At 31.6% G+C, this 58,916-nt stretch overlaps 3 protein-coding genes across 6 annotated transcripts in view; 2 read left to right on the top strand and 1 right to left on the bottom strand.

Annotated features, from left to right (window-relative positions):
- Positions 1–1,809: 1,809 nt before the first annotated feature.
- On the top strand, positions 1,810–4,731 carry LOC113853090 (protein Asterix). Its single transcript, XM_027483542.1, has 3 exons — positions 1,810–2,011; positions 2,128–2,228; positions 4,580–4,731. Exons 1-3 carry the CDS (start codon positions 1,871–1,873, stop codon positions 4,641–4,643), a joined length of 306 nt encoding a protein of 101 aa, XP_027339343.1. The 5' UTR covers positions 1,810–1,870; the 3' UTR covers positions 4,644–4,731.
- An 11,609-nt stretch (positions 4,732–16,340) lies between these two features.
- On the bottom strand, positions 16,341–38,252 carry LOC113852556 (pre-mRNA-splicing factor ATP-dependent RNA helicase DEAH1-like). Of its 4 annotated transcripts, none has more exons than XM_027482868.1 (28): positions 38,071–38,252; positions 37,586–37,690; positions 37,349–37,476; positions 37,030–37,221; positions 36,843–36,914; positions 36,260–36,346; positions 34,934–34,967; positions 34,751–34,805; positions 34,060–34,119; positions 33,817–33,888; positions 33,518–33,581; positions 33,092–33,171; positions 32,829–32,896; positions 32,663–32,720; positions 32,383–32,440; positions 32,239–32,307; positions 26,031–26,099; positions 25,722–25,811; positions 25,256–25,342; positions 24,703–24,818; positions 24,556–24,622; positions 23,082–24,122; positions 22,742–22,804; positions 21,792–21,912; positions 21,613–21,713; positions 20,665–20,727; positions 20,503–20,575; positions 16,341–16,884 (listed from the first exon to the last, which is right to left on the bottom strand). In XM_027482868.1, exons 2-28 carry the CDS (start codon positions 37,683–37,685, stop codon positions 16,844–16,846), a joined length of 3,129 nt encoding a protein of 1,042 aa, XP_027338669.1. In that variant the 5' UTR covers positions 37,686–37,690; positions 38,071–38,252; the 3' UTR covers positions 16,341–16,843. The 4 variants fall into 4 exon arrangements, with proteins under 4 accessions (XP_027338669.1, XP_027338670.1, XP_027338668.1 ...); XM_027482869.1 differs by having other exon boundaries at positions 16,381–16,884; positions 38,038–38,239; XM_027482867.1 differs by having other exon boundaries at positions 16,381–16,884; positions 36,981–37,221; positions 38,071–38,235.
- A 20,211-nt stretch (positions 38,253–58,463) lies between these two features.
- LOC113852453 (plant intracellular Ras-group-related LRR protein 7) overlaps positions 58,464–58,916 on the top strand; it is an 8,922-nt gene continuing 8,469 nt past the window's right edge. Inside the window, exon 1 of the mRNA XM_027482731.1 lies at positions 58,464–58,725. Coding sequence (XP_027338532.1) covers positions 58,627–58,725 — 99 coding nt within the window. The 5' untranslated portion in view covers positions 58,464–58,626. The remainder of the gene's footprint in view (positions 58,726–58,916) is intronic.

Raw genomic sequence — 58,916 nt, 5'->3', positions numbered from 1 at the left:
TATACCTTTGTTAAAAGGGGTCGGAGGAATACACGTTGAATCCGTATTGTTGCGGCTAACCAGTAGCTATCTATACGTATGTAAGACTTCAAGGGATCCCAGAGACAATGAATGTGAATTTGTGAGATGTGTGTTTGTAATAGGTGAATCATAATGGATTAATTAATGTAATTACAATACAGGTATTGTAATATATCAACGGGTGTAATTATAATGCATGTATCATAATGCATTAATTAATATGGTTGTAATACACTTATTATGACATATTGCTCGGTATGAAAATAGATGAAATAGTGTGAACATAGTGTATGTTCGAAGTAATGAGAAAGTGATGTATGATTTGTTGGCTTGATGTAATGTCAGTGAATGTAATGTATGACTTGATATTATGTTAGTACGTATTGTATGATGTAAAGTTTAAATAACGAAAGTGTTGTTGTTATGATTTTATTAATTTAGTATTGAAACTAGTTTTATTTATTATATTAGCATAAATTTAGGTCTTATGTGTAAATTTTAGATAATACTTAAATTAATAAATTATTGGAAATGAGATTACTCACCCTTACATCCACTCTTATAGGAATTAAAGTGAAAAATGGTCCGTTCTAAAAATCATATTCTCAGTGGTGTTGCAAAGAAGGATATGCTCTGTAGGCTTTAATTTGTATTAAAGTTGTAAAAGTTTTGATTAAGTCTTAGTTAGAAATAAATTTTGATATGTAAATAATGTATGATAAATTTAACATTTGAAAGGTTTAATAAGAATTATTATAAATAATAATTTAAATTATATTTGTAATATTCAACAAATAACTTCATCAATTCTATTATATTTTATGTTGAATTCTTATATTGTAATAAAAGGTATTTCTAATGTTTTTGCAAAGTATCATGAAAAAATTCATTTTCATAAAAATTTCAATGTCATTACGTTTTCATACTACTCGTTTTATCTTATAAATTAATTTTATTTCTCTTAAATATTTATGTTTTAATAAGTGAATGAAAAAGTAAAAATAGAGATATTACAAACATCATAAAATAAAAAATTATTATAAAATTCTACTCTGTATGTTTAATAAAACTTTAAAAGTTCTTAAAAAATTAAAGCATTATCTATATCTTGCTTACTTTTAATAAAGCTAGTTTAATTGTCAAAAATATTAAATTTTTAAACCATTAAAAGTTAAACGTGATAAATTAAAGTTTTTAAGTAAATATAACCAATATAATATCATGTAGGCTATCATAGGTGAGAATTAAGTTATTTTAATAGTAATTTTGATAAAATTATTAATTTAATATTTTTTTATAAATATTAAATTTTATTAATTTAAAAATTATATTATATGTTATTTTTAAATAGATTAAGTTTTAAAAAATTGTATAAATTAAAATTTAAATAATTTTAAACGAATTTAATTGGATATCTAAAAGTATAAGTTAATTTTAATTATTAAATTATATATTTATGAATATTTAATTTATCTAAAATTTGATAAGTATAATTAACATAAATATATTATTTTATTCAATATTAAATTAATAAAATTTAATTTTCATAAAGAATTTTTATGCAAAATAACTTTTTATCTTTGTTTACATTATTATTATTATTATTATTATTATTAACAGTCCATTATTCTATATACATATATAGACTCAATAATTTGTTTAGTTTTTTATTTAAAAAATTATGACAAAATAATTTTTAAATGAATTTATAGATCAAAACAATATTTTTTTAAAAACTAAACCTTAAAAAATGCCCGAAATTAATCTTTATGAACTCCCTGAGTATTTTCGATCTTATTTGCAAGAATAACTTTACCCAAACACACGCACAGGAGAGAGAGAGAGAGAGATGTCATCGCACGGGAGCGATCCACGTCAGCCATCGGCGGCGAGACCATACGTGGCGCCAACGGTATCGCCGCAAGACCTGCCGATTGATTACGCGGGTTTCATCGCCGTCATATTCGGCGTCGTGGGCGTCATGTTCAGGGTTTGTATTCTTCATAGTACTGTCCCTTCGCTCTTCGCTCTTTGGATGATGGATCTTGTAATTTGTATAATAATACAGTCTTTGTTTCGGTTTTCTTCTTTAATTTTTGAAATCAGTACAAACTGGGCTCTTGGCTGGCTCTCATATTTTGTGCACAATCCATAGCGAACATGAGGAATATCGAAAACGATCTCAAACAAGTTATGATGGCTATGATGTAAGATTCATCCTTCTTCCATTTCCTTCGAATTCTTCTCTTTTGCAGATCTACGCATCTGATTGTGTGACTCGTTATTTTCAAATTTAACAAAAAAGAAAAAAAAAACAGTGTTTTCTTTATCCTAATTACTTGTTTCATATGTTCCAGATATGTCAGGAATATCATATCACTGTTCATGGGTTGTGCAAAGCTTAGTTTTCATAGTTACTCTTAGTGTATGTTTGGATTTAAGAGGATCTGAAATTTGAAATGCTACCTTTGGATGTCAAATGTTAGGAATTCGCAAGTCATGAAATGGTTTAGAATTCTTCTTTTAGCTTAAAATGATTTAGAATTCAAGTGACTTTTCTTGAAAACCTAGTTTTTGGCTAAATTTTTGTGGAATACACTTTTGTTTTGGCATTTTGTGGACACCATTGACTTGCTTGTCAATATTTCTGGCTCTGCTGAGAGCTTTTGTCATAATTCTTGAAAGCTTACACTAATAATTTGCTCTAGGACGTTGTAATCAGTCTATCTACACCCCTAAAACCCTTGCAACAAAATATGATCCACAAACTTTTACTGCAGAATTTTGTATTTTAACGGGCATATGCTTCACCACATGCATCTTAAATGTTGAGTTTGGTTCTGTCAGGGTAGATAGGATAGCTACTTCTCACAGGGTGTCTCTTTCCCATAAAATAAAATATTTCTATTAAGAATAGTGGCCATTGTCTTTAAATGCATCAAAATCTTAGTTATTATTTTCATCTTCTGTATGTGGCTATTCCTATCAAATAGACATATTCTTATGTATGTATTGCTAAATTGTGACCAAGATTATATGTGGTGTTAACAGCTACATGCCTAAATTTTTTCTTTGTAATTGCTCTGCAACTACAACTTTCTGCAGCATCCTTAAAGTTTTTTTCTTTTTCTTCTATATGTTTTATTGCATTTCATGTCCTTGATGTTCTTTATTAGAAAGCTTGATAATGAAAAACTTGATATCACTTCAAAGCATATTTCAGCAGCTGTCTTCTTTTGTTGCCTATCACTTCAAAGTTTATGCCTTTCAAACATATAAATGATTTTTTCCTACTTAAGTTTACATGACATAGCCCAGTTCCAAGCAATTCAGGAGTCAGGACAATAGTCGGCAATGGAGATCAATTTTTTAAGGAGTTAGCGTGTTTAAGGGGTATGTGAAGTATTTAATGACATAGGAGGAAATTGTTTTGGGGTATGACTAGGAACATTATTTTTGGGTAAATATATATGGCTGCATTTAATAGTTCAAAATTCAAATAATGGGGGAAAGAATGTGGTAGAAAGAAGTGGGAGTGAAAGTCAATAGTTGGGCAAAAAAATGAGTTACATTTCCATGTCATGGAAAACCAGCATACCCATCCCTTATCATGATGGGAATACAATCAAGCAAAACGTTGGAAATGTTACTTTCCAAGAAATCCGTAATGCTTGGAAATATGTTTTGAAAACTTGTACAATGCCATAATATTAAGTTCACTTTTGCAAAGTATAGTTTAATAATCCTTGAAATCAATGCACTTATAGGGATTAGGAAAAGTGTAGGATAGTAATGTCTTTTTCTGCTTCGGAACTAGCATATTGGTAGCTAGGGGATGGGGGATTTTAACCCACTTCTCCCCAACTTCCATGGAAATCCAGGTTACCACTTTTCAACTGAGAAGTGGACTTCGAAGAGTCAACACAGGGTTCATCAATCAGGTTTAGGCTCCTGCCTCTTAAACTCAGGACATGTGTACAAACCTACATAACTTATCTTGTTCAAGTAAGGTCATCTAGGATAGTAATGCCTAATGTATAGAATTATTGAAAAATGCTGAATTGCAGTTTACTGGGCTATATTACATTGATGGAACTACTGCTGTTTGATAGCGTGTCCTAGCATGGAAAATACAATGCAAAATAACATTCGTTTTCTGTTTTAATGTTTCGCTACATACATAGAATAAAGGCAAGGTTTTGGATACATTTTATGATGGAAAATGTCAAACTGTAAGAATGCTAAAACCCTTTCTTGCTTTATCCAGAGGCTGTTAATCTTGGATACTCCTACTTGTGTTTTTTTTTTTTTTTTTGAAAGAGAATTTTACCAAGTTTCAACTTGAATTTCTTAAATACTCCTAAAGAGGTAGTTTTCCAAGTACTGCTACTTCTAGTAAATAAATGGGAGTAGATAGTAGATTACTAGTTCGTGTGCGGGTGTGTGAATTGTGATTTGTAGTTTTTTATCTTTGTTCATTTCTTTATCCTACTGTGAACACGATATATATTTCGCGTCATTTTCCTCACTGATGGCTTGATGTTAATCTGAATTCTAGGTTTTCTTTAATGGGATTGATAACGAACTACTTTGGACCTCCTAGACCCACCAAACAAAGTTGAGATCCCACGATATTGAGGGTAAATAACCTCGTTGTGGGATTTTTCCGGGAATTAACTACCAAACGTGAAAGGAATTTCAAGAGTCGTTGAATGTAGACTTTTCAGTAGGTTGTATTTAAAGATGCTTGAGAGGGCTGGATACTGTGGATTTGGGTAATTTGTTGTTTTAATTATTAAGGATAGATTATTTCGGAATATGAGAATTGTGTTTGGATAAGGATCTAAGATTTATTGCATTTTTATTCTTCCTTTATTCTCATATTAGCGGCCAAAGCATATGCTAATATTTTCTTTTTTTTTTTCTAAGACTATTTACTTTGATGAGTGCATGGTAATGGCTATCTTATGCTTGATTTGTAGTATAATCTTAAAATTTGAATCAATTGTAAATTCAATGTGATTTTTATTGTTTTATTATTATTATTATTATTATTGAACAATCCATTAGAAGAATAGAGATCAAGTTCACGTATATGTACCAAGAAAAAAAAAAACTTAAGTTTGACTTTAAAATTGTGTTTTAAACGTTTGTCTAGATTTTAGTGAAAAAAATATATATTTGTCATTTCCTAAAACTCCATAGCCTATCCAGGTATGTTTGATGTTATGCTAATCAATTTCCATTTTTCTTCCCAGAAACAAGTTGGCTAAGAATTAAGAAAGAAAAGGAAATGAACTGTGTAATTTATTTCGTAATATGCTTATTCACATTTTGCGTCTATTTTTTCTTCTCTACCATTGTTTGCTTAGTATAGAAGTTTGAAGAAAATAAAAGTAAATATAATTGTTTTATTTCCAAAATAATATTCTCTGATTTGATATATTTTCAAAACAAAGGAAAATAATAGATTAGCATAAACTTCACAAGCTTTTAATTATTTTTATAAATATTATACAAATCTAAATTTAAAACTAAAAAGAAATCTTTTTTTTTCTAAAATCTTATTCAAAACATATCTTTTATCTTATTTAAAAACACCGTTATAAGCAATAATTTATTTTTTAACTTGAAATCTAATTTTACTTTTTTCAAAAATATGTTGGGAGTCAAAATTGTACAACTTTTTTTTCTCAAATGTCATACACATTTTTGAGAAATGAAAATACACTTTAACTAAATACTCACTTTGGTCCCTAAATTTATAGAAAATAATTGTGACACTTTTATTTTTTTATTACTTATGCTTTTAGAAAATAAGAATTTTGGTATAGGGTTTCTTTCTCAAGTTAGATATGTCTTGTTCAAGCGAAACATACTTTTTTAAACCAAGCATTCTGAGACACTTTTGTTCAAGCGAGCTGGGTCTCGCTCAAGTGAGATTAGATAATATTGTTCCAATTATTCTCTTATTCAAGTGAAAAATAGCTCGTTTAGATGAGAAGTCACAGAAAAATGGAGAGTTTTCTGGACCCATTCTCGTTCAGGCGAGAATATCAGAAAATTAAGTAAAACAATTGCTTGATTTTCTCACTCAAGCGAGAGTCCACTCGCTCAAGCAAAAACGCATGAGTTTAGAGGAGTATTTAAGGAACTTTCATTTAGAACCAAACAACTGTCAAATGGTAAGTTGATTTCCTTTGATGCAAATTGAGATACATATATATATATAAGAAGAGAGAAAATTTTGAGACCTAAATAAGAAATATACGATATTAACAACTAATCTTATGCAAATAACATTCCTTAATTACAGGGGTTCCTATAATTACAATATATCAGTAAAAATAGAAAACGCAAAGAATTTGTGATTACATTGACTCACACAACACTCCTTCTCAAGTTGGTGCAAAGATATCACTAACACCTAACTTGCCAAGTGAGTCATGAAAATTTTTACTAGAGACTACCTATGTGAGTATATCAACTAGTTGGTCTTTAGACTTAACGAAAGGAAATCAGATGATCTTCTCCTCAAGATTTTGTTTAATGAAATGCCTATCAACTTCCACATGTTTTGTACAGTCATGCTAGACGGGATTATGAGACCTGTCAATTACAACTTTATTATCACAGAACAGACTCATTTATGAACTAGGCTTAAAACCAACCTTTGTCATCAACCTTCGCAACCATAAAAGCTTATAGAGCCTTTTAGCTATACCCTAAATTCAACCTCAGCGCTGGACAGTGTCACTACCTTTTGCTTCTCGCTTCTCCATGTAACTAAGTTCCCTCCTACAAAAGTGAAGCACATTCCCTGCCCAATCAACATTTGTATAACCTTCAATGTTCAAGTGACCATTCTTATAGAACATCAACCCTTTCCTTGATGAAGATTTTAGGTAACAGAGAATTTGAATAACTACATCCATATGTTCTTAACTAGGCCTATGCATAAATTGGCTAATCACACTTACGACATAAGCAATATCTAGACAAGTGTGAGATAGATAAATAAGCTTGCCCACTAGTGTTTGATATCTCCCTTTATCAGTGAGCACTTGGTCTGAGTGTTCCCCAAGCTTATGGTTCTGGACAATAGGAGTATCTACCGGTTTGTAATCCAATAAACTCACCTCTGCCAATAAATCCAACACATATTTCCTTTAGGAAAGAAGTATGCCTCTTTTAGATCTTGCCACCTCTATCCTTAAAAAATACTTAAAGGCCACCTAGATTCTTCATCTCAAATTTATTTGAACGTTTCCTTTGTAACCTTGAAATTTCCTCTGCATCGTCCCTTATAATGATCATGTCATCCACGTAGATAATCAAGGTTGTCACCTTTCCATGTTGGTGCCTTAAGAAAAGGGTGTGATCTGCATTGCTTTGGTGATAACTATATTTTCTCACGGCCAAACTGAACTGACCAAACCATGCCTATGCTAACTATTTCAATCCATATAAATCTTGCTCTAGTTTACATACAACTTTAGTTCTACATAAGGATGTGTAACTTGGAGAAATATCCATGTAGACTTCTTCAAGATTGCAATGGAGTAAAGCATTTCTCACATCAAGTTGGAGTAGGGGGCCAATCCAAATTTGCTACTAGAGACAATAAAACTCTGATGGTATTTAGTTTCGCTACAGGTGAGAAAGTTTTTAGATAGTCTATGCCTTGCGTTTGTGTAAATCCCTTCGCCACAAGCCTTGCCTTGTATCTCTCAATTGATCCATTGGCCTTGTATTTTATTAAGAACACCCATTTGCACCCTACTGTCTTTTTTTCCCTCCGAAAGTGGAGTAAATTTTCAAGTATTAGTTTTGTTTAAGGCCTCCAACTTCTCTTGTATTGCCCTTGCCTACCTTGGATTAGCTAAAGCTTCTTCAATATTATTTGGAATATAGCAAGATGACAAGATCTGCGTAAACGACTTCAGAGGCCTAGATAAGTTTTGAGTGGACACATAATTAGCAGATGGGTATCTAGACCTCCCCTCTTCTTTTGAAGAATACTTTGTAGGTGGTTTCCCGCAATTGTGCTTGAAAAGTAGAGTATATCTAATAGAGGCATCCAAGGTGTTAGCATGTGGGAAAGCATTAGAAGAGCTTACCTTAAGGAATTTCTCAATAGGAAAGGATTGTTCAGGTACTGAAGTAAGAAGTGGTTATGTATTTGTACCATTCTCATTTGTATACTCCTCATTGACTAGCTCGTCATTACCAAGCTAGTTACTATCAAGACAATCCTCAATCTCTGTGTCAGAATGAACGTGCTTACCTTCAATATCTCCATGGATAGTTTTACTTCTTATTCCATTCCCTGCCACTTACATTCATATTCTCATTATTGCCAATGGAAATATCACTTTGTGGTGCCAACATTATCTCCCTTTTTTTATGGCATAACCAATTTGGCTTTTCATTCTTAGTCTCCCCCTAACGAGCTGAATTGGGTTTAGACTCCAACAAAGTTACATCCATGGTAATATAGGTCCGATTTGTAGCAGGGTCAAAGCATTTGTAGCCCTTTTGATGTAGTCTATATCCCAAAAAAATGCAACATATTGCACAAGGGTCTAGTTTAATGCATTGATTCATATGAAGGTGAACAAATGTAACACATCCAAAGATCTGAGGAGGAACCATAAGGACGGTAGGCAAAGCAACAAAAGAATATAAAACCTGTAGGGGAGTCTTGAAATTTAAGACTTTGGAAGACAATCGATTAAGTAAGTATACTATCGTAGCAACTGCACTATCCCAATGTCGACTAGGAACATATGTGCCAAGAAGTAAAGCTTGAAAAGAATACTTTTATTCAAACTTGCCAGATAAAAGAATCTATGAATTTTGACCATAATACATATATCACATTTCAAGTATAAATTTTTAACATGAGAAAATAAATATGGAAATAGGTGTTATAGATAATCTGACTTTCTTTGCCACTAATTCAATGTTGTACATGGTTTGTTCATCCTGAACTGAAGTCATCCAAGTAGTATAAGCCCCCTCTCTTAATACCACACCCAATGATCTCCTTGTTGAGAATATCCTGAATAAGACAAAAAGTAGGATATAATATGATAGCACAATTTAGATTTTCAGTGACTTGACTTACTGACAACAATTTATTAGATAGTGATGGAACAAAAAGAGTATGGGATAAAGAAATAGAGGGTGTAAAGGGCACAATTCCAACTCCTATAACAAGACATGCTACTTCATTGGCATTAGTAATGCAGGTCCTCCGAGGTTATGTTGAGTGTGAGAAATCACCAAGATCAAAAGTCATGTGGTCGGTGGCCCTCGAGTCAATAATCCAAGCACCATCATTTAAGGATAAAGAGTTATAAAGAACTTGTTCATAGTTACCTTGATCAAAGTTTGCAGCAATAGAATCTTCCATTGAAACAAATGACATATTATGTTTAGTGACGGCCACAGCAGCACGACCTATGCTTGTTATAGTAGTGGCGGTGTCCCGACCCACTTTTTTTTAGCTTGTAATTCATGCCACCAATTTGGGTAACCATGTAATTTGAAGCAAGTATTTTGTGTGTGCTTCGTGTTTCCACAATGAGTGCACTTTCCTCTATCAACTTGGCCTTTTGCTCCTATCCTTGCAGATTGTGGTTGGCCTGATTTAACTCCTTTAGTGATCATCATAGCGCCAATGGGAAGATACTCCTGTCCTATGCTTGGTGTGTATCCTCCCTCCAAACATATGCGTAAATCTGCTCAATAGTGGGGAATGGCTTCATCTGAAGTACATCACTTCAAATATTATCTGGTTGGTCATCTAACCCATCCAAAAAAATATAAACTCTTTTCTTTTGTGAGAGTTATATTTCTATACATCTGTTGCACAGATAATTGGGTTAGACCGACAAAAATCAATCTTGCGCCACAACCCTTGTAAGTCATTATAGTATTTCTCAATCAATCCTCCTCCTTGTCGCATTCAAGATACACGTCGTCGAAGATCATGCACTTGTGAAGTGTTGGATTCGTTGAAGTATGTCATTGCAACAGAATCCCACACCTCCTTCGTTGTTGTAAAATGGACAAATTTATCAATCATCCTTTCACAATGGCATTCTCAGTTCACCATTTTTAAAAAGATGGGTATGCCTCTTGTGGTTTGGGAAGGTCTCCATTAATGTATCCTAGTTTGTCTTTTCCTGAAATATACATCTCAGCAACTTCTGACCATAAGGCATAGTTAGAGTCATTTAACTTGATACTTCTTGGCACTATCGAGGAATTGATAACAAATAACTGTTGTGACAAGGTTTGAACTTGTGTCAACACCTCCGCCATCTTGGTCATCAAATTGTCTAGTATAGAATTTGCTAAGGTTTTCAATGTCTCTTCCATAGCTTTAATACCATGTCAAATGGTAATCAGTTGATTTCCTTTAATGCAAATTGAGGTACATATAGATACAGGAAAAGAAAGTTTCAGGACCTAAATAAGGAATATACAATATTGATAACTAATCTTATGCAAATAACATCCCTTAATCACAGTGGTTTCAATAATTACAATATCAGTAAAAATAAAAAATTCAAAAAGTTTGTGATTGCATTGACTCACTCCAACAACAACATTCCCTCTCATTTTTCTTTGTTCGCTCTGTAACATCCTTAATTTATATAAGAATAAATAAAATTTTATAGCGAATAAAAAAAATTTAGAATGAAATTATGTATATATTTTTGCTTAGAGATTTGAATAAAGAGGGAAATTAAAAAAAATTATCTTATTATAAGAAAACCCAAAAATAATTAACAATTTAAAAGAAATATTTTCAAAATATTGAGATTGAAAATAGAAATTAGAATATACATCTCCATGATTCATCTAATTCAAAATATGTACACATAGATTCATAACATAAACTATGCTGTCTTCTAGCAGAGTAAATTTTTTATATAAAATTTAATGTTACTAAATCAAATGGTCAACTACTAATACTACAAATACTTCAAATTGATGATTATAAGGGGTATCAAAATATTTACATATCTTTATCAATTTAAAATTGAAGTCGACTAAAAATATTACAATCTTCAGAATAATTAAATTCTAAAAGAGTAGTCTTCCTACAACTTCACCAAAAATATAATCCTAGAACAAACAGATTAACCTTCCTTTATTTTTCAATTTCATTTCCTTGAAAATAATTTGTAAGGGTGAGTATTATCATCTCACTAATTCCTTTATTTATCAATCATTCAAAATAAAACAGGAAACATAATTTAGTTCCAAATATAGTAAATAGTATTAGTTTCAATGTTACATTAATAAAATCATAGTAGCAATAATCGTATCATTCATACTTTAAATCACATAATATACACTAAGATAATATCAATTCATACATTATATTAACTAGTATCGCAGCAGTTCAAATAGACTATTAATCATTTCATTTCACGCATTTACACGTCAAGCAATATGTCATGATATATGTGTTATAACTATATTAATTAATGCATTATAATTACATATGTCGATATATTACAATACTTGTATTATAATCACACCAATCAATCTGTTATGACTCACCTATTACAAACACACATCCCACACTTTCATAGTCATTGCCTCTAAGATCTCTTGAGGTCTTACATAAGTATAGATAGTTGCTGGCTAGCCTGAACAACACAGATACAATGTGTATTCTTTCAGCCCCTTTTAGCAAAGGTATAGTCAAGAGTCTCATCATAAAATGAGTGTGTGGCCTATGAATGCTTTTACTTTCAGTAAATCATTGTGCACTCACTCATAAATAGCATTCACCATCCTTATTTCCCCAAGCTTTCCCAAATCTTCTCTAGACTTTATACCCCCAATGTATATCTATAATTATCTATACAATGTCTTAGCATTTTTCAGGACAATTATTTTCTCATTATTCCACATAATGTATAGTTTATCAATATTTCTCTTTCCACTTTGTTAATATAAAATAACTTTAACTAATAAAACCTTTTATCATCTTAGGGCAATTAGACACTTTTCATAAATTTTTAACATGTATCAACTATCAGACAAAGACTCACACTCGTTTATCATATTAGATCAATACAAAGAAATCATCAACTAATTTCACATCATACAAGTCAATGAAATAAGTCAAAGGTCAAACACCTCCGGACTCAAACCAGTCGTATAGTACAAAAATACCTTGTCGGATATCACACTCTTTTTGTCTTAATAAAATCTTCTATCTTAAAGTTTAGCATCATTCAATATTCACCGTATGTCTATTATCCAAATATCATATAGAAAATCTTAACTATACATGAATAATGTTCAATAATAAAATCATACTACTAAAAATGATTTTGTTCAGAGTTTTACGATAAGATTTTATTTAGATAGTTCTAGAAGTAGCTATGGGTTTTTCATATATAAAAATTCTTACACTTGAGACTTTAAGAAAATATTAGGATTCTATGGTTTTGATGAAAAAACTCAATACTTTCAAACCAAAATATCTCAATAGGAGTTAGGTTTGAAATCAACTTTCTTTACCTAAAAATAGGTCTCTAAGACTACTTTCTTTGCGAGATCTACAGAGAAACGCAATGTTATGATAGGACATGTTACCCAAGGATTAAGATTCTTCCTGGATATCACAAAAGAGAACACTTTTAAGAAGAGAGAAAACAAAGAAATAGAACAGAGTTTGAAGAACTAAGCTCTGAGAAACTTACTTGGAATCGGAAGGAATAAGCGTTCAAACTCAGATCTGGAAGAGATTCAAAGTTTGGGCAAGTTTTCTCTGAGATTGGAAGGTGAGAGAACAATGTTAAACAAAAGGAAAGGTATTTGGCTTAAAAAATGAAATTTCTAGGATAGAAGTTCTTTAAATACCCCCTCAAACTCGTCACTTTCTCATTACGGTGAAAAAATCAGACAATATTTTTCCTTTGCTGTCTGTCATTCTAGCTATAGCAAAAAACTCCTGTTTTCTTCTGCCACTTCTTGCCTAAGTAAGCTCCATCTCGCTTGAGAAAGACCCCTTCTCGCTTGGGCAAGCAGATAGGTGGGACAACTCTATCTTATCTCGCTTGAGCGAGAATGCTTTATTCAAAAAATATCTATTTTGCTTGAGTGAGAAGTTCTACACCAAAATTTCAATTTTCTCCAAAAATAAGGGAATAAAAATGAGGGTGTTACATTAGAAATTTTTTATTTTGTCTTAAGTCCAATTTCCACTTAACAATTTTTAAGATTTATTAAACATAAATCTTTGTCTATATGAAATATTCACTTAATGTTGTTTTTAAGTTTCTTATTAAAAATCATTGCTTATTTGGCATTTTTTTACATTTTAGTGTTATAAATTCTCTTATATTATCTTTCTCAAAACTAAATGTTCACCATACTTGTCTTATTCTATACTTATTCCAAAAACTTTTGCAGAAACAGAATGCAAAGTGTAGAAAATTATGTAGAAATTTGTACTCAGAAATCTGCATAATTCTGCAGAAAAGTTCATAAATCAGAGCAGCTACACACTAACTCTACATAAATTCAAAAACAGAGAAATTAATTACTCAAACACACAAAATTATGCAACACTAGATAGGCAATCACATATTCAAAATTATGCTATCTTATTCACAATGCAAAAATCAAAACAGAACAACATACTAACATGCATAACACAAAAATAGAACACATAATATGTTTAATATCTAATTGAGCACCAACGTTTTCTTCGGCAACAGCACCAATTTGATGAAGACTGTCATAATCTATTAAAATATGAAAATTTAAAATGTAGTACTAAGTTAAGTTAACCTAAGTTATCCTCCTAGAAATAATATTTAAGAAACAAGGGATGTTTGGTTGTGGTTTAAAATCTTTAATCATTCAAAATAGGAATGCAAAATTAGGAAAATCAATCAACAAATTAGATTAATCCCTAGTTCATCCACAATTACATGAAATCTAATCTCTGGTTCTTAAAATTAAGCAAACCTAAAACCTAATCCAGAATTTAGGAAACTAAACTATGAATCAATTGTTAAGAACTTGGATTGAATTAAGTAAACAATTCTTGTTCAATTCCTAACTCAAGTTTCAAGAAATTAGGGAAAATAAAATTTAGGCAAGAGAAAATTCATATTAATAATTAGACCCAAATTTCAAGAACCATTATGAACTACACTAGGAATTAATCCTCAAAATTTAGCCTTTCATAAAGATAGAATCCAACATTACAACGCAATTAATGTTTAAAAAAAAAAAAGAGAAAGAAAAGAGAGATGAAAACCCTAAGTTGAGCTTTTTGGGAGACACCCAGAACTCTTACCCTAATCCTCTAAAGTTTAAAAAATGAAATGTATAAGAAATAACAAAAATGTCCCTACTCTTCTAATTGGAGGTCTATTTATAGTAAATTTAATGCTTTTCTAGCGTTGTCACTATGAATGGTGAAAGTGACAACCCAAAGAACCTCTTGCAGTGCTTCCTGAATGGAACAATGTTAAGAGTCTAGTATGTAGTTTTTAGTTAATTTTAATCTTCTTTTCTTCTTCTTTAACTACTTATTTTTCTCTTTTTCTTCCAAATTTATTAGAATTCTAGTTTTTATAATTTTTCTTACCTTACTACTGTTTTCGTGAAAATTAATAAAGTTTAGATATTGATTGCAGATTATTCAGCGCCAAGGCACATACCTATGTGTGCCAAGCCGCCACCCAAGTGTGGCAATATGCTCTTAGGTCATCCACTGTCTTCCATCCACAAACAGATGGACAGGCAAAAGCTTTGAGCAATGCAAAATTCTGGTATAATACTAAGTTTCATTTAGCTACAGGTACCTTTTGAGCCATTATATGGATATGCACCAGTCAGTAACAACCCATTGTTAGCAGGAGATTCAGTAGTTCATACTGTGGAATATACAAGAAAGACGAGAATAGATTGCAAGAATTCTGCAAGATAACTTAAGAAAATTTCAAGACAAAATGAAGATATATGCTAGTAAGAAAAGATTAGAAAAGGAGTTTGCACTGGGAGATTAGGACTATTTAAAATTAAACCCTTCAAGCAACATTTAATTCCATATGCTACATTCCATAAATTAGCTGCCAAATATTATGGTCCTTACAAAACTATAAAACAAATTGGCAAGGTGGCTTACAAGTTAGATTTACTAGTAGAGGCAAGAATTCACAATATGTTCCATATTTCACTCCTCAAAAAGCATCAGTGATCATCCTGTTTCACAGTCTTACCAACATGTAATAATGAAGATCAGCTAGAAATGTAACATTTGGATATTTTGGCAAAAAAGATGAAGAAGAAAGATAATAAGGCAGTGACTGAAGATCCTAATTAGCATGAACTGCACGATTTGAAACAGCAATATTCAATGTGCAATGGAAGAGCTTACTATAACAACTAGTTGTAGAAAGGGCCTTGGGGGCAAGGCCTTCAGATTGGGAGAAATTGTAATAAACAGTTTATAAAAAAACAACAATGAGAATTAGTTGTTAAGGTCCTTAGGAGGACAAATTGTTAAAAACAGTTAGTTAGTTGGCATCTAATATAAAAAAATAGCAAGAATAGCTGTTAAAACCATTATTTCATCATATATAAAAACTGAAAATTCCTTTGTAAAAAATTCATTTAGAAACTAATGCAATTACGTTTTCTCTTTGAAAATTCGTGTATACTCATGTGAGTTCCACAAGTGAACGAGTACATGCCTTTGTTCTACGAGAGAAACGTGAGATTTTATAAATTAATTATCCTCATCTAACACCCAATCAGCTTGACATATTTCCACATTTAAAGAAAACATGTTGGAATAAATCAAATAGTAAGAAAAATTCAACAAAGATTTAGTAAGAATTTAAAATCAATTAAAAAAAGGAATGATGAAAATTGAAAATAACATTTTTTTTGTCAACAAATAGCAATTTAATGAAGGACAACTTGGGCCTTTCATGTAAAATATCCTAAACAATAAAAAAAATTAACAAAAAAAACATTATACATGAGGTGAGAAGATGTCTAAAAAAATGATCGGGGACGAAGACAAACCCTTCCACTTCTTTTCTTTTTTTTTCGTTATTTGCAACAAGAATACAGCTTTACAATCTGCTTCAGTTGTATATAGATCAGCCAAGTTAAGCTAAATCACTCGTGTTTCAGTGTTATTAAGACATTCTGGCTCTTAGCAAGGCAGAATCACTGGAACTAAACCAGACTTGAAAACAACTACATTACACATTGGAGCATTAACAGTGGGGAGAAAAACTTAAACTACAACATTTGGTAGTACAAGTCACACATTATAAATAAAAAGAAGAATGATAAGATACAACATTGAAATGGTATTTGCCAGATCAAATAATTTATAACATCGCGAGAATTAGATACACGCTGCTCTGAAAATATTTTCTGCTTTAAAACAGTCCTAAGAATTTTTTACAAATTTAAACCAACAATGATTATAAAATTAAACAAAATGCCCCTTGTTACTAATATGAAAAGTGAAGCCTACAGGCAAGACTTCAGTCAGTAAATAAGATCACAAAAACTCACTTCCCCTAAACTATCTAACCACCACTCACTCCAAGGGATGCATGTGCAACATGCAAAGGTTACTACAGTCAACAGGTTTATACATGCATGGTATAGTCTAACTGTACAGTGAAAAAATGTTTATAGATCTCCCAATTTTAAGAGCAACATGTTTTCCCTCCAATAAAAGCACCTTCTCACAAATGTACTTACTCCTCCCAAAGTATATGTAAGGATGAGCCATCTATCTGTCCTACTATGTACGTCCTTCTCCACGAGGCATTTTCTTGAAAGACGCTGCAACCAAATTCAATTTAACTCAATAATAGCTATAACAAAACAAATGAAAAGCTGATTAATGTGCTATATGCTGATTGACCGAAATACCTTCTCATAGCTCGCCAGTTCATTAGGACTCCTACCTTTTTTTTCCCATTTATTGTGTGAAATTTAAATATACTGACTTTATAGCTTTAATGAATTAACTAATGGTACAACAATAACTCTTACCAACAGCCTGAGGATCTTTGCAAGCAGTCTAATTATGAACGAAGAGATACATAACAAATGATCTTATTAATTATCCATTTATTTACACAAGGTAAATCAAGAGAGTAATGTTATATCCTACTAATATCTTATACAGCAAAAATGTAAACGCATTTAATATCTTGAAACCATAAAACACAATTAAATACTCTTTCATTTAGCAAGTCGGAAGATTAGTAGGATAATGTTGGGGGAGGATTTAAAATTATTCAAATCTTATGGAAAGCCATCAAATTAATACATTTAAATACATCAATCCTCTTGTATTGTTATCCCACAGCAGAATGGGGTAGCTAAGCATAAAAACCATCATCTGATTGAGGTGGCCTGTACTTTAATGTTTAAAATGAAGGTTTCAAAAATATTTTGGATTGATGTTGTTCTTTACTGCTGCATATTTAATTAATTGCATGTCGTCATCTATTTTAAATGGTGTTATCCTTCACTTTACTCTTTCCCTCACATTCACTTTTTCCCTTGCCCTGCATAATATTTGGTTGCACTTGTTTTGTATGTCCAATCACAAGTAACTAAACTAGATCCAAAGTCATTGAAGTGTATGTTTCTGAGTAACTCACGTCCTCATAAAGGGTACTGTTGTTTTTATCTTGATCTTGGTCAGTATCTTGTTTCTTTTGTTGTCTCTCTTTGACAGGATTCTATTTTTTGGGTCCATCTTTGGAGTCAGCGTGTGAGGTAGATGACTCTTTCTTGACTTATACTATTGTTTATTTTGCTCCTCCAGCTGACCTGCAGGTTGCAACTACTTCTCTAGCTTCTAGTGTTCCAAGTTTCAAATTTTTTGACCAAATATACTCTCGACAACCTACACAAGCCCCTTATGTAGATCTTCAAGTGCATGATGCTTCACCTGATGCTTACAAGACAATACTCAACCTATACCATTATCTCCTCAAGTGTTTGTTGAACCTCCCAATGACCTTGATCTTCCTATATTGTCCACAAAGGTAAGCGAACTTGTTCTTAAGACCCTTTCATATGCATTACATCATGATGGTTGAAACCATGCTATGGAGGAAGAAATAATGGCTCTTGAGACAAATGCTAGGGATTTGGTTTCTCTTTCTAAAGGAAAGCAAGCTATTGGTTGCATGTTGGTTAAAGCTGTGAAAGTGAATCTCGATGACTATCTGGTTTGCCTAAAGACACGTCTTGTTGCAAAAGATTATGCTCAAACATATGGAGTTCATTACATGATACATTTTTTCCTGTTATTAAGCTATCAGTAGTTCAAATCTTTATCTCTTTGGCGGCCAAGCATCATTGGCCACTATACCAACTTGATGTGAAAAATGCATTCCATGATACTTTACAAGAGGAAGTATAAATGAAGCAACCACTTGGGTTTGTTTCTCAGGGGAGTATGGGAAGATGTGTCAATTAAAGAAGTCTTTGTATGACTTGAAACAACCACCAAGAGCATGGTTTGAGAGATTCAATGACGTGATTCAGGAATTTGGATTAGTGAGGAGTGAGAGTAATCATATAGTGTTTTATAAACAAACTAACCTTGGCTGCATTTTACTTGTTTATGTTGTTATTACAGGGAGTGATACTGAAGGAATCAGCTTCTTCAGACCAAGTTTCAGACTAAGGACTTAGGCATCCTAAAATACTTTTTGGGCATTATGTATTTAAAGAAAGGGATCTTCTTTTCACAAAGGAAATATGCCTTGGAACCTGTTGATTGAAACCGACTTGAAGGGGGCTAAACCATGTGAGACACCTATGAAGCTAAGAGTGAAGCTGACAATAGATGGAGTCCCATTTCTTGATCCACAAAAATACAAAAGATTGGTTAGGAAGCTGAATTATTTAACTATCACTAGGACGGAAATTTCTTTTTCAGTAAGTCTTGTTAAGACAATTTATGCCCTCTCAAACTGACATTCATTGGGAAACACTTATCCACATTATTAAGTACTTGAAGAAGGCTCTAGGAAAGAGTATTGTGTACAAGGATCATGAGCAATTGGTGAAGGCATTTTCTGATGCTGACTGAGCAGTATCTCCTATGGACCACAAGTCTACTACAGGATATTGTGTTCTAGAGGTAATTTGATTTTCTAGAAAAACAAGCAGCAGTATGTGGTGGTCAGATCAAGTGCAAAAGCAGAGTACAAGACTATGGCTTTGACTATTTGTGAGCTACATTGGGTTAAGCAAATCTTGGAGGAGATGTGGCAACACTAGTTCTATGAAACTAGTGCGACAACCAAACTGAAGCATATTGAAGTGAACTGTTACTTCATTCAAGACAAGGTTCAGAAGAATTTTCTATCTATCTCCCATGTTAGGACAAATGATCAACTAGCATGTTTAAAAAGTTGAATGGAAGACAGTGATTTTATTGGTAACAAGTCAGGGATGATTAATATCTATGCTCCAGTTTGAGAGGGAGTGTTATGAGCAATTGTTTCATGATTAGGTTATATTGTTTTTGTTAAGATATCCCATATTGACAAGGAATAGAGTCAAAATATTTCTTATAAGCGCTTGAGTAGTTTTCCAATGAGCTAACTTTTGGGAGTGAGTTAGTCCTAAGTTTCTTAACATGGTATCAAAGTCTATCTAGTCCTATTGGGCCACTCACAGATTTCAAGTCCTGCAAACTTTAAGCACTAGATATCCAACCCTAGCGTGATAGGAAAGGTATTAAGATATCTCACATTGGTTAAAAATAGAGACAAAATACTCTAATAAAGACTTGTGGAAGTGAATTAGGCCCAAGTTTTTTAATATGGTATCAGAGTCTATCCAATTAGACTGTTGGGCTGCCCACAGATGTTATAGTCTTATTGAGCCACCCACAGACGTTCAATCCTGCAAACTTCATGCACTAGATGTCTAACCTTGGGCTTGAGGAAGGTGTTAAAATGTCCCACATTGACTAGGAATAGAGTCAAAAAACTCCTTATTAAGGCTTAAGCAATCCTCCTCTTCTGAACTAACTTTTGGGAATGAGTCAGGCTTAAGTTTCTTAACAGTTATGAATGAGTAGTAGTAATGGACCTAGTCTAGTAGGGTTTTATAGGTACATCTCTCTCTCTCTCTACACACACACACACACACATGATAGAGTATCAAATTCCAGTTCACTCTCTCCATCTCTCTACAATTCCATTCTAAACCACACTATTCCATTTTCTTGAAAACTTTCAAACATAGCCTTGAGTTACACTAAATTGCTGAAGATAAATTAACAGCATGGTGCCCTAATCAGAAAGAACCAAATTTTTTTTCAAAAAAATGTGGGATTGTCATCCACAAACTAATATGACAGTGATTGACTGTCTTTGCAAAAATATAATGGCAACTATAGAGATAAAGAGAAAGAGAGCATACAGTCTTCAACATCCTTAAGCTGGTAATAGTGGGGGGCTATCTCCACCAACCAGTCTGGCTTTAATTCCGTCACCTACAATTTGAGTGTGTAGTTTCAGCTATTCACAGATATCCATTGAAAGGTGTCATGAAACATTTGAATGAGTTAACAGCTAGGAATACCTGTCTCATATATTCCTTGGTTGTGAGTACTAGTTCATGGTATATAACCCATCTTGGAAGAACCTATGACGTGTAAACAAAAGGAAAGAGAAATTAGAGAAACTAAAAATATTTTAAACAAGAACATAGCAGTCCCAACTTCATTAGTGTTTATGCACATTAATGCAATCAGGTTACATCAACATTCCAACCATGTTAAGATTACATCAACATTCCAGCCAGTGGACAAGTTATAGAACTTCATACCGCTAACATCATGCTAAACACGTTGCATCTAGGTCCCAGAGTTATTCTTTATGGGAAACATGAATTACCATGATATAATTCCTAATATGGAAGAAATTGATATCAGAGATTAATATAATTCCTGTCTGCAATTATCCACTTTGTAATACAAGCTACCAACTAGAATGAAAAGTCTGCAATTTTCTAGTTCTCTTGGTGTTCTGTAATTTGGTTATAAAGAAAGGATCTGTACTGCCAAGCTAAGGCAGCAGACCTTTGGATAATAAGGTTAAAGAAAAAATACATCACAAGACAGCATGGTGATGAAGGGAAAATTTTGGTTTTCTTTGATTACTGTTGGTAACATTTCAGCTAGCAATTGTCATAAACTTCTATTGGAGGGGGCAGGGGACTTCTGACTCAATGACAATAACTTTAACTAGCTGAACAGATTCACATGTTCATTTGCATCAAGGTATATTGCGACTTAAGAGATGCAAGTCCAAATATGAGATGTATGAAAAATTCTAGTTAAAATTATGTAGCAGGTAATTTCAGTGTTTACAGTTTCTTTAGTTCAGTTTGTCCAGGAATTACTTATTGTGAAAATGCAACACAACTCCTCAAAACTAATGAATTTTTTTGTCACAAACTAGAAATGGGGGACGGTGTAGTCTATTAAAACAACAGATCACACTGTTATCAGCAACATGCAACAAGTACCTGTGCCAGCCCTGAACTAGGATGTATGTGAACAGTCTGTGGATGTTTAACAGTCCTATATGATCCATTCTTTTGCAGTCGTGCAGAGTGTGGGAAAAACCCTGCAGTGGTTAAAAATTAGATTCAGTAGACTAAAAAAGGATCCTCAGTGCAAGAAATTACTTGTTTTATAAGTTTACCAGATGTTATGGATTTCTTGATGGCATCTAAATCAGCATTCGAAGTTAGTTCAATCTCAACCCTCTCTAAAAGACCTGCAAGTTGATCTCGAATATCCCTAGCCCGTTTCATACTCCTTACCTGGACACCATACCAACATAAGAATAGAATATTCCATCAAAAATCAACGCCTGGATGTACTGAAGATGAATAAATTGAAACAAAGCATTTTTAACAGATGAAAGACAACCATAGCATCAAATTTTGTCACAACCCTGTATCATTATCATTTCACAGACAAATCATTGTTGTAATAGTGAATTTGTAATAATCCATCGGTGACTCTGGCAGGGGGAACTAAACCAAATATGGGTAGCATTATTGTCTTAAGCCAACATACAAGTTCTAAACGTTTTTTTATTGTAAAATAAATACTATTAGTAGAGTAAAATGAAATGTAATAAAAGGATAAGATACCTTCTTAAAGAAACCAAGAGAAAAAATAAATAAAAAGAAAAGGACAAGCAGCAAGTATGACCTCATGAAGCTAGCCAATCTCTTTGCAAACAAAAATCCATGAAAATAGCTATTAACCAAGCAACATTAAGTTAATGATAAAAACACCATACATCTCCGTAACAAATAAGGAGAACGTGAAGGTAGTTTTTATCGCAAAATTAAATTTCACCAGTCTTCAGTTTTTGTCCAAAATGTTCCAAGATTATTATACCTAAATTCGAATACTTGTTAAATGAACTAACAAAATTAACCAAAATTAAATTGAAAATTAGTTAAACAAAGTAATATTTCTAAATAATTACACCACTACTTTCTCTCTTCACATCGCTTAATTTTCACGATTCTCATCACTACATCTTACACTTAACCATGCACAGATGTGTACTAGTTTCTAGCACTTTTACTGAATATAGATGTGCCAAACACTGATCTGCAAAACAAAGATCCATACCTGTATATAATTTTCATAACACCATTGTGTTGAATAGTTGGTCTCCTTCCATGAATTGTAAACCTGAATGAAATAAAATCTAACAAGGTCCAGTAAGAATCTAGAATGAAGAAACACATTAGTAACAGATTACAACTTAAAGACAAAGTCAAATGTGCACCCAAATGATAACCTAGTAATATTCCATGATTAGAATGAAAAAAAAAAAAGACTCGGCCATATGAAAAGATGAATTCTCTAATTAGATTAACAATAGTGACTAAGCTTTCACAGAATGGAAAAATGAGGATAGATAAGTCGATAACCAACAGAATACAGAAAAAGTCAAACGCAACTGAACCTTCAGCAATGCAATATGGTCTCCAACATTTCCAGTGTGAAAATTCATCCTTGCATTGTCTGCATGTACTTGTTTATCCTTTGGACGGTAAAATATTGAGTTGCCAACAGAAAGCATAGCAGCAATAGAAATTATCTCATCTGAACACGTGTACTTTTCTGACGCCACTATCATTTTTGACAACATAGGATCAAGTGGGAACTCCGCCATCCGTCTACCTCCCTTAGTTAACTCACCGAGCTTATTTAATGCACTTAATGCATACAGAAGCTCCAGGGCTTTCAATAAGGCCTCAGCAGGTGGAGGATCCATAAAATCAAAGTGCAGTAAGTCATGAATACCAAGACTTTTTAAAGTCAAAACTACATTTGCAAGGTTAGTACGCTGTATTTCTGGTACAGTGTTATCATCCAAGTCATGGTGAAAATTGTATGCAGTATACAATCGGAAGCACTTTCCAGGACCTGTTCTTCCAGAACGACCAGCTCTTTGCATTGCTGAAGCTTTTGAGATGGGAGTTACTAGCAAGGACTCCATTCCTGTTCTTGGATTATAACTTTTCATCTTACAGAATCCTGGATCAATGACATACTTGATGCCATCAATTGTCAATGATGTTTCTGCAATATTAGTAGCAAGCACAACCTTTCGTGCCCCTTCAGGAGTGGGTTCAAATATTTTAGCTTGTAATTCAGTTGGTAGGTTGGCATATATGGGGCATATTATTAACTCAGCAATTTTAGTCCCCAAGCCTCTAGTTCGATGCTTCAAGATTTCTTCAGCTGTTTCAATTTCTTCTTGACCGGTAAGGAATACCAATATATCTCCAGGAGGTTGAGTGACATGGATTTGAAGTGACGTGACAATAGCAGCATCTAAGTAGTCAGCTTCTGGTGCTTTGGTAAAGTTTATTTCAACAGGATATCGTCTCCCTGGAATTTTGAATATTGGCGCAGAATCAAAGTAATCACTGAACTTCTCTGCATCAAGTGTTGCACTTGATATCAGCAACTTGAGATCAGGGCGGAAACGAGCAATATCCTGTCACAAACAGAGTACTTAAGTACACTACACAGGAGGATATTATAGTGAACATCTACAAATAAGGTTATTTATCCATTTAACCTGAACATGCACTTTAAATACAAACAACTATGAGCAAAGACCAGGTATTGATGAGTTACAGATTGACCAGTAACCAAATAAGAATCACTGCACAACAATATAGAACAAAAGTATATGTAATCAACATCACGTCAGTATCAATGGAAATAATTGAAAATCTGATCACTATGTCAGATTTCTTACTAGTAAAGACTAACACTTATGCTAGACTAAACCAAATATATGCACAAACTTTCTTAAATATCACAATCAAATGATGATTCAAGGAGAAGAATTCAACTGTCTCAACCCACTAAAACTATAAATAAAGAAACATAAATTTTATTCATTGCAAGATTTTTCTGCTCACCTTTACTAATCCAAACAGGATATCAGTTGAGAGCGTTCTTTCATGAGCCTCATCCACCATCACAACACTACAATATTTGCAAATGTAATAAGATAATAATTGCATAGCATCCAACTAAACCTGAATACAAATTTAATATAAGCTCACCTATAACTTGCTAGATCAGGCTCACCAAGGAATTCCCTCAGTAACATTCCATCGGTCATATACTTCAGAATAGTCTTCTCTGATGTACAATCTTCAAAACGGATGGAGTAACCAACCTTTAAATTTAAATACTTCGAATTAAATATTTGAAAGACTGAGCCATCCAAAAAAGACATATATGCATTATTAAATTCCACACTAAAAAAACGTAAAGGCCTGTTTACTTTGAGAAAATATTTTGTTTCCATTTTTCTTTCAATTTTAATTACATAAAAGCTACCATGTTTGCATTCTGATTTCAAATGTTTGTATAGGAAACAATCAAAACAACTGTGTTATTTTAACTATTTCTATACAAACTAATGAAAATAGGAAACTTAAGGTGACATCTTCGTAATTAAAAGTGAAAAAAGAAAACTAGAATAGAAAACATTTTTTTCCAAACCAAACAGCTCCTAATGTTTCCCAAATAATGTACGTACTACATATACATATCCATTTCCTATGAAATGAAAATCTAGGTTATAATATTTTAACAATGAAAGAAGCCCACCTCATGACCAAGTTTAACCCCTATTTCTTGAGAAACTCGAGCAGCAACACTCATAGCAGCAACACGCCGTGGCTGAGTACATGCAATCTGCACAAAAATATAATTTTTAGATCTGGTAGTTTCCAATACCTACAAAGGGCATAACAAATTTGAAAGATGAGGAGGGCTAAAATTCACAGCTTATAGACAATCACAACTAAATTCTAAAATCATGGCCACTGTTCATTATATGTTTTTAGGACCGAAACAAAACATACAAATAGTTATATGTTCCAAAATTTACAAATATTAGCTGACATGTACACAAAACAAATATAGAATAAAATGAAACATCAGCAAAGTTACAATGACTTGTCAATATCTGTTCATTGTAAAATAAAAGTCATACAATATAATTGGGATATCAAGTAAGATTTTCAGAGGAAATTAACCTATTGTAAGCACATAAAAAGATATTAAACCATACCATTCCATGCTTTGTGTAGCCAGCTTCATGGAGATATTGGGGAATCTGTGTAGTCTTTCCTGAACCAGTTTCACCAACAATTACAAGCACCTATTCAAGGAAATTCAAGGTTAATTTTAATGAACACACAACTGTATACACAAAAACGTTAATAAAAAGGTAATGAAATGAAATAAATACAAATAAAGAACAGATCAATAACAACAGAGAGAACATTCTTTCCTAGTCAACGCCAAAAATCAAAACTAGTTACAGGTAGAATTAAAAAATAAGGGAAGAAAGGAATAGAGAGGTATGGAAGGGCCATGCCTGGTGATCACGAACAGCTTGAAGCAATTCATCCCGATAAGGGTAAATGGGTAACTTTTTCCTCTCCTCCTATTAAAAACAGCAAAGAATGTGAATAACTTGTCTGGTCAGCTTTTATCAATTAATCCAGTCAGATGACGGGGAATTTTATCCCTTAACTCTCAAGTTTTAAATGGCTGACTAATAGTCAACCTCAACCTAATTTCTTTCTCAGAGAATTATATTATCAATATACGATTATAGTAATCGTTTCATGAACCAATATAATAGCAGTCTCAGACTATCTTTTCCAGTAGCCATCTTATAATCAGAGTAATAGCTTTCTAGCCTTTTTCACTTTTATTTTTTTTAGCCTCAAACAATCATTAGTCAAATCAAAACCAGAAGGATACTGAGAGGCACTGAATTAAAAATTTGTCAATTTTTGCATTTATACAACAAAATTTAACTTCTTCAGTCACATTTTTTTCACCCATTTTGTCATTATGATTTGTCAATGTTTACAATTCAACCAATAAAATAATTATATGATATCAACTGGATTAAACAACTTAGTGGTGAATCTATCATATTATTTTTCTGTGGATATACTCATATCAGAGTGATATTGGTACATGTAGGCTTTACTGGAAGATGGGGAACTGAGAACCTCACTCCTTTATACTATTTTCCTTTTCCTCTTTCTTCTTCTTTCTCCTTTTTATTTTCATACAGGGTCAAAGTTTCCCTCTCAAATCCTCTCATTTATCCCACTAGCAATTTATTACATCAATCATTCTCTCCTTCAGATGATCCCAATTCCCCTTGATTGCCTCTCCTGCAATCTGTGACATTAATCATTCTTGACACAAGGAGACTAAGTTTTTACTCTAATTATTTTTCTGTCTCAAGTTGGTATCAGAGCTCACATTCTGTTGGCCTGATAACACAAAACACAATACCGCCAACCCTAGTTGTCCAAACATCTGGCCACCATTTGGTCTATGACTTCGGCACTAGCCCCAGAAGTCTCCAATTGGCTGTCCCACCAACTGTCGTCATCTCCAGGCATCCCACGTGCCACCACGCGCACTTACCACATCCCATCATATTTGAATAAAGCACAATCCACAATTGATGAAGTTAAATTGATCTTGACAGGTGATGACCTTCAAAAAGTCTTAGACAAGATTGATAACATGTGCATGGTGTTCATCCTTCATGGCCTTGACAAAGATTTTGAATTTGTTCGGAACCAAATTTTGACAAATTCCAGTGTACCTACAGCAGAGAATCTCATTGATCGTCTGCTGCTTGTTCCCTCTCCAGAAACTATGACAGGAAATGGTTCTCAACCAGGTTTGGAGTCTTTTGCATTCCTCTCTAATGTGATCAGCCGTGGAGGTTGAAGTCGTGGTCGAGGTGGTGGAAGAGGAGGTCACAGTTTTGGAAATCGTCCACAATGCTCTTATTGTAAACATATGGGCCACACCCAAGATAAGTGTTATTCCTTGATTAAGTTTCCCGAGAAACCAGCCAATGTGACGTATTCTTAGTCTTCTGCTGTGGAAAAGCAAACTGACCTTGGTGGAGATAATCAGAATATTCTGTCAGATATGGAGTATAAGTAGTACCTCCAACTGAAGATAGCAGCACAACAATCTTCCTCTGCCACTGCTCAATCTGGTAACTCTACAATTTGCCCCTCTCATTCATCATTTGTTGGACCCTGGATATTAGATTCTAGTACTTCTGACCAACATAGCTGGTAATCCTTCTCTTTTCTCAAAACTGTCACAACCTAAAACAGCACACCACATCACCTTTGCTGACGACTCAAAAGCTAATGCCATAAGCATTGGAAAAACTACCCCTCTCCTTGATTTATCCTTAGATTCTGTTCTTATTGTACCTAATTACCCCTTTAATTTAGTCTAAGTCAGTCAACTTACTCGCACACACAATTGTTCCATAACATTTACTGCTGAATCTTTCTCTAAACAGGACCAAAGTATGGGACAAACAATTGGAGTAGGATCTAAACCGCTTGATCTTTATTATTTCCAGCCCCCTTCCTCAGTTGTTTGCACCGTTACAAATTCCCCTCTTCTCTTGCATCGTCGCCTTGGTCATCCAGGTCTAAATAAATTGAAGCACATGGTTCCTCACCTCTCTCATTTACAGTCTTTGGAGTGTGAGTCATGTCAATTAGGTAAACACATTCGAACCTCCTTTCCGAGTGCTGTCCATGGGCAAAATCTCCATTTGATCTTGTTCATTCAGATATGTGGGGTCTGAGTCGTGTTAATTCTATCTTAGGACATAGGTACTTTGTTATTTTTATTGATGACTACTCAAGATGTACTTGGATTTTCTTAATGAAAGAGCGTTCAGAATTATTTACAATTTTTCAGAATTTTTGCAATGAAGTTCAAACACAATTTGGTCGCTCTATTCGTATCTTGCGTAGTGATAGTACCAAAGAAAATTTTTCTGCATCTTTTAATCATTTTATGACTTCTCATGGCATGTTGCATCAATCCACTTGTCCACACACCCCTCAACAAAATGGCATTGCAGAAAGAAAACATTGTCATATTATTGAAACTGCTCGAACTCTTTTGTTACATGCTAACGTACCTTTAAAATTTTGGAGTGATGTTGTCCTTACAGCAACTTCTTTAATAAATAGGATGTCATCCTCTGCTTTAAATAACAAAATATCACACTCACTTTTATTCCCTAATGACTCTCTGTTTAAAGTACCCCCACGTGTTTTTGATTCACTTGTTTTATCCATGATCTCACTCCAGGGCTTGACAAATTATCTGTTGGTGCTGTTAAGTATCTCTTTTTGGGTTACTCTCGGGTGCAGAAAGAATACAGGTGTTATTCCCCGTCCACTCATCGTTTCTATTAGTCAGCTGATGTCACCTTTTTTGAAGATACACCATATTTCACCACATCAGTCTCTCCAAACTCAATTTCCCAGGTTCTTCCCATTCCTTACTATATATTTCCCTTGTCACTAATCCTTCAATCTCTAATGTGCTAGAGCCTTCTAATCCCTCTTAACCTGCTATTCCTCGTCCCCTAGCTACGTACCAGCGTAGACCTCGTCTTGTTCCACTAGAAGAAGTAGTTTCTGAAGATTCAGGCCACTCATCTCCTATGCCAGTTGCTCTACCTACTCTGGATCCATCTGAGACACCTGTTGATTTGCCAATAGCCCTTCAAAAAGGTGCCTGTTCAACTCAAAATCTTCATCCCATTTATATTTTCTTGAGTTATCATCGTTTATCCTTTTCTCATTTTGCCTTCGTATCTGCTATTTCCTCTGTTACTATTACTAAAACAGCCCATGAAGCACTTTCCCATCCAAGGTGGCGACAGGCTATGATTGACAAGATGCAGGCCTTAGAATCAAACTAGACTTGGACACTTGTTCCCTCTCTTCCCGGGAAATCTATAGTTGGCTGTCGTTGGGTGTTTGCTATTAAGGTGGGTCCAAATGGACAGATTGATCGGCTAAAAGTCCGATTAATGGCTAAAGGCTACACACAAACTTTCAGACTTGATTATGGCGACACCTTCTCACATGTTGCAAAAATGACTTCAATTCACCTCTTCTTATCCATGGCTGCCACACGTTGTTGGCCCCTCTATCAACTAGATATCAAAAATGCATTTCTCCATGGTGATCTAGAGGAAGAGATTTATATGGAGCAACCTCCCAGTTTGTTGCACAAGAGGAATCACAAGAATTTATTTGCAAGTTACGTAAGGCTTTATATGGCCTTAAACAAAGTCCCTGATCATGGTTTGGTAGATTTAGTCATAGTAGTCAATTCCGGATAACGGCACAGAGCGGCTAACCTCAAAAACACTATAGCAGGGATAGCGGTAGCAGGATGACTGCTATTCTGAAGTTTTAATGCACACACATGAATGCTGAAAACTATAAATTTAATATACAAATTTGGAACAAAACAAAACAGGAAAACTCAAATTAGAGAAGGAAATAAATAACAAAAAGCAAAGGGTGCAGGAGCAGCCATTGCTTCTACACAGAGAGAAAGAAATAGAAAAAACAGAGAGAAAAGAGAAGAAATGAAAGGAGAGCTGAGGAGAGAGATGAAAGGTCAGTTGAGGGGCTAGGGTCTGGCGAGGGAGGGGAAAGATTCAGAAAATAAAAGGGGGCTGAAATCCCAATATTGCCCCCCTAAAAGCCCCAAATGTTAAAAAAAACAAAGGGCAGATTCAGAATTTTTAAGGAGAACAGAATAGCAGCTGCTACAGCCACAATTTCTGCAATTTTCCGGCCGCTATTTGAGGCGCGACAGCTGTGACACTGAACCGCGACGCTACAAGGTTGCCATAGCAGAACTTCTCCGCTCCGCTACGCCGCGATAGCGGCCGCTATGGCCGCTATTGATAACTATGGACTTAGTACAGTTCTCCAACAGTTTGGGATGACTCAGTGAGGCAAATCATTCTGTGTTTTATAAACATTTTTCTACTAATCAATGCATTTATCTTCTTGTCTATGCAGGCAATGATCATGATGATATCACCCGACTCGAGCAGCATTTGTTTCAACATTTTCAAACCAAGGACTTGGGTCGATTGCGGTATTTCCTTGGAATTGAAGTAGCTCAATCAAAAACTGGTGTTGCCATATCTCAAAGAAAATATGCTCTTGATATTTTAAAGGAAACAAGAATGTTGGATTGTAAACCAGTTGATACCCCTATGGATCCAAATGTCGAACTTACGCCGGATCAGGGGGAGTTGTATTCAAATCCAAATCAATACTGAAGATTAGTTGGAAAACTGAATTATCTTACTATGACTAGGCCAGACATATCCTTTCCAGTCAGCGTTGTGAGCCAATTTCATAACTCCCCTTGTGATAGTCATTGAGATGCAGTGATTCGAATCTTGAGATACATCAAAGGTTCCCCTAGAAAAGGATTAGTCTATGAAAACAGAGGCTATACTGATATTGTTGCATACACAAATGCGGATTGGACTGGTTGCCCAAGTGATAGACGATCAACTTCAGGATATTGTATGTTGATTAGAGGTAACCTTATTGCTTGGAAGAGTAAAAAGCATAATGTTGTTGCTAGATCAACTGCCGAAGCTGAATATCGAGCAATACCCAATACCTCATGTAAACTTCTATGGCTAAAACAGCTTATTGCTGAGTTAAAGTTTTGTGAGGTAGGACCTATGAGACTTATTTGTGATAATCAGGCAGCCTTACACATTGCCTCTAACCCTGTCTTTCATGAATAGGCCAAGCATATAGAAATTGACTATCATTTCATTCGTCAGAAGGTTCTTTCTAGTGAGATTGTTACATCATTTGTGAATTCTAATGATCAATTAGCTGACATGCTTACCAAGGCACTTCAAGGTCTAAGGATAACATACATTTGTAACAAGCTTGATGCATATGATATATATGCACCAGCTTGAGGGGGAGTGTTAAGAATATTTGTATTTCCATTATTAATATAGTTACCTTATTTCCTTTTATATAGAGATCTGACTGATTATGTAAATAATGTAATTAGTATTCAGCTGTAATTACTTAGTCAATCCCTATAATCAAGGGATTTAGTTTGTACAGATTTATAAGTATAAGTACCGCTGAATGACAAGAGGAGACTAAGTTTTTACCCTAATTATTTTTCTGTCTCAAGTATTCCCTCCCTAAGAGATCAGATCCTCCGCATTATTTTCTCATATACTTCTTAGTTAAAGGTGGTTTCTAAACACTATCCCACTTTTGTGACTTACAATTGCTCCTTATTTGATTGAAAACTACTCTCACCTTGTTTTCTCCCTCGTTTTTTGTACTTTTTTATGTTTTAATGAGGGATGCTAGGAACACATCTTTCCAACACACTCAATTCTTGGGTGAAATTCAAGTGGGTTCCACTAAAATAATAAATGAATGAAACAGGTGGTGGGAATCATTATTTAGTGGATCCCACATGAATTTCATTCAATAATTATGTTGGAGTAAGTGTGTAAGAAGTGTGTTAGAATTTTTCTTAAAATATTGAAATGTTTATAAAGACTTTATTTTCATTTATAATAACTTAATATTAAATGTTCAAACAATATAACTAAAAAATACAAATGAAGATTGATTGGCATGTTTGTGTCGGTCAATCTACTAGCACTTAATGCGATGAATGATATATTGAAATGATACCTGAAGTGCTTCTAAAGCTGACTTCGCTCTGGACTTTTCAAGTGAATCTTCCATCTCTTCATAATCAAACTGTGAAGAAAGATTGGATCAAACACAAGAGTATCACCATTGAATCTCATGAGTCAAGTTGAATCATCCACATACCTTATCCCCATCCATCACTGATGCCTTGATAAAATCAATTTGGTCCTCAAACACAAACCTAAAAACAAATTATGAAGAAGTTTAAAATCAATTATTTGTATACTTAAAGAAATACAGGTAGCAAAGCACACCCAACAATATACCTAAAGAATTAAAGTACATGAATTTAAGACATTAAGTCCATCCAATAAGCGAGCTTTTGTGCCATCCAAGCAAATAAAACAAAATCAGATTACATTGTAATATTGAGCAATAGTTGTTTCTACATGAATAAACTTACTGATAATCATCAGAGGCTTGCTTTTTATTTTTTGAACCAAACTTCAGTGTTGCCTTTCCTGAAAGGTATTATTCAGATCCCAGAAGAATATAATACAGAAAAAGATCAGGCTTTTTCTTTAAAATGGGAGATTTTATAAGGAGTATAAAAATACAGAAACATTTACCAATTTGATGTTCCTCCCATGCCTCTTGTTCAGCAAATGGATTCATCTTATCCTCAGCATTTGGATCCCTATAAATAAACAAAATATAAGATGTTTGATTGAGCAAGTAGAAAAGTGCACTTGAAAATCACAAGATAAAAGTTTAAGGAAATACATCATAACTGGCATTAGAATAATAGACTAATAGTGTAAATGTGATTCCACTGTCTTTTTCATTTTATATTTTTTCAATTGGAATGGAGATCATGTGCTAAGTGAAATACCTGTAACGCTGCATTGCGACAGAAAATCTCTTTTCCTGATTAACACCACCTTCCTGATCATAAGCTTCTGGCATTCTATACTGCAATTTCAGGAGAACATGTGACATTTTGGCAAAAAGAATATAGACATGTCAATTTGACGTATCATATGCCCAGATCCCAAAAGGATCAAATACTGTTAGCTATATGATCTTTACACCAAATTCCATTGCAAATGAGTAGGATGGCATCATATTATAGAACTCTATGGTTTAGATCTTGGCAATAAATTAGTAATCATCAACAGAAAGTAAAAGCAGAAATAACTGTCGAGCCACTAAGCTTAAACAAATAAAAAACACATTGCATTTCAACAATAATCAACAGTTAACGAATAAATAAATCCATTTGGATCCCATGGTCATATAATACAAACTAATTGATTACCTCATTCACATTGTCAGCCTCCTCTGACCGCTTCTTCACAAGTTCATATATCTCCTTTTTGTACCTGGGAGCAAAAAAAGAAACAGATAAGACTTTTCCAAGGTATGTTTACAGAAGCTATATCTTTGATATCTGTGATTGGAGCTCTACACACTTCATAATGATACAAAGCCTCTATGACTACATAATTCAGTTGACACTATCTTTTATAGGGAAAACAAAATTAAGGAAAGGATCTCAAAATGTAACAAAAGAAGAATTGAAGGGAAACTCAAGAAAGCAGCAAACAGATGATTTACCTAAGTTCACGATATTCTGCTTCTGAAAGCTTCACACCTTCAAATAGATATTGCTCATCTTCTATATCATCTCTGCAATAACCATGCTAAATAGTTAAAGTCAACAAGAAAACAAAGAACAAATAAGCATAATATCATACAAAACAGCATCGTAATAAAACAAAACTATAATGTGTTCATTGACAGAAAATGAGATCCAGCAAAGAATCTTGAGAAAACAAAAGAAACAAGAAGTATTCATACCTCAGTTCTTCTAATTTTTTTTCCTCCCTTTTCTTCAAGTATTCTTGCCTTGAAACCTTTCTGAAACAGCAGTGAGATAAAGAAAACAATTGTAAGTGACACGGCATACAGTTAAAAAGAAATCGATAGCAAATCATCTTTATACAAGACAAGAGAAAAGTAAAACAACAACCATGCCTTATCTCACTAGTTGCAGTTGGCTACTTGGCAAATGACACCAGTGGAAAGTATCAAAAAAAAAAATTTCAATCAGTCCATTCAGAGTAAAGTTTTTTCCAATGTTTCTCCTAAAAGTATATTCAGTCTTCCTCAACCCATTTTATTTGAAATACCTTTCATTCAATAATTTATAAATCTTGAAATAACAATGAATATCATCTAAATGTGTATACTAAATAGCTTAAAATTGCTAGATAAGTGTTAAGTTGCTCATATATTCCATAATATCATTACCATAATACCTTTGTTAGATGTTTACTTTACTGTGTCTTTTTGCCTCAGTGGCTACCTTTGTTCTTAAACATCAGTATATATGTTTATCAGTTGTCTACCACTTAAATAGCCCCCAACCCTCCCAAAAAAAGAAAATCTGAACTTTATCTTAACCATTACCTAGCAAATGGCTAATTTTTATAGGACTGCTCACAGGTAAAGAAATAATATTTCCACACGTACAGATGTAATAACAAACCTCAAAGTTTTAATATCATCCAGCTCTTCGGCATTAGACCTTCGAATTGCCTCTTCTGTTGGAAAACAGATTGAACCAAGATGATAAATCATAGAACCAACATGTAGATACAAGGCATATAACATGATATTGCATGGATACTTATTTGTATACAGTTATAAGTTTAACAATCCACTGACATACCTTCCTCCTTTCGTGTTAATTTTGGTTCAGTCAACTGACAATCAAGAAACAATTCAAAAACAATTAGAAGGAGGCAAAAAAAAAGGTAAAACATCAAAAAAGGCATTTTATAAACGTATGCACTGAACTACATAAATGTGCTTCTAGTATAAGCAACATCATATTCTTCAAAGATATTAAAGAAGCTAACTTTAAAAGGAAAACAAGTTCACAACGTTATGAGCAATGGGTTCAATCTAATGTGGATTTGAGGCTGGTAAAGGCAAAGTCCAGATAATCCTCTTTACTAAGATACCACTAGAATCTAAGTCAGCCTATACCCTAAGCCAAAATAACTGTCACATAGACAACTAACAATTTTTCTTAGGGGTCAACAGAGGGGCATGTATCAGCATAACACTCATTACAGTTATATAATGAAAGATTTTAGATGTGATGTAGACATGCCAGGTTCATAGTTTGATTTACTTTATCCAGCAACTAGAGAAACAAGTTCCCACATTATTTTGCATTATAGAGCGGCTATTTTTTTACAGATATATCTATTTGGAGTTCAGGGTGAATACTGAATATCTCTATTCTTCTAGCCTAGGGCAAAAACTGTGTTAGAGTTTTGACAGCCACACTAAAACTTGTCAAAACCTATACATTCAAGAAGAGCCCCTGATTGCATTTTTTCCTTGTTCATCTCGGTTGATTATGATTTTTCCTTTGCTAGGTTTTCTACTTATTATAGATAACTAGTTTGTTATTTACAATCTTAGATAGGTTAGATATAACAGATAGGTTACTACACTAGTTAGTTTCTAGTTTCATTTCTCTTATCCCTAATCTTCTTTTGTATATAAATAAATACACTTGTATAACATAAGAATTATTTCCAGAACTCTGTCCATAACTCTCCCATATAAGAAACTGTTTGATTTATAAAAAAAATAATAAATATTATTGTTATTATAAAACAACAACAATAATATGTACCAGAAGTTTATAATGATATGAAAATATTAATTTTCATATAAAAAATATTATTTAAGAAGACTCCAGCTAAGACACCAACTAACCCCAATTGGTATCAACAGAGAATGTAAACTGAAAAAAAAGAAAAAGAAAAAACAATGTCCATGCAGGTTGTTAACCATCTACCTCACAATTTTCTTCATTCATTCCAATAACAATAAATTTTCTTCTTTTATCCAAAAGGTGTCCATGTAGTTAATACCTAAAACACTAACGTAAGCAGAACTATTAACCATAATAATAATAATAATTGAAATAATATGACCATGTACACCTGACCAAATCAATTGGAATATTGACAAGTACCTTCCGTGTACCCGCTGCATCTCTTTCTCTCAAATGTTGCTCTAATTCCTCCTTCTCTCTTTGATCTTTCAATCTTTCTTCTTCTGACTGTTTGCAAATAAACAAATAATTACATCAAATCAAGAGAAAGATAATAATAAAGAGAAATAATGCTTTTACAAAACTGATGTGATAAAGCACCACATATGCAAAGGTAAAAACTTTTAACAAAACAATTATATGCATTGATCAACAAAAATTATACTGCAGAATAATCTATTTTTTCTTTTTGATAACATAAATCATATTTGAGACGGCAATAATAGCTCAGCACCACCATGGCACATAAGGAGCTAAATATCCCCCATGGGACCTAATTACCCAATAAGAAGAAGTAGAAAAAAGCCAGAATTTCAATGATTAATAGAGTTGAATTTGCTTCTTAAAGCTTACTGAAATGCAACTAGGGAAAAACAGAAATCTAGATGACAGCACAACAACATTAATCAAACAAGTGGAACTGGAAATAGCAGGAATTTCATTATCAGTTACAAATTTATGTTGTGTTTAAGCAAATCTATAAAAGAAAGAAAGAAAAAGGTACCTCTGAATCACTATCAATGTCAGGGGAAGTTCTTCTCTTAACTTGTCTCTCCCTTTCCTTTCTTGAAATTACCTGCAGGATTGCATTTGGTCAAAACAAGTCACATGTTGTTAGAAGAACCATTGATCAGCAGCTTACCATGAGCAAGAAATATGAAAGTGAATCTAATAGGTTATGAGCACTTTGCCTCATCATCTTCATCATCTTGAACTTCAGTTTTCCTCCTGAAACGTTTTTTATGACTGTCTAGCTTTCTAGATGCAGAAACAGTAGACTTATCTACATAGTCATCATCACTATTGTCATCAGTCTTCAAAATTGTGTAAGTCTTCTGCTTCCTTGCCAACATTGCAGCTTCTCTCTCTTGTTTCTGATATTGCTGATATAGAATACAAGAATATCAATAGCCAGCAGATACTAGACACTTCTCCAAGAGAGAATTTGATAGATGAAACTTATGAAAATGGCAGCATATTTTCACTGCATTATATATATAAAACCCTTACACTTAAACCAGATGATTTATGAGGAACTTTTGAGAAAATTTCTTCCGCAAATGCACGGGTGTCCTTTGAGGAGAGACCAAACTCCACTAGTTTGCCCACCAAATCATCAGGTGAACTAGCTTGCTTGGCTGCAACACCAAAAAGAGATTACCAAAATATTGCAGATGAATCCAACATATGATTTCTAAAAAGCCTATAGAAGAAGTTTTAGGGTGCGAAAATGATTAGATGAATTACATAGTCCAATCATGTACTGAACAACTGTGGGCTGAGAATATCCCATCAGTGACATCAACTTATCTGATACCCATGTCTTTAAACTGTCATCACTCCCCATTGTCACTGCATGAAGTAATATAAAATACAATACATCAGCCTAAATTTTTAGTACATGGTTAGGGAGCATGTCAAGACTGGCTCTGCTCATGATGTTAAATCAATGTTGTCAATATTGAGATTTGAAGAAAAAGAGTAAATCGTAGAATAATAACACGAATCGTAATATCCTACCAAAATGCAAAACTGTACTTACATACAAATGCAGAGAAAATAAAATACAAAAAAAAATTCTAGAACATATCATTAAAGTAAATTTTAAGTGAAAATTGACAAGCATAACATCGAATTACAAGTAATTAGTCAATTAACAAAAGCTTTTCATAACAAAACAGAAGAAAACAGCGACAAACAATGAAGACAGAGCAGAGAAAAGTTGACGGCACCAAACAGAGACTCTCTGAGCTGCGACTTGAACGACGTCGTTCTGGTGGACCTGCAAGGCTGCAACCTTCGCTGTCTGAGGTGAGGTAAAGAGAGCCAAAGTTGGGTGAGAGAGAGTCGGAGACAGGAGAGGAGAGGGTTTCGATTTGGGAAACAACCCCCAACGTGGAGTTTTCCACCTAAAACATTTACTTTTTTTTATCTATATTTTTTCAGCATTAAAAATTATATAATTTTTGCTGTGTTTTTTAAATATTTAAAAAATATTTTTATTCAAAATATATTTATTTATTTCTGTGCCTCTAATATAATAAATATTTCTGAATAAAAATTTATTTTTTAAACTCAGTCTTAAAAAATTAAGTTAATAAATTTAGAATTGTATGCATAAATACATGTATATAAATTACAGTAACTTTTTAAATTATATTTATAAATAATTAATTGCAAAATAATAATAAAATAATTTTAATATATCATATTAATTATATATACAGAAAAAATAATCTCTTATTTCAAAAAATAAAACTTTTTATTATTATTATTATTATTATTTATGATTTATGATTATCGTTATCAGTGTTATATATATACACATATAATTATATTAATTTAAATTTAATAATTAATTAAATTATTAATTAATTAATTAATATATAAGGAATTGAGTAACTATAATTTTGATTTCCCAGTTAATTTATAAGATTAATAATATTAAATATTAATATTAATTACATATATAAAAAAATAATCTTTCATCTCAAAGAATAAAATTTTATTATTATTATTTATTATTGTTATTAATATTATATATAAATATATATACACATATAATTATGCTAATTTAAATTTATAATAAATTTAATTATTTATTAATATATAAAAAATTAATTAACTATAATTTTGATCTTTCACTTAATTCGTAAAGTTAATAATATTAAATATTAAATATATCAATAGTCATTAAAATAAAAGATATAATATTATTATTTTTATTAGAACCTCAAATTGTATGAAGCAAAATTAGTAAATATTTAATTATTAAACTTCTGATATTTTAATCTATTTTATGATTAGAATGAATATTTTAAATGCACTTTTATTCCACTCACAACTTAAAACATTGCAAGTTAGATTACAAATATTTTTAAATATTTTTATTTCATTTATTAACTTAAGTTGCAAATCTAGACCTACATAAGCATATTTTTTAATAACATCTAAAAGATTAAGAGTATCTTCAATTTAGTTTAGGGCTTTAGTTTTTAAAAATTATACAAATCTATAGTATAATTTATTTTTAAAAATTAAAAATTGTTTTTAAAAAGTAAATCAAAAATACTCTAAATATTATGGATTTGTGTTTTTAAATTTTTAAACATTAAATTGATAAGTGATGAACGGATTTTTTGTTTTGTATAAAGATTTGTCGTCAATTTTCATCAAAGTATGCAAAAAAATATGTAGTATCTAGGATGCAAGCCTAGGTTGTCTCTGATAACTTTGGTTGGTAATATGCATTAAACATGTTATAGACATTCAACATTTAAAGCAATAAAAAGGGAGTTTGTGTGATTTCAATTTTTAACGTAAAGGCAAGTGATGAAATTAATGAATTCAATCAATGAAATATGTAATCCTTAGTTTGTTCATGTGATTCTATCCCTATTCCTCTCAAGATCCAATACTTTTCCTCTTCTCCTAAATTAGATTAACTCAACAAGCGAGAATTAACCTTAAAATTCTATACAAATTTAAGCAAACTCAATGGACTCCAACTCTTTTTCCCAAGATTACGCAACCTTAGAAATTAACTTAGAATTAAGCAAATCAAGTTAAGAAGTTCATTAAAACAAATCATGGTTAATTAAGTAATGTCTCCCTCGTCCAACCATTAATTCAATTCAAAGAGTTAGGAAATAGAAATTCATGAAGGAAAGAGAATTATATTAACATTCATACCCCGGAATTCAAGAATCCATGAACTCACTAAGGATAGGATTACAAGGAAGTTTAGCCCTCTATAAAGATGAGTCTTACAAATTCAAGATGAAAGCAAGGGAAATTCAATGTCATTAATGTAAAAATCAAAGGAAAACGAAGAGAATCTAAAAATGTGTAAAAAGATCCGTACCCTAATTCTCAAATTCTATTTATAGTGCATAAATTTTCACCCATAGTAACTACTATAGTTTCATAGTAATAACACGCAGTGCTCCATAGTAGTTACTATCGCTCTATAGTAGCCACGCGCAAGTCTTGTGATTTTGGCCTTCTCTGGAGTGTTCACTTTGATATCAGAGTGATTACTTTGGTCGGCCCAGAATGTCTACTATGGTTCCATAGTAAACACGCGCAGCACTTCTTCAAACTGGGTCTCTGTAGTGTCTATTATGGTTTCATAGTGATCACTTTGATCTGCCCTTCTGGATCTAGCTTGCTGTAGTGTTCACTATGAGATTCAAAGTGATCACTTTCATCTCAAACTTTCTTAAATGCTAAAAATCTATGGAAAAAGTATAGAAATTCCTGCACAATTATTCAAATGATCAAAATTACAAACTATATCTATGTAAATCAATGTAAATTAACCAAAAATTAAGAAACCTATGATATTTGACCAAAATGATGTTTTTATGTTATTTACACTTCCTAAGTTTATTTTTTCTATTAAGAAACATCAAAATGATAAGTAAAAATTCAATAAAATATGAATTCATCAATAAGATAGATTTAATTAATAAACAACAACATAAAAAATTTTACTATTATGAATCCCAATAGTTCTTAAAGATACTCAAGTGAGGCTTTATTTATGTTTTATTTCTTTTAAATCTCATCATTTCAACTCTAGCTTTATAAACACCTTGAAAAATAAAACTCATGACAATTTTATCTTAACTATCTAACATTAGGTAATGCATAAACAAGTGACTTAATAAGTTTTACAATATCATCGTATTGTTTCCAAAACATTTGTTCTACAATTTTATTTTTCTTTAACTTCTTTGGCATTATATAAGATTGTCTATTTCCATGTTTCCATAGCTTTGGGTGCATCTTTTTGAGTCAATATACTCTATAATGGAGTGAAATTAGTTGAAAAATAAGTATGAACTCGATGAAATATTTCTTTTCAACTTGTGTGTTTTCTCATCAAATACAATAGATAACAATAATTATAAATATTTTTTAAGCATGTGAGATAGTGATTTGCAATGTCGTGATTACAATCAAATGTGTTGGGTTTTCTAACAAATAATAATTGTGCCTAACCACATGCTTCTATCCTATATAGAACCAAAATTATAGCACAATCACAGATTGATTCTTATTCATGATAAAAATAAAATGCGAAAGCATACCTGAATTTTCTATTAGGAATGATGAAGGTGATGGGATTAATAGTGGGTATGTGATCTTCCAAATGTAGAGTGCCTTAGGTTCACTTTTCAGGTTTCTCTTCTTATAGGAATGAAAAGAAAAGAACAAAATCGGTTCTTTGTATGCTCTGTAACTTCTTCTACAAATGGGAACCATAACCCATTTATGTAACTTCTGTCAATTATATTCTAAATTTAATATTTCTAATTTGGCCCCTCATTAAGTCAGAATATTACTTATAGTATCTACACAATAACCTTTCATGACAATTATGCCGTTAGCCATAAACTCAATATTAATAGACCATTTTATAATTTTGGCTGATCAGATAATGGCCCTGACACATCTAAATAATATATATATGACTCAAAAATACTAACAATCTTCCACTGGTCACATATGTATCCTTACAAATGTGTCAAACTTTATGAGCTCAAAAATTGCCGTTATATTATACCTTGGGCATATCCAAATAATCTCGTCTATTAGTTATATTAGTACATAGAACCAAAGTAGTTTTTGTTATATTAATCATAACTAAACTCATCAATGATTACTAATATTGACACAACCAAAAGACACAGACTCATCATGAAATGTGTAGCATGAAAATCACATGAAGGTGGCCTGTACATGTCAATTTTCAACTGGTCATACTTTACCTTAATGAGATCATTTAACAACATTATTATACAAAGTGTAATAATTGAATATCAAACTTTATATCTGATCAGAAAAATATCCAAATATAAGAGTGTGCATACATAATACCAAATATAGAACGTAAAATACATAAACGACTAACTCCCACCAAACTAAAAATTTCTGAAACTGTAAAATACTCATGCAAGCAGTGTGCTCATGAAAGACCTTGGATGGAAAACCCTTCGTAAGAGGGTCCGCTATCATGGAGTTTGTCCCTATGTGTTTTATGGAAATCTGTCCACTTTGTACCCTTTCCTTAACAACTAGGAATTTAATGTTAATGTGTTTTGACTTGGTCGAGCTTCAATTATTGTTGGAATATAAGACAGCTGATTTGTTGTCATAGTATAACTGAAGTGGTCTTTCAATTCCTTCCACAATTTGTAGTCTAGTGACAAAGTTCCTCAGTCAAATCCCATGATTAGATGTCTCATAGCATGTTACAAATTTTGTAGCCATGGTAGATGAAGCAATAAGAGTTTGCTTGGCACTATGCCAAGAAACTGCACCACCAGCTAACAGATAGATATAGCCTGAAGTGGATTTCAAACAATCATTCCATCCAGCAAAATCAGAGTTAGAATATCTAGTGATCTCCAATTGGTCTGACCTCTTATATGTGAGCATATAATCCTTTGTTCTCTTTAAATACCTTATAACCCTTTTGGCTGCTTTCTAATGATCTATTCCTAGATTGCTTAAATATCTGCCTAACATCCCAACTATATATGCTATATCCAAACGTATACATACTTGGGGATAGGGAATCTTCTGCATTTCTTAAATTTCTAAGTTTCCTTTTGGGCACTGATTGAGACTAAATTTATCTCCCTTAGCAACTAGAATATCTCCCGATTTATATTCCTGCATGTCAAATCTTTTAAGTACCTTTTTGATATAGCTTCTTTGTGACAATCCTAGAGTATCTCGAGATCGATCTCAGTATATCTGAATTCATAATACAAAGGAGGCGTCACCAAGATCTTTCATTTTGAAGTTTCTTGACAGAAATCTCTTGGTTTTGTGTTACATGCCTATATCATTAGTGGCAAGCAGTATGTCAACAACATATAAGACCAGGAAAATATACTTGCTCCCACTGAATTTGTGATACACACAATCATCAACAAGATTCATCTCGAAACCAAATGAGAGAATTACTTGATGAAATTTGTAGTACCATTGACGAAATGCCTATTTTAGCCCGTAAATAGATTTTGTCAGTTTGTAAACCATATTCTTTGGGTCTCCTGACACAAAGTTTTCCGGTTGCACCATATAGATTATTTCATCAGTGTTGCCATTGAGAAACACTGTCTTGACATCCATTTGATGGAGCTCCAAATTATAATGTGCAACAAGAAATATGATTGTCCTAAAAGAGTCTTTCGATGAAACCGGAGAGAAAGTCTCTTTAAAGTCAATCCCTTCCTTTTGGGTATAGCCCTTAGCCACAAGACAAGCCTTATACCTATCCACATTACCTTTAGAATCTCGCTTGGTCTTAAATATCCATTTGCAATTGATGGGTTTCACACCTTCTGGTAATGGGACAAGTTCCTAAACCTTATTGTGTTGCATGGACTTATACTTCTCATTCATTACTTTAATCCACTTTTCTGAGTTGGAATCTTGCATGGCTTGACGGAAGTTGACTGGGTCATCTTCCATCATACCATTATTTTCCTCATATTCCTAGAGAAATACCACGTAATCATCTGGAATAGCACTTTTCCTTTCTCTACTAGATCTCTGCAAAGGTACTGGCTTATGAAGTATAAGTTCTTGAGGATCTTGAGTTTGTTCTTCATGAAACAACCGAATTGTCTTAAGTAGGAGATTCAATAACAATGTCTTGTAGAGGTTCTGAACATGCTTTGTCAAAAGCAACTGTATGAATCAGTTTTGGAATTGTTATTGATTCTTCCTCTAAGACAAAGTCAATATCCTCAAATAATGTGGCAGTTCTCGTCTCAAAAATTGTCTTTGATTTGGGATCATAAAATTTATAGCTCATGGATCTTTCAGAATAACCAATAAAGTAGTTGCTCACTGTTCAGGAGTCCAATTTCTTTTCATTTGGCTTATAAGGCCTTGCTTTAGCTGGACATCCTCATATATGAAAATGTTTCAGACTAGCCTTTTGCCAAACACAAAGCTCATAAGGTGTTCTGGTAGCTGCCTTGGTTGGCACTCTATTTAAAATGTAAGTTACAGTCTTTAGTGTCTCTCCCCAAAGTGACTCTGGCAAGGTAGAATGACTAATCATGCTCCTTACCATATCATTAATAGTCTGATTTCGTCTTTCAGTCACATCATTCATGCTAGGTGACCCCGTCATGGTGTATTATGGGACAATTCCACATTCCTCTAGATACTTGGCAAAAGGTCTCAGACGTTGTTCACCTAGTCCATCATATCTGCCATAGTATTCACCACCACGGTCAGATTTGACACTCTTTAATTCTTTTGTTGAGTTGATTTTTGACTTCAACGTTAAATAATTGAACACGTCCAAAGATTGTGACTTTTCATGTATAAGAAGTAGGTATGCATATCTAAAGTAATCATCTATGAATGATATAAAATATTGTTGACCATTCCACAAAGGTGTAGGAATTGGCCCACAAATATTCGTACGTATCAATTTTAAGACGTCTATAGCTTTATACGCACCTAATTTCTTTGTTTTGGTCTGTTTACCTTTAACGCATTCAACACAGACATCAAAGTTTGTGAAGTTAATGGAATCCAAGATCTCATTTGAAACAAGTCGTTCAACTCTATTTTAGAGATGTAATCTAGGCGCCTGTGCCATAATACTTTTGAGCTAGTATTGTTAATTTTACACTTAGTACCACGTGATTTCGCATTTAAGGTTTCGCTGTAGGTAACTACAGTGTCAAGCAAATATTGACTATCATAAGCCAAAAGTGAACCAATTTAAAAAATATCTGAATTAAAAGACAAACTGAATACACTGTTTCCAAATGAAAACAAATAATTTAATTTGTCCAAATAAAAAACTAAAACCAAATTTTGTTTAATTGACGGTACAACAAAGGTGTCTTTTAAATCTAAATAAAACCAAGTACATCATAATAATCTAAAATGCCCTATAGCTTCCACCTCCATCGATTTTCCATCTCCGACATATATCCATCTTTCAGCATCAATTGGCTTTCGGTAGCTCAGGTAACCCTGCATTGAAACATTGATGTTAGTAGTGCCACCAAAATCTAACCACCAAGTGTTTTTAGGTATTGAAGCTAAATTGACCTCAGAACAAACCAAAGTAAGTACCATACCTTTCCTTGCACGCCAAGCATGATATTTGGTACATTTCTTCTTTACATGTCCAGGCTGATTGCAAAAAAAATAGTTGTCACCCTGATTTTGTTTCTTTTGTGCTGGACACTTAGCAGCTTTATTCTTGGGCTCCTCAGTTTTCTTTCTTTAGCCCTTGTCTTTAGAGGTGCTTACAAAATAAGCACTTTCTGTCTTTTCTTTCTTCAGCCTTTCCTTTTCTTCACACAGTAAGAGATGAGCTCATTAAGAGACCACTTCTCCTTTTGACAGTTATAAGATATCTTAAACTGACCAAACTGTGAAGGAAGAGAAATCAATACTAAATGTATAAAAAGGTCTTCCGACAACTCGAGCTTTAGTGTCTTAAATTTTGAAGCAATATTTGACATTCCCATAATGTATTCCCTCACATTTCCTTTGCCCTAATACTTCATGGAAATCAAGCTCTAAAGAAAAGAACTTGTTTCCGCCTTATCGCTTTTTGCAAAACACTTTTCAATTTCAGCAAGGAAATCTTTGGCACTTGTTATCTCTTCGAAGATAGCACCCCTAAAGACCTCAGAAATGCCACACTTAATGATCATAAGACTCATGCAATTTGAGCAATCCGATTTCTCATAATCTTTTCTCTCTTCAGAGGTACTAGAGTCCATAGGAGAAGTGGATTTCTCAATCCTTAATGCAAGGTCAAGATCCATGCAGCCAAGAACAATTTCCATGTTCTCTTTTCAGTCCTTAAAATTTATTTAAGAACCGGAACTGAATTTAGATTAGCAAATATTGAAGCAATAGTAGCTGAAAAGAGAACAAAACAAATAATGTAATTATACTCACATTATAATAAAAAATTCAATCATTAATATGTTCAAACAATAGCATAAGTCATCTCAAGATACCTAGTGCATCATCAATATCAAGTCTTTGGACAGTGTCAAACAAATAAACATCTCTTTGGATTGATTTATCATTCACAAACAACACCGCACATTTATCACATGTTTACCATCACAGGTGTGCATGCAATTCGGCCAAGTACTAATCTTCCTTTAGGCCGATTAATACTCGCATGGATAAATATAGACACAAACATTTAATATTTCTTATGAACAATCTACACAAGAGAGGTCACTTTGGTGATTTTTTGATTCCATTAGCTCATTTAAAATGCTAAACTATTATATAAATTATACAAACAATAACCAAAAATTTGAATATTAATACCAAATCCACACAAAAAAATTTAAGTGATTTATAACTTAAACAACGTATGTGATATGTTTCATCATGAATTTTGGAAACCATTGGTTTTTGTGTATCGATGCTGAATTTGCTTAAAAAAATAGATTGTTTAACAACCATTATAATGACCAAAGTTAAATGAAAAAATATCATGCAGATTGTGAAGAGCATAATTTGACACAAATTATCTATAAAAGTGTGTTGCAAGACTAAGTTGTACAGGAACTTGTAACAAAGCCAAATTATTGTAAGAGGAACCCAATTTGACAGGAACCAATGTAGATATTTTTGGACTCATAGGACAATTATTATTCGGCATTCCCATCATTAAATCATAGTACAATTAGAAACTCAAATTAAGTTGTATTTTATCCATTGCACAACGCCAACAAGAAGAGTAATATGATACCAATTGCATCATGCGCTGATTTCCCTTGTTCAATTAACGGCGAATCGACTCACATAACACCAAATTAACACCATATACTACAACTTAGAATTATGAAAAATCAATAAATCCCAATTTTGGAACCTTAATTTCAAAATTTCCAAAATCATACATAAATTAAGTATGGGTGGCTCTGATACCAATTGTTGGGTTATCTAACAAATAATAATTGTGCCTAACCACATGCTTCTACTTATATAGAACAAAAATTACAGCACAATCAAAAATTGATTCTTGTAAACCCATACCCCAATTCATGATAAAAACAGAATACATAAGTGTACCTAAATTTGTCATTAGGAATGATGAAGGTGATGAGATTAATAGTGGGTATGTGATTTTCCAAATGTAGAGTGCCTTAGGTTCCCTTTTAAGGTTTCTCTTCTTATGGGGATGAAGAGAAAAGAACAAAATTGGTTCTTTGTATGTTTTGTAACTTTCTCTACAAATAGGGACCATAACCCATTTATGTAACTTCTGTCAGTTACATTACAAATTTAATATTTCTAATTTGGCCCCTCATCAAATTAGAATATTACTTATGATATCTAAAGAATAACTTTACTTGACAATTATGCCCTTAGCCATAAACTCAATATTAATAGACCACTTTATAGTTTTGGCTGATCAAATAATGGTCCTGACACATTTAGATTATATATATATATATATATATGTGTGTGTGTGTGTGTGTGTGTGTGTGTGTGTGTGACCCAAAAGTACTAACAAAATGAACTAGGTTTCTTTTTTTTTTTCTAAAGTAAATATAATATAGGATACAAACTTAGGTCCAAATCCAAAGAACACTTTCACTTTTAAATACAAATTAGGGAAAATAGAATTGGAAAATTTTATCAAACTAAGAATTGAACTACAAATCAGAATCAAAATTGTTTATGAAAAATTAATTAACAAAGATCAACCTAAGAAATTATCATGCAACAGCTTAATTCATCAGAGATTACCAAAAGAAATAAAATTTAATTCCAATTTTGTTAATCTCGAATTAACCACATAAAGATTTTTAAGCAATGCAACCTAAACGAATTTTGCAACTACATAATCAATGTTAGGGAACATTATTTAAATCCTACTCCGATTAACCTAAAATATCACATATATGTAATCAAGCCCCCAATTGAAACCTAATTTATCTAAATTTCTCAATTCAAAATTAATTAGGTATATTATAATTTTATAAGATTATGTTCTAATCATAATAGATTAATTAAACTCAATCAAAATTAATCTTAAATTGAACCAAAATAGAGAAGAAGAGAGGAGAATTAGAAAATGAATTCAAATTAAGCACAATATCTCATAAATCAAATCATTGTATTGTGAATCCCTAGGTTGACTATGAAAATCAGTCTTCCATGATTATCCCCATAAATGAAAAAAGTGAAAAATGCAAAAACATTCCAAGAGAAATATGAGAGCAAAAAGAGAAAAGTCATTTACCCTCTAAAAACTTAAGGATTTTATGAGTTTTTTCTTCTAACTGAAATAAATAACTATATGATTATAATAAAATTCCTAAGCTACCTCTGACTCAAATGAAAGTCCATTGAATTAACTTTAAAATGAGATATTATTTACCTAATTTGGACATAAATTGAGAAAGTTATGCTCCATTAAGTGAAGCAATGACATATACCTTAGGTTCATCTCTTATAAGTTCAACCAAGAAGTGTGTTACGTTATTTGCTTTTAATTTCATTGATAATTGATTTAATTTTAATTTTAATTTTAATTTTAATTCATGTTTTTATTTTTGTATCCTTTAAGATCAAACAAGTGAATTAATAAATTGGAAACAGTCCCTATGGTATGTAAATTCATTATGATTTAGAGTTCCATCAAATGAATGTTAAGAGTGTATTTCTAAATGGTGACATTGAAGAAACGATTTAAATGATGCAACCATAAAATTTTATGTTCGATGACTCTAAGTCTATAGTATATAAACAAAAGAAATCCATCTATAGTCTCAAACAAGCTTCCTGCCAACGGTATCAAAAGTTCCATCAAGTTATTACCTCATATGGTTTTGAGGTAAACATAGTTGACAATTGGGTTTACCATAAGTTTAGTGAGGGTAAATACATATTCTTGGTATAGGCTTATTGTATAAAATATTACTTGCTAACAATTATATAGGCTTATTGCATGAAATCAAGAGTTTTTTGACAAAGAATTTTGAAATAAAAGATCCTAGTGAAACTTCTTTTGTATTAGGTATTAAGATACTAAATGATCGTTCTCATGGTATCTTAAAGTTTAACACAAGAGAGATATATCAATAAGGTTTTAGATAGATTGACATGAAAGACAGTAAGTTAGGAGTACTCATTTAGCTAAAGGAGACAAATTTAGTCTCAAACAATGTTTGAAAAATTACCTTGAAAGAAATGAGATGCAAAACATTTCCTATGCATGATTTGTTAGAAGTCTGATGTACGCTCAAGTTTGTACTCGTTCAGATATAACATTTGTGGTAAGTGCATTAGGTAGGTACTTAAGTAATCTTAGAATGCAACATTAGAAGGCGGTAAAAGGCAGTAAAGTGTGTGATGTCTTATTTGAAGAGAACAAAAGGATATGTGCTCACCTATCAGAAGTCTGAGAGTTTAGAGATCATAGGGTACTTGAACTCTAATTTTGCTGGATGACAAAGACAACAAATGTTGCACTTCGAGATACATATTTATGTTGGCTGGAGAAGCTATATATTGAAAGTTCGTCAAACAAACTCTTATAGCTCCTTTAACCATGGCTACGGAGTTCATTGCCTATTTTGAGGTGTCCAATCATGGGATATGCCTATAAAAATTTGTCACTAATTTGCATGTGGTTGATATTATTAAAAGGCCATTGAAAATTTATTGCGACAATACCTCAGTTCTTTATTCTAGTAACAACAGGAGTACAACCAAATCAAAATTTATAGACATCAAGTTTCTAGTTGTTAAGAAAAGAATTTATAATAAACAAATATGTATAGAACACATACGAACTAACTTTATGCTAGATGATCTACTTACTAAGGGCTTAGTGCCTAAAGTTTTTCATGAGCACACTATGTAACACCTTAAATTTAATTCTAATTAAATAATAATTTTGCAAATCAGATAACCAAATTTTTCATAAAAAATTTCAAAATAAGTGAAGGGTTACAAATTAATATCAAATAACTATTACAAGACTAGTTCAATTACAACATTTTCACAATAAATTCTATGTCCTATAGCAGTCCATCCGTCCCTTCACAGAGTCCGGTGCTGATCGTCTTGATTATCTGAAAATGAATGTAAGGGTGAGTACTCTACACTAGCAAAACATACAATTAAGCATAGAGTCTCACCTCCAGCACATTTTCAATACATTGAACAATTACAAGCACAGGCAACATTATCACATCTATAAGCACAATTCATGAACCCATGCATACTAACAACAGCTACACTTACTATAGCACTGTGATCACATATTTACACCATGAATGGTCGTCGATTACCCCCGCCTCATGGATACCACGTGGGCAGTCATAGGTCACTCAGCAAAGATAGTAGTCAGAGGTCTAGTTAAGAAGAGAGTGTATGGCCTGTGGTGCACCCGTTCCGCAGTCGGTGTCACCACCACTCCCTCTTCCCCAAGGTATTTCTACCGTCCTCATCTCCCATATCTCCAGTGTATTGTTGAACCATTCATAGCACATTAAAACGGCGTTACTACGCCCCAGTCACACACATTTCAATATACGGCACATAACCCACGTTTAACAGTACACAACACTAGGCCCATATTTCATTTTCACAGCACACACAATACAGAGCCCACAATTCATTCATGCCACACGACCCCTAGCCTATTTCCATTCATATTACACGGCCCTCGGGCCCATATTTTCACAATGTTCATTCAGATATATACACATGTATAAACAGCACAAGTGCCTATATCACATATCTCAGCAATTTTCCTACCCTCTACTCAACCACATCACAATATCACACAAAATATCAGCAAATCACACATAAAGGAGTAGGGTAGAGTCCCCCTTACCTTAGATTGAAGACCTACGTCCGAACTCAACTACGGAAATGCTCCCCACACGACTTTCGGCCTAAACACATGGAAGAATTCCATGAAAACTCTGAAAATCACCAAGAACAGAGAAAGGGAAAGAAAACGAAAATCCTAACCGTTTAAAACTCACCTCCAAGCGTTCCCCACACAAATCCGAGCTTCAATCTCGCTCCCGAACGGCTTTGGAGGCAATTAATCATTGGAATAGGGCTTTGGGAACAAGAGAATCAAAGGGAGAGGGAGAAATAACTCTCCCTGAATCCTAACCCCCTTTAAATCTTTTTCTGATCACGACACTCTCGCTCCTTGCTGCAGCGACACGCTTTCTCGCTACAGCAAAAAAACCAGAGAAAACTGCACTCTGGTTTTTGTATAATCTCGCTACAACGAGACTGCACCCAGAAATGCACCTCAAACTGTCGCTTTCTCGCTACAGCGAGACGTCTCTCGCTGTAGCAAGAAGGTGACAATTTCAGTCCTTCTTCCCAGGGTCCTCTCGCTACAGCGAGAATCCTCTCGCTGCAGCGAGAACAACCCTGTATCTCGCCCTGTACCTAGGCACTTTGCCCATTTCAGCCCAACCAGTCATGCATACACATATATACACACATCCATGTACTTAATACACATAAAACATCATTTTCAAATAAATCAACACACATATGAATATATATATATATATATATATATATATAAGAATAATAATAATTAATATTACCAAAATTCGGGGCGTTACACACTACTCATATGGATGTAATTCTTGGTTGTTCCTTAGTTTGAGTGGGAGTCCAACTTGTATTTTATACATTTTTTGTTTGATAAATTAAGTGTTCATGTTTTTTATTCTAAATTTGTGTTATGTAATAATTACATTGCAATTTAGAATTAATCTATATAAAAATTAAAGTTTGGACCAGTTAAAAATAGGCATGATTAGAATCAAAGTACATGTAATTTACATGCCACTTATCCATATTTGATCTATGTCATTGAAGTACATATGATTATGGTGATCATTATAATTTAATTATACTGAGATATAATGAAAGTTGCGATGGTTCCTTGTTCTTATATGCGATGGACATTGTTCAAGGGTAGTCTAAAAGTAAATAACATACCGCACCTGAAGTTCTTTTGTGATATAAATGTCAAAATAAATATGCAGTCCAAGTAGGAGTTTGTTAAAAATTTTATGATTTATATTTCTAATAATATAAGGTGGGCTACATTTAAATTATTTATATTAATTGTTTACATTTATACAAACTTAATATAAGTGATCTAATTTCAGTAAGTCTTTTAGACTACAAATAAAATAAGATAAAATAATATGAGCTTAAAAAGTGAAAGTTGGGTTTTAGGTCCGTTAAATGATAACGGGAACACTAATTGAACTAAAATATAAAATATGGTCATAGTCTCCAATACATCATATCAGATAGTTTACTATCTCCATGAAAGAGAAACACTAGGCCTCGTTCGAGGATAAAAAAATTTGATTGAAGAAGATCATAGTACTAAAAGTTCTCAAAAATCATTCACCAAAAGATTCAGATTCCACTATGTTGACATCATAGAGCTCTATGGAATCATGTATTTGTAAATCTTTTTTTTTTTGTCTTCAATAACCTAACATAATATATATTTGGTTTTATGGAGTTCTATTAGGATTAATAGCAATTTTACCAACAAATAATACTTTTGGGTGATATTTATGTTGTTTTACATTTTATGATTTAGATATAATGTTTAAACAAATAGTTAATTTTTAAAAAAACATATTACAAAACAGGTTGGCCCATATAAGCTTGCAGCTTAACATCAGGTTCGGTTTGGGCTTTTATTTTAAAGGCCTAAATGCCTTTTTAGCTCAACCTGCATGAACTTGAACCAAGTTAAAGAGCCTAAATTGATAGCTCTAGTTACTAAATTATTTTTTTGAAAACTCCTAAATAAATTATAAGCTTGTATTACTAAACACAGATAAAATCTAAGTAGCTTATGCAAAATGCTAAAAGCTAGTGAAATAAGCTTGTTTATCAAGCACCTACCTCTATTTTGGTTGAACAAGTTTATAAGCCAGTCAAATAAGTTATAAGATATTTGGAATGTCTTTTCAAACATATGTTGACAAAACTAATGAATAAACTAACACAAAATAAAATGAAAAGTAATAAACTAGAACTCACAACTTATTTAGTGTAGGTGTTTATTTAAAAAATTTAACATTTAAAAACCAAAATCTATATTTAATTTTATAAATTTTAAATTCAAATTTTAACACTAAATCTTAAATTTAAACTACAAAATTATTTTTTCTTCTTATACCAAAACTAAATTTGTTTGCTAATAGAGTGATGATGAAGGTAGATAAAAGAGGAGGTAGCAGGGATAATTGTGATAAACTTATGATGCAATGGAAGTAGCAAAAGTGACAAAGATAATAATTATGTTAATGAAAGTGGTAATAATATGAGTGCTAATAATGATTTACTATGACTTGGTAATTTTTTAGAATGATAATGGTCATTAAAGTGATAATAATAATGATATTATTTGTTATAATGATAAAATTTTATGATGGTAATAGTAATAATGTTGGCAAAGGTTCACAACAATTATTATGACAAATGTAATAGTAATAATAACAAATATGGTGGTTTGTAATGATGAGGAGAATTACTTGCGGTAACAATGACAAATATATGATAATGATTGTAATAAAAATAATTTGTTGTTGAATGGTTTGTTTTACAACTAAAAATCAAAACTTAAAATTGCTTTGCTTAGTTTTAAAAAATTAGGTTAAAGTTGCTTTAAAATGAATTAAAAAAACAATTTAGGTTTATTTTAGTTAAACATATTTTGTTTTAAAATTTATATTTAAAAATTAAAAGTTAAATATTTCTAACTAGCTCTACCACGTCCAAACTTTTTTTTTTACGTACTAAGAACATGCTTTAAGATTGAATTAAAATTGTTTGATAAATTTAATTATTAAATTAAATGATAAATGTAAAATGACATATAGAGAAGAAATGAGTTTTAAAAATTATATATTTTTAAATATTTCGTAATTTTTTATATTTTAATTTATTTAAAATAATTTATCATCATAAATATTAGGATACTAAAAAATGAGCGTTTATATTTTTTTTTTTCAAAATATTGTCAATTTATTACTGTAAAAGTAATGAATGTTGTGATATTTTTTTTATTTTTAATTATTTATAATGAGTTTCATTTTTTTCAATTAAAATATAATTTGTTTTGAACATAACATTATTTATTTTGAATTCTCATATATATAACATCTTTGTAGGAAATATTTTCTTATAATTTAAATTTCTTTATCAGTAAAGATTGAATATTTTTGGTTTACGTAACAGAGAAACTGAAAAAAAAAAAAAAGATAAGATATTTGACAAAAATATAATATAAAGTAGTTAAAAGTTGAAACATTAAAGTTTAAAAGTGTTTCATAGAATATGTTTTTAAACTAGTTGATTAATATAAAATGACATAAGAATATAAAGTTACTTAATCATAACTTCAAATTTCTAAAATATATTTGCTTCTAAATAGTTTATTTTTTTATATTTTAAATCATTTATTATGTTAAAATTTAGCATAATATTTTTCACTTTCATTTACATTTTATTTATATTAAATAAAATGAGATAATATAAAAATATTTATATAATATTTTTAAATTTTTAGAAGAAATGATATTTGATATTTTTTTTTACCATTTTAATAAAAAAATGTGTTTGAAAATAAATTTCAACTAACTTAAAATACTTTTACCTAAGGGTAGAAAAGCTAAAGCTATTTGGAATAACATTTCACAAAATGTTAATAACTATTAATTTTAATTATTTTACTAAATATTAAGAGTTTATAAAATTTATCTAAACCACTAAGAATTGTGAGGATATGATAAGTTTTTTTTTATTACATTCTATTTCATACTTTGTACATTTTTTTAATTTTATAAGAAAATAATTATTTAAAATCATAATTTAATTTTAATAAAAATATTTTTTTAATAAAATTATTTATTTTTAAAAAATATAAAATTTTTGAGAAAATTATATTTAAAAATTGGAAAATATATTTAATCATTTTACAAAAAAGTGTAACTAATGCTTGTGTCATAAAAAATTAATTAGTGAAATTATAATATGTGTGTTGTAATACATTGATGGATGAAATTATAACACATATTGTAATACATTAATTAGTGTGATTGTAACACATGTATTAGGATGTAAAATAATATGATTTTGGTATGCTACTGTTGAGTTTCCATATAAATGGTTAAAAGATACATTAGAGGTATAGATAGTGTTCGAAAGTGATTTGGAAAATTTAGAGAGAATGAGGGTCATGAATGCTAATAGCTTATGTGTATACAATTGGTAGCGAAAGCATTCATAGGCTTCACGCTCATTTCCTAACCTAAACTCTTGACTATACCTTTCATATAAGTACTTAATAAAACACACATTGTATCCGTGTGTGTTAATTGACAACGACTATTTATACTGGCATAAGTTTATCGTAATTAGAAAGAGTATATTGACAGCAATTTAAGGGTCTATGAGTATCTAGAGTACTTTTATTTGGTGAATAATTCAAAATTGAAATGAATAAAGTGACATGAGTGCAAAAGATTATATGATTGATTGTGAAATGATGTGTATGAATGATCATTATCTGCTTAGAATTGTTTTATATAAATCGTTTCTATCTTGGTATTTATTATATAAGAAAATAAATTTTATATTATTTTAACTGTTTTAATTAAATAAAAGTTAGTGGATGGAAAATATTTACCCTTACTAATATTTTTTAAGTAATGAAAATGAAGAAATAGAGAAGATTGATCTATTTTAGAATAATACTCGTAATGAATTGTGAGAAAAAAGTGCTCTGATAGGATTAGTTTATGTCAAAAAATGTAATAGTATAAATTGAGTTTCCATTTAGAATTTATATTTATTGATAAACCTTATTATAAGTATTCATTAAGGTGTATGTGGAATACTTAGTTGTTAATCGATTTAAATTTTAATTCATATTTAGTTTTAGTTAAAAATTTAATTTATTGTAAATAATATTATTTATATTATAAATTTGAATTATATATATATATATATATATATATATATACTTTACATAAAATCTTAATCTTCATTTTAATTATAAATTCAAGTTATGAAAATGTGTATTTACTTTATTATGAATGAGACTTTTATACAGGCAAAGTTTCAAAATTTGTTGACCTTTATAAGTTTATGTTCATATATCTATAGAATTTTCTAAAGTTATTCATAATTTTTACGAATTTTATCAAGTTTATTTTAAAATATTATATATTATTAAGAAAAATTATTTTAATTATAGTAATGATGTTACAGATAATAAAAAGGCAAAAAAAGATATTTTAGGAATATAATTTTAACAATAAAAACATTAATAAAAATGTAAAAAGTAAAAAAGGAAATACAAAAGAATCTTTATTAAAAAGAACAAAATACGAGGAATGGATAAAGATGGGAGATAGATAAACTCTCACCTTATTTTTATATTTGATGTACTTTAAGATAATATATTATGTTATCTTGTTTAATATTTAAGATAAAAAAAAAGCTAAATTATATATTTAGTCTATCTAGTTAACACTTGTAAATGAAATAATTTATATGTGTTATAAAAATTGATATATCATAAAAATATAAGTTTAATTAACTGTTTGGTCGTTACAAAAATTGTACAAACACTTAAGTAACTTCAATTTATATAATTTTATTAGAGACCAATGTGTGTTTTAATAAAATTGATATATCATAAAAATATAGATTTAATTAAGTGTTTGTTCCTTACAAAAATTGCACAAATACTTAATTAGATACTTAACTTCAAATTATGTAATTTCTTTAGGAACCAAACGTTTAATTAAAAAAAATATTATATATAAAATTGATATTGTTACATGTTATGAAATAATAATGAAAATCCTAACATTAATATTTTATTTATTCTTCTAAAAGTATGATAAAAGGTAATATATAATTAAGTAATATTTTTTATTAAATAAAAAGAAAGTGTTACAAAAATATAATTGAGTTATAATATATGTATTTTTTTAATTAAATTTAGTGCATTGTATTCTTTTAAAAATATAATTGATTAAAATAAATATTTAGTTACTATATTTGATATGTTTATAAATTAATTTTTATACTTAAAATAAAATTATGTTTTAGTTTCAATACTTAAAAAAAAAATGAGTTAGTTTCTAATCTTAAAACAGCTAACATTTTAGTCTACATAAATATTTGAATATGATTTAGTTCATTCTATCTTTAATATTGTTATACTGTTAGTAATCAAAATGTAAATATAAAGACTAAACCACTTGTATAAGAATTAAAATGTAACTTTTTAAAGTATAAAAAGTATTTTATAAATGTACTTTAATTATAAGGATTAAATATATAATTTAACCAAAAAGTAAAATAAGATGTAAAATATATTTAAAATAACAAAATTATTCTTTTATAAAAAATAATATTTTTAAATATTTTTATTTAAATTTTCAATAAAAATATATTAAAATTTTAAAAATATTCTTGTATATGTATAATATTTAAATTTTGATATTAAATTATAATAATTTCTTTCAATTTTTATAATTAAAGTATTTTTAATAATAAAATATAATTAAAAAGTTAATTATTAAAAATTAAAAATATATTTTATAAAATGAGTAAATTATTTTTAAAAATATAATTATTTTAGAAAAATTCATTAATATTTTTATAAAAATTATTAAAATATATTTTTTAAGTAAAACTTTTTATACAATATTAATAATGGTATAAAATTTTGGTAAAAATATAGTAGAAAAAAATATTTTAGTATAATGTTTTCTAACCCATCAGTTTATTAGAATAAAAATTTAAAATATAAAAAATAAAAGAAATTATCATATTTTATTATTCAAAAAGTATAAAAAATAACATAAATTATTATATCCTATCCTCTTGTTGATAACAGGAATCTGACATTAGAAATGAACTTAACGATATTTAAAATAATAATAATAATAATAATAAGAATAAGAATAATAAGCCACAGGTACCACCAGTGTAACCACTCAGCAATCCTCGGAGACCAGGCAAATAAAACAAACCAAACACCCGGGTACAACGTTACTCCAGGTGGGTGAGACAAAAACCAAAGAAAAACGCGGTTTTTGTTTCTCTACTCTCTGACTCTGTCTCTGTCCTCTTTCAAACTCTGTAAAAGCCTTCCTTAATTTTACGAATTCATCGAATCATTCTCACATTGCAAAAGAAAAAAATAAAACGGAAAAATGGGATGTTTGGCGAGCAAAAACGCCGACACCAAGGCCAATAGAACCGCGCGTTGGCGATCTACAGGCATTGTTGCTTTGCGCGATTCCAAATTGAAGGCAAAATTCTCTCTTTCTCTCTCCCTCTCGCTTCGATTTCATTATTTTAACTGAACCGATCGTGTTTTTATGTTAAGTGGGAGGGGGTGGGTGGGTGTTCAATAAACTGTCTCATCTATGTGTTGCTTTTCCCATATTAAATTCAGTAATTCATATTCAGTACTAAACTAGAATGAATTTTCATATCCCTT

This window comes from Abrus precatorius, unplaced genomic scaffold, assembly GCF_003935025.1.
Source record: "Abrus precatorius isolate BTA unplaced genomic scaffold, Abrus_2018 Scaffold10, whole genome shotgun sequence".
Lineage (NCBI taxonomy): Eukaryota > Viridiplantae > Streptophyta > Magnoliopsida > Fabales > Fabaceae > Abrus > Abrus precatorius.
The sequence above is the reverse complement of the archived record's forward strand: the minus strand, read 5'-3'. Positions and strand labels throughout refer to the sequence as shown.

Coding starts and splice junctions, on each gene's coding strand:
- LOC113853090 (XM_027483542.1), top strand. CDS start 1,871: ATGTCATCGCACGGGAGCGATCCACGTCAGCCATCGGCGGCGAGACCA. Junction 2,012..2,127: donor TCGTGGGCGTCATGTTCAGG/GTTTGTATTCTT, acceptor TTTTGAAATCAG/TACAAACTGGGCTCTTGGCT. Junction 2,229..4,579: donor CAAGTTATGATGGCTATGAT/GTAAGATTCATC, acceptor TCTGAATTCTAG/GTTTTCTTTAATGGGATTGA.
- LOC113852556 (XM_027482868.1), bottom strand. CDS start 37,685: ATGGGGAGTGATGACAGTTTAAAGACATGGGTATCAGATAAGTTGATG. Junction 24,819..25,255: donor GGGTTAAACTTGGTCATGAG/GTGGGCTTCTTT, acceptor TTAAATTTAAAG/GTTGGTTACTCCATCCGTTT. Junction 21,714..21,791: donor CAAGAAATCCATAACATCTG/GTAAACTTATAA, acceptor TAACCACTGCAG/GGTTTTTCCCACACTCTGCA.